We start from the raw sequence: 72,089 nt of genomic DNA on the forward strand, positions 1-72,089 counted from the left end.
CATATTAGAAAATGGTATGCATGCCGTCAACTTTCGATGTAATGAAAGTTTGTCTTTTAAAAACGAATGCAATGTTTGTAAAATATATCATATAGAGGTCAAATACCTCGCGATGAAATCAACTATTGTGAATCGTTTGTTATCGATATGGACTTCGTCCAGATGGATTAGGACGGGTCTCTACACCCCATGTCATCAATCTCTAGATCATTAACACAGTCCCTAAACTCAATCATATCAGCACTTAAAACTGAGCTACCAGAAGTTTGCTCATCTAAATTTAAAGTGACATTAAAAACTCCCATCAATACCCAAGGTTGCGCCTGAACAATTACTTTATGGCTATTCAATTCATTCCAAAGTTCCCTTCTTTCCCTACCACTATTACTGGCATACACAAAGCTGCAAAACCACCTCCTTTTATCACCCACAGTCTCAACAACACAAAGAATACATTGCTTAGACATATGTTTTCATGACTCGTCCTAATCCATAAGAACGAATACATTACACTTGGTTACATCACGAGGTACTTGACCTCTATATGATACATTTTACAAACATTGCATTCGTTTTAAAAGACAAACTTTCATTTCATTGAAAGTTGACGGCATGCATACCATTTCATAATATATCCAACTATAATTGACTTAATATTAATCTTGATGAACTCGACGACTCGAATGCAACGTCTTTTAAAATATGCCATGAACGACTTCATGTAATACCTCTAATATGAGCAAATGCACAGCGGAAGATTTCTTTCATACCTGAGAATAAACATGCTTTAAAGTGTCAACCAAAAGGTTGGTGAGTTCATAAGTTATCGTAAACAATAAAAATTCATCAATTTTGATAGACCGCAAGATTTAAATGTTGCATGGTACAAATGGGCCCGAATCCTATACCTACATGTAATGTACATGCGATATCTTTTAAATACAGTACACCTTTCTCGTGTACGAAATCATCTTTCATAAATCTTAGTAACCGTACACATATCTCGTGCACAAAAATAACATACACATAACCTGTGTATAAAATCATTCTCTCGATACATAACATTCACTTTTCTTTTCTTTCATAGCTTGGCTTGGTAACCGACCTTAACATATAATGCGCATAATAATATCCCCAAAACAGAACATCTCGTCTGTATAATAATCATATAAACTTAGAAGTACTAAACACCACGCCCACTAGCCCTTCCGTCTAGTGAACATTTTGGGTGGGGGTGTTAAACCCGGTAGCTACCTTTAGGATTCACATCAATTAGGCGTGCACTAATTCTCAAAATTAGTGATGTTCCCTAATTCTTAGGTTACCAAGCAATAATAATAAGGGGGAAAATATTCATATCAATTGTGGCAATTATCACGTCCACATAATTCAATGGTGGCAATTATCACGTCCACATAATTCATTCGAGGAATGTTTTGCTTATGTCTATCTCGTCAAACATTTATAAAAGCATTTCATGTATTCGCAGTTCAAAATGTATTTCAAAAGCATTTAATAAAGCAATTGTAAAAACAGCGCATGTATTCTCAGTCCCAAAAATGTAAAGAGTAAAAGGGAATCAAATGAATTCACGCATATAAATATTATAAAACAGTTAATAAAGCATTTGCATGTATTCTCAGCCCAAAATGTAATGAGTAAAAAGGGATTCAAATGAACTCACAATACGATATTTTGTAGTAAAAATATGCATACGACGGAACTGAACAATGCAGGGTTGGCCTTAGATTCACGAACCTATATCAATTGAATATATATTAACACATATCCCATTTAATCAACTAAGTTTACTTATATTTCATAATTTATTAAAATTAATATCTTTATATATAATTATATTTATGATAAATATATGATATATAATTTAATGTTATATTTATAATAATATATTAGTTAGTATATTAAAAACATATTAGTATGTAATATTAGTTTATTTGTAATATATTTTTATATAGATAACATTTGTTTAAAAAAAATAATAATTATAATAATACTTATATTAATCTTATTAATAATAATAATAATAATAATAATAATAATAATAATAATAATAATAATAATAATAATAATAATAATAATAATAATAATAATAATAATAATAATAATAATAATAATAAGTATAACATAACTACCTCAAGAATAGTCAAAAATATCGCCACAGCCGGGGTTCGAACCCAAGACCTCTCGCTTAACTGAAAGCTCCCTTAACCGTCGCTCCATTTGTTTCTTTTCTATTTAATACATGTTCTAATAATATGTAATACTTATTTTTCTGTTTCTTAATTTCTTCCTCTTTTTTTTTAAAAAAAATGCCGCAGACGGGGATTGAACCTGCGACCTCTCGCTACACAAGCACAGGCCCAACCATCGGTCTATCTATTTCTTTCTGAAACAATCCGCCCATTAAATCTTTTTAATCCTTAATAGTCTGTTTCCTTCACCTTCTTAAAACCAAACCCGCTTAACATTATTTGTTCTTCTACGTTATCTTCTAATCATCATTGTCTCATTCTTACCGAATACCCATCATTACTAACATCATCATAAACATAATCATCACCTAATCATAATCATAATCATCCTCTAATTATTCATAATCATAATTGAATGATCGCCATTATCTACATAACCGTCATTATTAATGTAATAACCATTACCATCATCGTGACTTATCATGATCATTTTCACTCAGTCGATATCACCATCATTATATCCTAAATTATCTAATTATTATCATCCGTATAATCATTATAATGTAGCATCATAACATAATCACTTCATCATCATCACCATAATCATTTACGTACATCATCATCATTCACACTTCACGTCATCATCATATCATACAACATCATCATCATCGTTCATCATCATCACTTATACATCATAACATATAACCGCATTAATTATACGATTATTATTAATGGCCTAATATCTAATTAAGATTTGGGCTTTGGCTCAAATGTAAGCTTGGATCATAATAGCCCAACAAAATAAACAATCACAGCCCAAGTTTTAAATAAACTATCTGCATTAACGGAAAATTTTGTTTACTTGCAAGTGGAATTGAGAAGATAGTGGCCTATCACTTTCATCATCATACAGCATCATTCTTTCATCATCACCTTTTTCATTTGCTTGACCAAACCATAACAGATAGGTAACAGCGAACAGTAGTGGGACAGAAAACATAAGGAGTATCGAGTGAACTGAGAGATAAACAGAAAAACTGAAATATTAATATCTAATTACACTAATCACGTGGATACTCACAAGGTATGCGTATTCTTCATCGTCACTGTAGCAATAATATCAAATGGGTTTCATTGATTCGAGCAGGAACCAGAGTAAAAACGTAGCAGCAATCAATAATAATAACGAATGATGGTGTCTTTGATGGTGACAGTTGAGATGGTGATAGGGGTGATGGTGACTCACTGTAGTGGGTTATGGGAGGTGATATGGTTATGGTGGGGATGGATTATGATGGTGGGTGCACGACGAGATGGGGTGACAGTTTGTAGTGATGGTGACGATTGTAAAGTGAAGGTGGTGGTATAACTCGATGGTGTTTGGATGATGGTTTCATGGTGGAGGTTTTTTATGGTTATTCACAGCTCGTAACAGAAACATATATAGTAGCAGCAGTAGTTGGGTTGTAATATTCAAATTAGAGAAACAAAAGAGGAGAGGGAGAGAGAAGAGAAAAGAAGGTTGTTTAGGGTGGTTGCCGGCAGTTGTAGTGGAGGAAGGTAGTGGCGGTGAGCTGCGGTGGTCGATGATCAAGGATAGAAGAGGAGAGTGATGTTTTATCAGTTATAAACATAAACGGAGCCAGGAGATGAGGTGTTTGTGATTGTGTATGTGTGTGTACTATAATCCTATCTATCTATATGCATATATATAAAAATAATGTTCAGTGAAGAAACTCAACAACAAAATAAACACAGTGATCATTTATTAATCTTATTTAATTTACGAATGATTGAAATGAAACATCAAACACAGTAATCAATCATAACCTCAATCATAAATAGTGATTAATAGTGAAGCAGCCTAAACATTTGGACTCTTCAACCGACACTCTTCACGGGGTGTTATATCGTGCCCCGTTGATTAATTAAGTGACGGATAAAAGTGTTCATAAAAATCCCATATTTTTAAATTAGCTATATTTATTTATTTTGATCATTATGGTATAAAATTTAGTCATTAACTATTAAAAAAATACATTAATTATTCACTCCCAACCCCAAGTAAAATATGAAAAGTTTTAAAATTCAACAAATGGCTCCTAAATATATTTTTAATAAGCCTAAAATTTATAGAACTCATTTTTGGATCACCCTTTATTTTAAAATAATATCAGTTTGAATTTAACTTGCTTAATATCAATCGGAACATCAATGAGTATTATTATTATTAAATATTTATTTTTAATATACTTAATTTGTATAAGATATGTTTTAAATAATAATTATTATTTTTACATAATTAATTTTCTACAATTACATCATAAATTATATTTTAAATCATATATATGTTTATTTAAATATATATACATACTTATTTACAAATAGTTGTTCGTGAATCGTCGGTAATAGTCAAAGGGTAATTTGAATATATGAACCTAGTTTCCAAAATTTTTGAGACTCAACATTACAGACTTTGTTTATCGTGTCAGAATTATATAAAGATTAAGTTTAAATTTGATCGAAAATTTCTGGGTCGTCACAGTACCTACCCGTTAAAGAAATTTCGTCCCGAAATTTGATCGAGGTCGTCATGGTTAACAATAAAAATGTTTTTATGACAAATATGAGTCGATAAATAGAGTTTTATTACCATTGAGTAATATGAATAAGATATTTCGATTACTCGAAGAGTACGAGTGAAGCTATCACAAAAGAGTGAAATGAATAAATGCAGATTTGTCTTAACCAGTAACATAGTCACGGTTGATTTCCTGAATTCAAGGGAAAAGATAGAACTATCAAGATAATATGTTCTTGATATGTTTAGAGATTAGATAGAATGTAAGAGTCGTGTAACATGGCACATGATAAAGGTATAGTCTGTGAATCATCACGTTCCATTAGCAACTCAACATGACTTACTGTAATATAATCACGTTGATCAAGTGTCATTATATTATACTAACTCATGCATCAATTTCCAACACTACTTCAAAATATTCATATTTTAAATTCGAAGATTTACAGAATATAGAAACTAAAACAGTTTCCTTTTTATGAGATAACACAGATAGCGCGAAGAGATAATTAATATAGGACGAGAATATTTATGAAGATATCTTCAGAAATATTGAGGATATTAATAAGGAAAGATACGATAATATCGTAGAATTTTAGAATCAAAGTGTGATGAAGAAATTCATTCACAATGATTTAGAGCGATTAAGGAGTAAGGTATTCGCTAAAGATTTCATCAGAAACAGAATCATCAGGACTCTTTATGTACAAGTTTAGTCCTTGTAATTTGTCCAGAGTTTCAGGATGAGAGATCATAATTCTAAGGGATAAATGTTATATGTATATATAACTTTTGATGTAGAAATGCTGCGAGATTCAAAATACTGATTACTGATTTCTCGATACTTGGTATGGCATTTCTCGTTAGTAGATGCCGCTGAGTTCATGATAAGACTTCAATAGATAAATATAGTGATTTGTCGAAGAGATTTAAGCCAAGGAGCAACGAGGTTGCAGGTACGTCTGCTGGTAATATGATGGAATATAAAAAGTTTCCCGGTAACAATAAAAGAGCACACATATATATCAAGGTTATAATAAGGTTGTTTCGAACGAAAAAAAAAATCGAAGTTGACTTGTTGGAGCTTGACAAAATTGGCTAATTTGGAAAGAGATTGCAAAGTTATTTTCGGTAATAATAACGCTAAAGGAATTAGCACAGCTACGCATTAAACGTTTATTCAGTTTTCGAGAGTTTTCAGGTGCATAACTATACGCATCAATCTTTTCTTTCGTATATGAAGTGCGGTTGGTTCATCCTCTCGATTGAGGTGTTTTCAAGAATCATGAAAGGTTTGAACGCAATTTGTAATCGTCAAGATACAAATGAGGTTTAAGATGAAATCAAGTGGCAAACTTGAAGAAAAGTTTAGTTTCATATGTTATAATCAATATTTTAATTTATTTTAATTGTCCAATGTTGGTAGTCCTTAGTTGATAGTCCACAGTTAGCAATATATAATATTCGAATTAATTAATACGTGTCGTGACCCGTGTACATGTCTCAGACTCGATCACAACTCAAAGTATATATATTATTGTAGAATCAACCTCAACCCTATATAGCAAACTCGATCATTATAGCATATAGAGTGTCTATGGTTATTCCAAATAATATATATAGATGCGTCAATATGATATGTCAAAACCTTGTATACGTGTCCCGATATTTAAATGCATAAATAACAGTATTTAAATGACGATAAATAAAGTGCGTAAAATAAATAACAGAAATTAAATAACGATAAATAAAATTGCAAGAATTAAAATTGCGATAAAATAAATTGCGATAATTAAATTGCAATAAATAAATTGCGATAATTAAATTGTAATACGGAATTAACAGTTATCTAGGAACAGTTAGCTAGGATTTTGTTAGCGCGGATTCTTAATAAAATTTCTCATAGTTAATTTGTTTGTTTCTAACAAATTTTATTTTGTCCAATATTTTCTTCATTATGCCACTTGTTGGATTCTGATAGGTCAAAATCCAAATATAAAATTGAATGAAAATGGTTATTTTGTGGTGAACGGATTCGTATATCTGTGGATGTAAATAGAATAGTAGATGACCGTTGAATCAGATTCGAAGAATGTACATTATAACTTATTAATGTGAAATCTAAATATTCCTCGGGTATTACCTACCCGTTAAAATATTTTCACCATTAACAGTTTATACAATAGAGTTTTTAATTACAATCTTTATGAAAATATACTTTCATATATATTTTCTTCAGATATAATCATGGATTTAATGAGTTAATGTGATATTAATCTCATTTAGTTTTTGGTTGGAACTAGAATAAATAATCTCTAAAACTTTAGAGATTACGTAATCGCCATGAAGAACGAAGATAAATGATGTAGAACGTATGTAGAACGATGATTATACTCGAGGTACAGAATGAGATGTTGAGGCATGTGATGTTGTTGGTACTGGTGCTGTTTATTGATGGTACTGTTGGTGCCAATGATGTTACTGAAGATGGTAAATTTTGCACCATATTCTCCAAATTGATTATTCGAGCGCGAAGTTCGTTGATTTCTTATATTATCCCGGGATGATTGTCGATCGGAACGAGTGAATGAATAAGGTTTAGAATTTTAGATAGAATATAATCGTGGCGAGATATTCTGGAAATGAGAGAGAAAATAGTATTACGAACAGGTTCGCGGTTAAGTGATTCAGGTTCTTCGCTAAGAGGTGAATTTGGTGGATGGAAGGGATTACCTTCTTCTTGTCTCCAATGATTGAGAAGGCTATGAACCCATCAGATGAATTGGGGATGGCTGATTGGTTGATTCATTCTGGTGACGCTTCTTTTGGAGCTTAGGTGAACATCCATATCAAAATAGCTGTCGGAATAACTATCGGAATAGCTATCGGAATCTGAGGGACTCGAACTGGTTGAGGGATTTATCTCGTACGATCAGATGAAGAATTTTCGATAAGAAATAGATTATAGGATGTAGATTAGTACCCTGCAATACATAATTTACATATGCATATATAATACTAAAATCCTATAAGTTACAGAGGAATCTACGAAAACTGTCAGGCAAAGGTAACAATAACAGATACGCTAAGATATGAATTTATCTATACACTGTCTATGCAATAGAGGCAGTAAGATGTGTCTAGACTTTAAGGATGATAAGCAAATAATTTTCGACACTAAATGATAAGCAAAACTTTTGACATGCAGACACGGTCGAAGTCCAGATTCACTAATGCATCTAAACAACTATCAGTTAGACACACTAATGAAAGACCTGGTTCGCTAAGACCACCGCTCTGATACCAACTTTCATGATCCGTCCTAATCCATAAGAACAAATACATTACACTTGGTTACATCGCGAGGTACTTGACCTCTATATGATACATTTTACAAACATTGCATTCGTTTTAAAAGACAAACTTTCATTTCATCAAAAGTTGATGGCATGCATACCATTTCATAATATATCTAACTGTAATTAACTTAATAATAATCTTGATGAACTCGACGACTCGAATGCAACATCTTTTGAAATATGCCATGAACGACTACATGTAATACCTCTAATATGAGCAAATGCACAACGGAAGATTTCTTTCATACCTGAGAATAAACATGCTTTAAAGTGTCAACTAAAAGGTTGGTGAGTTCATAGGTTTATCGTAAACAATAAAAATTCATCAATTTTGATAGACCACAAGATTTAAATGCTGCATGGTACAAATGGGCCCGAATCCTATACCCACCTGTAATGTACATGCGATATCTTTTAAATACAGTACACTTTTCTCGTGTACGAAATCATCTTTCATAAATCTTAGTAACCATACACATATCTCGTGCACAAAAATAACATACACATAACATGTGTATAAAATCATTCTCTCGATACATAACATTCACTTTTCATTTCTTTCATAGCTTGGCTTGGTAACCGACCTTAACATATAATGCGCATAATAATATCCCCAAAATAGAACATCTCGTCTGTATAATAATCATATAAACTTCGAAGTACTAAACACCACGCCCACTAGCCCTTCCGTCTAGTGAACATTCTGGGTGAGGGTGTTAAACCCGGGTAGCTACCTTTAGGATTCGCGTCAATTAGGCGTGCACAAATTCTCAAAATTAGTGATGTTCCCTAATTCTTAGGTTACCAAGCAATAATAATCAGGGGAAAAATATTCATATCAATTGTGGCAATTATCACGTCCACATAATTCAATGGTGGCAATTATCACGTTCACATAATTCATTCGAGGAATGTTTTGCTTGTGTCTATCTCGTCAAACATTTATAAAAGCATTTCATGTATTCGCAGTTCAAAATGTATTTCAAAAGCATTTAATAAAGCAATTGTAAAAACAGCGCATGTATTCTCAGTCCCAAAAATGTAAAGAGTAAAAGGGAATCAAATGAATTCACGCATATAAATATTGTAAAACAGTTAATAAAGCATTTGCATGTATTCTCAGCCCAAAATGTAATGAGTAAAAAGGGATTCAAATGAACTCACAATACGATATTTTGTAGTAAAAATATGCATACGACGGAACTGAACAATGCAGGGTTGGCCTTGGATTCACGAACCTATATCAATTGTATATATATTAACACATATCTCATTTAATCAACTAAGTTTACTTATATTTCATAATTTATTAAAATTAATATCTTTATATATAATTATATTTATGATAAATATATGATATATAATTTAATGTTATATTTATAATAATATATTAGTTAGTATATTAAAAACATATTAGTATGTAATATTAGTTTATTTGAAATATATTTTTATATAGATAACATTTGTTTTAAAAAAAATAATAATTATAATAATACTTATATTAATCTTAGTAGTAGTAGTAGTAGTAGTAGTAGTAATAATAATAATAATAATAATAATAATAATAATAATAATAATAATAATAATAATAATAATAATAATAATAATAATAATAATAATAATAATAATAATAATAATAATAATAATAATAATAATAATAATAAGAAGTATAACATAACTACCTCAAGAATAGTCAAAAATATCGCCACCGCCGGGGCTCGAACCCGAGACCTCTCGCTTAACCGAAAGCTCCCTTAACCGTCACTCCATTTATTTCTTTTCTATTTAATACATGTTCTAATAATATGTAATACTTATTTTTTTTGTTTCTTAATTTCTTCCTCTCTTTTTTAAAAAAAAATTGCCGTAGACGGGGATAGAACCTGCGACCTCTCGCTACACAAGCACAGGCCCAACCATCGGTCTATCTGTTTCTTTCTGAAACAATCCGCCCATTAAATCCTTTTAATCCTTAATAGTCTTTTTCCTTCATCTTCTTAAAACCAAACCCGCTTAACATTATTTGTTCCTCTACGTTATCTTCTCATCATCATTGTCTCATTCTTACCGAATACCCATCATTACTAACATCATCATAAACATAATCATCACCTAATCATAATTATAATCATCCTCTAATTATTCATAATCATAATCGAATAATCGCCATTATCTACATAATCGTCATTATTAATGTAATAACCATTACCATCATCGTGACTTATCATGATCATTTTCACTCAGTCGATATCACCATCATTATATCCTAAATTATCTAATTATCATCATCCGTATCATCATTATCATGTAGCATCATAACATAATCACTTCGTCATCATCACCATAATCATTTACGTACATCATCATCATTCACACTTCACATCATCATCATATTATACAACATCATCATCATCGTTCATCATCATTACTTATACATCATAACATACAACCCCATCAATTATACGATTATTATTAATGGCCTAATATCTAATTAAGATTTGGGCTTTGGCTCAAATGGAAGCTTGGATCATAATGGCCCAACAAAATAAACAATCACGGCCCAAGTTTTAAATAAACTGTCTGCATTAACGGAAAATTTTGTTTACTTGCAAGTGCAATTGAGAAGATAGTGGCCTATCACTTTCATCATCATACAGCATCATTCTTTCATCATCACCTTTTTCATTTGCTTGACCAAACCATAACAGATAGGTAACAGTGAACATTAGTGGGCGAGAAAACATAAGGAGTATCGAGTGAACTGAGAGATAAACAGCAAAACTGAAATATTAATATCTAATTACACGGATCACGTGGATACTCACAAGGTACGCGTATTCTTCATCTATACTGTAGCAATAATATCAAATGGGTTTCATTGATTCGAGCTGGAACCAGAGTAAAAACGTAGCAGCAATCAATAATAATAACGAGTGATGGTGTCTTCGATGGTGACAGTTGAGATGGTGACCGGGGTGATGGTGACTCATGGTGGTGGGTTATGGGAGGTGATATGGTTATGGTGGCGATGGATTGTGATGGTGGGTGCACGACAAGATGGGGTGACAATTTGTAGTGATGGTGATGATTGTAAAGTGAAGGTGGTGGCATAACTCGATGGTGTTTGGATGATGGTTTCATGGTGGAGGTTTTTGATGGTTATTCACAGCTCGTAACAGAAACATATATAGTAGCAGCAGTAGTTGGGTTGCAATATTCAAATTAGAGAAACAAAAGATGAGAGGGAGAGAGAAGAGAAAAGAAGGTTGTTTAGGGTGGTTGCCGGCGGTTGTAGTGGAGGAAGGTAGTGGCGGTGAGCTGCGGTGGTCGATGATCAAGGATAGAAGAGGAAAGTGATGTTTTCTCGGTTATAAACATAAACGGAGCCAGAAGATGAGGTGTTTGTGATTGTGTATGTGTGTGTACTATAATCCTATCTATCTATATGCATATATATAAAAATAATGTTCAGTGAAGAAACTCAACAACAAAATAAACACAGTGATCATTTATTAATCTTATTTAATTTACGAATGATTGAAATGAAACATCAAACACGGTAATCAATCATAACCTCAATCATAAATAGTGATTAATAGTGAAGCAGCCTAAACATTTGGACTCTTCTACCAACACTCTTCACAGGGTGTTATATCGTGCCCCGTTGATTAATTAAGTGACGGATAAAAGTGTTCAGAAAAATCCCATATTTTTAAATTAACTATATTTATTTATTTTGATCATTATGGTATAAAATTTAGTCATTAACTATTAAAAAAAACATTAATTATTCACTCCCAACCCCAAGTAAAATTTGAAAAGTTTTAAAATTCAACAAATGGCTCCTAAATATATTTTTAATAAGCCTAAAATTTATAGAACTCATTTTCGGATCACCCTTTATTTTAAAATAATATCAGTTTGAATTTAACTTGCTTAATATCAATCGGAACATCAATGAGTATTATTATTATTATTAAATATTTATTTTTAATATACTTAATTTGTATATAGATATGTTTTAAATAATAATTATTATTTTTACATAATTAATGTTCTACAATTACATCATAAATTATATTTTAAATCATATATATGTTTATTTAAATATATATACATACTTATTTACAAATAGTTGTTCGTGAATCGTCGGTAATAGTCAGAGGGTAATTTGAATATATGAACATAGTTTCCAAAAGTTTTGAGACTCAATATTACAGACTTTGTTTATCGTGTCAGAATTATATAAAGATTAAGTTTAAATTTGATCGGAAATTTCCGGGTCGTCACAGTACCTACCCGTTAAAGAAATTTCGTCCCGAAATTTGATCGAGGTCGTCATGGTTAACAATAAAAACGTTTTTATGACGAATATGAGTCGATAAATAGAGTTTTATTACCATTGAGTAATATGAATAAGATATTTCGATTACTCGAAGAGTACGAGTGAAGCTATCACAAAAGAGTGAAATGAATAAATGCAGATTCGTCTTAACCGGTAACATAGTCACGGTTGATTTCCTGAATTCAAGGGAAAAGATAGAACTATCAAGATAATATGTTCTTGATATATTTAGAGATTAGATAGAATGTAAGAGTCGTGTAACATGGCACATGATAACGGTATAGTCTGTGAATCATCACGTTCCATTAGAAACTCAACATGACTTACTGTAATATAATCACATTGATCAAGTGTCATTATATTATACTAACTCATGCATCAATTTCCAACACTACTTCAAAACATTCATATTTTAAATTCGAAGATTTACAGAATATAGAAACTAAAACAGTTTCCTTTTTATGAGATAACACAGATAGCGCGAAGAGATAATTAATATCGGACGAGAATGTTTATGAAGATATCTTCAGAAATATTGAGGATATTAATAAGGAAAGATACGATAATATCGTAGAATTTTAGATTTAAAGTGTGATGAAGAAATTCATTCACAATGATTTAGAGCGATTAAGGAGTAAGGTATTCGCTAAAGATTTCATCAGAAACAGAATCATCAGGACTCTTTATGTATAAGTTTAGTCCTTGTAATTTGTCCAGAGTTTCAGGATGAGAGATCATAATTCTAAGGGATAAATGTTATATGTATATATAACTTTTGATGTAGAAATACTGCGAGATTCAAAATACTGTTTACTGATTTCTCGATACTTGGTATGGTATTTCTCGTTACAAGATGCCACTGAGTTCATGATAAGACTTCAATAGATAAATATAGTGATTTGTCGAAGAGATTTAAGCCAAGGAGCAACGAGGTTGCAGGTACGTCTGCTGGTAATATGATGGAATATAAAAAGTTTCCCGGTAACATTAAAAGAGCACACATATATATCAAGGTTATAATAAGGTTGTTTCGAACGAAAAAAAAATCAAAGTTGACTTGTTGGAGCTTGACAAAATTGGCTAATTTGGAAAAAGATTGCAAAGTTATTTTCGGTAATAATAACGCTAAAGGAATTAGTACAGCTACGCGTTAAACGTTTATTCAGTTTTCAAGAGTTTTCAGGTGCATAACTATACGCATCAATCTTTTCTTTCATAGATGAAGTGCGGTTGGTTCATCCTCTCGATTGAGGTGTTTTCAAGAATCATGAAAGGTTTGAACGCAATTTGTAATCGTCAAGATACAAATGAGGTTTAGGATGAAATCAAGTGGCAAACTTGAAGAAATGTTTAGTTTCATATGTTATAATCAATATTTTAATTTATTTTAATTGTCCAATGTTGGTAGTCCTCAGTTGATAGTCTACAGTTAGCAATATATAATATTCGAATTAATTAATACGTGTCGTGACTCGTGTACATATCTCTGACTCGATCACAACTCAAAGTATATATATTATTGTAGAATCAACCTCAACCCTATATAGCGAACTCGGTCATTATAGCATATAGAGTGTCTATGGTTATTCCAAATAATATATATAGATGCGTCGATATGATATGTCAAAACCTTGTATACGTGTCCCGATATTTAAATGTGTAAATAACAGTATTTAAATGACGATAAATAAAGTGCGTAAAATAAATAACAGAAATTAAATGACGATAAATAAAATTGCAAGAATTAAAATTGCGATAAAATAAATTGCGATAATTAAATTGCGATAAATAAATTGCGATAATTAAATTGTAATACGGAATTAACAGTTAGCTAGGAACAGTTAGCTAGGATTTTGTTAGCGCGGATTCTTAATAAAATTTCTCATAGTTAATTTGTTTGTTTCTAACAAATTTTATTTTGTCCAATATTTTCTTCATTATGCCACTTATTGGATTCTGATAGGTCAAAATCCAAATATGAAATTGAATTAAAATGGTTATTTTGAGGTGAACGGATTCGTATATCTGTGGATGTAAATAGGATAGTAGATGACCATTGAATCAGATTCGAAGAATGTACAATGTAACTTATTAATGTGAAATCTAAATATTCCTCGGGTATTACCTACCAGTTAAAATATTTTCACTATTAACAGTTTATACAATAGAGTTTTTAATTACAATCTTTATGAAAATATACCTTCATATATATTTTCTTCAGATATAATCATGGATTTAATGAGTTAATGTGATATTAATCTCATTTAGTTTTTGGTTGGAACTAGAATAAATAATCTCTAAAACTTTAGAGATTACGTAATCGCCATGAAGAACGAAGATAAATGATGTAGAACGTATGTAGAACGATGATTATACTCGAGGTACATGTAGTGACCCGAACTTTTCCATGTTTATATATATATTAAATGAAATTGTTATTTACATGATTAAGTGTTTCCAACATATTAAGAAATCAAACTTGTTAAGACTTGATTAATTGAAATAGGTTTCATATAGACAATTGACCAGCCAAGTTGACCGGTGATTCACGAACGTTAAAATTTGTAAAAACTATATGATGACATATATATGGTTATATATATAGTTAACATGATATTATGATAAGTAAACATATCATTAAGTATATTAATAATGAACTACATATGTAAAAATAAGACTACTAACTTAATGATTTTGAAACGAGACATATATGTAACGATTATCGTTGTAACGACATTTAATGTATATATATCATATTAAGAGATATTCGTACATCATAATATCATGATAATATAATAATTTAAAATCTCATTTGATATTATAAACATTGGGTTAACAACATTTAACAAGATCGTTAACCTAAAGGTATCAAAACAACACTTACATGTAACGACTAACGATGACTTAACGACTCAGTTAAAATGTATATACATGTAGTGTTTTAATATGTATTCATACACTTTTGAAAGACTTCAAGACACTTATCAAAATACTTCTACTTAACAAAAATGCTTACAATTACATCCTCGTTCAGTTTCATCAACAATTCTACTCGTATACACCCGTATTCGTACTCGTACAATACACAGCTTTTAGATGTATGTACTATTGGTATATACACTCTAATGATCAGCTCTTAGCAGCCCATGTGAGTCACCTAACACATGTGGGAACCATCATTTGGCAACTAGCATGAAATATCTCATAAAATTACAAAAATATGAGTAATCATTCATGACTTATTTACATGAAAACAAAATTACATATCCTTTATATCTAATCCATACACCAACGACCAAAAACACCTACAAACACTTTCATTCTTCAATTTTCTTCATCTAATTGATCTCTCTCAAGTTCTATCTTCAAGTTCTAAGTGTTCTTCATAAATTCTACAAGTTCTAGTTTCATAAAATCAAGAATACTTCCAAGTTTGCTAGCTTACTTCCAATCTTGTAGAGTGATCATCCAACCTCAAGAAATCTTTCTTATTTACAGTAAGATATCTTTCTAATACAAGATAATACTCATATTCAAACTTTGATTTAATTTCTATAACTATAACAATCTTATTTCGAGTGAAAATCTTACTTGAACTGTTTTCGTGTCATGATTCTGCTTGAGGTTCGTGAATCGACCAGTGGCCAAGTCTTACTTCCCGACGAAGTAAAATTCTGTGAAAGTGAGTTATAGTCCCACTTTTAAAATCTAATATTTTTGGGATGAGAATACATGCAGGTTTTATAAATGATTTACAAAATAGACACAAGTACGTGAAACTACATTCTATGGTTGAATTATCGAAATCGAATATGCCCCTTTTTATTAAGTCTGGTAATCTAAGAATTAGGGAATAGACACCCTAATTGACGCGAATCCTAAAGATAGATCTATTGGGCCTAACAAACCCCATCCAAAGTACCGGATGCTTTAGTACTTCGAAATTTATATCATATCCGAAGGGTGTCCCGGAATGATGGGGATATTCTTATATATGCATCTTGTTAATGTCGGTTACCAGGTGTTCACCATATGAATGATTTTTATCTCTATGTATGGGATGTATATTGAAATATGAAATCTTGTGGTCTATTGTTATGATTTGATATATATAGGTTAAACCTATAACTCACCAACAGTTTTATTGACGTTTAAAGCATGTTTATTCTCAGGTAAATATTAAAAGCTTCCGCTGTTGCATACTAAAATAAGGACAAGATTTGGAGTCCATGTTTATATGATATTATGTAAAACCTGCATTCAAGAAACATATGTCGATGTAATATATTTCTATTGTAAACCATTATGTAATGGTCGTGTGTAAACAGTATATTTTAGATTATCATTATTTGATAATCTACGTAATGCTTTTGAAACCTTTATTGATAAAATAAAGGTTATGGTTGTTTTAAAAATGAATGCAGTCTTTGAAAAACGTCTCATATAGAGGTCAAAACCTCGCAACGAAATCAATTAATATAGAACGTTTATAATCAATATGAACGGGACATTTCAGTTGGTATCCGAGCGTTGGTCTTAGAGAACCAGAATTTTGCATTAGTGTGTCTTATCGAGTTTGTTAGGATGCATTAGTGAGTCTGGACTTCGACCGTGTTTACTTGAAAAATGATTGCTTAACAAATTTTGTTGGAAACTATATATTTTTAACATGTAAATATTATGTGATATATTAATCTCTTAACGTGTTTGATATTATGTGGTAGATGTCTACCTCTAGAACAAGTCCCATTGACTCACCTAATAATAATGAAGAGTCAAATGTAAATTGGAATGATTCGTGGACTGATTCACAAGTTCCCGAAGAGGAACCGGAAGAAGAGTCGGAACCGGAAGAAGAATCGGAACCGGAAGAAGAAATAGAACCAGTGGGGGAAATAATAAAACAGTTAAGTAGAAGAAAATCCTCAACCAATCGACCAAAGTTAATTATGGTCAATGGTGTTTCCGCCAAGGAAGCAAAGTATTGGGAGGATTACCAATTCTCCAATGAATCGGATCCCGACAAGGATTCCGATGATGTTATATAAATTACCCCAACACAATTTAATAAGGCCAAAGAGAACAATAAGGGAAAGGGCATAAAAATAGAGAAATTTGATTCCAAACCCGATGAACTTTATATGTATCGTCAACACCCGTATTTCTTAAGTTGTGACAATAACCCGAGAACCTCTAAACCACCAGGTTTTTCTAAACCAATGTGGAAAATGACGGCTCGTATTAGGGGAACATCATATATCCCTAGAAACTTGGCAAAATGAACCAAAACCAAAGAAGAAGAAACGAGCGAGTCAGAATAAGATAGTTGTATTCGTGTGGTGTAATATATGTAATATAGTGTGCTTATGCTTTATGATATATGTAAAAATTGCTTGTATTAATAAGTATTTTTTTTTTTTTTGAATCTAACTCTTGTCTATTTTATAGTATAAAAACATAAAATGGATAGACAACCCAATATTTTAAGAGACCTACCCGGAGACATGATTGATGAAATCTTGTCTAGAGTCGGTCAGAATTCCTCGGCACAACTATTTAAGGCGAGATCAGTTTGTAAGACATTCGAAGAACGTTCCAAGAATGCCTTGATTTATAAAAGGCTTTTGTTCGAAAGATGGGGGATATCACATTGGGAAATCCATAAGTTACGATGTGTTTACTTTGACGCATATATTGCGGGGAACCCAAATGCTATTTTACGCAACGGGTTAAGAAATTATTTTGATTCAATATATCCGAATATAGGACTTCGTGATTTAGAAAAAGCAGCTAACATGCAACATATAGAAGCATGTTATGCTTACGGGTTAGTAATGTTCGCTTCTCACCAAAGTGAGAATAAGAACATCGGGCTACAACTATTAAACAAAACGTTCCCACAAGTGACGGAGTCGGTAATTGGGGTAAGAAATGAGGTTTTTAGGTTATTACGAGACTGTTGGTCATTACGTAACCTTCATCCTTTTGACGACGTTACAACACATTGTCTTACTATCGGTCACAATGGTTATGTTCCACAAAACCAAGGATGAGAAGTGGTATTAGTAAAACCAGAATGCATGACTTGTTTCTAGACGTATGAATTACGTGTCTTTATTTTCTTTGCTGAACACCTTATTTATTAACTAGAATTATCTTCGCAACTACTTTGTATCAAAGTTTTATGTGCTATATTTCATGCTATATGTAAAAAAAAAAAAAAAAAAAAAAAAAAAAAAAAAAAAAACCGGTATTGTAAGTTTGCAAGTTATTGTATAAAGGTTTGAATATGATTTTTTTTTTTTTTTTTTTTTGTGATTAGTTTTTCATATAGAATTGTAGTAGTTGAAATGGTATGTTAGCTACTAAGTATGAACTTAACGGGTAGGTACTACCCGAATTAAAGAGTATAAAACGCTAATATGAAGAAAGAGCTTTTATAAATAAGTTCATATTACGCTACGAAATACTATTGACTACTCTTGATATTCTATATGATTAACTCGTTTCATTTGACTATTTTGAAGAAAATGGCACCGACTACTCGACACACCTTGAATATGAGCGAAGAAGAATTTCGTGCCTTTCTTGCTTCAAACATAGCCGCAGTACAGGCTGCGCTACATACCAACAATAACCTTGGATCTAGCAGTACAGGAAATCGTGTAGGATGCACCTACAAAGAATTCACTGCCTGCAAACCTTTGGAATTTGATGGAACCGAAGGACCGATTGGATTGAAACGGTGGACCGAGAAGGTCGAATCGGTGTTTGCCATAAGTAAGTGTACTGAAGAGGACAAAGTGAAGTACGCTACGCATACCTTCACAGGTTCTGCGTTAACATGGTGGAATACCTATCTAGAGCAAGTGGGACAAGATGATGCTTACGCACTACCGTGGTCAGCATTCAAGCACTTGATGAACGAGAAGTACCGTCCCAGAACCGAGGTCAATAAGCTCAAGACAAAACTTAGAGGGTTACGAACCCAAGGATTTGATATTACCACTTACGAAAGACGATTCACAGAATTATGTCTATTGTGTCCGGGAGCGTTCGAAGATGAGGAAGAGAATATCGACGCGTTTGTGAAAGGATTACCGGAAAGAATCCAAGAAGATATAAGTTCACACGAGCCCGCCTCCATACAACAGGCATGTAGAATGGCTCACAAACTAGTGAACTAGATTGAAGAAAGAATTAAAGAACAGACTGCTGAAGAGGCCAATGTGAAGCAAGTCAAAAGAAAGTGGGAGGAAAATGGTGATAAGAATCACCAATACAACAACAACAGCAATTACAACAATAATCGCAACAACTATCTCAACAATCGCAACATCAATCGCAACTACAACAAACGGCCCAACAACAACAACAACAACAACAACAACAACAACAACAACAGCAACTACAACAATCATCCCAACAACAATAATAACCGCAACAACTATAAAAATCAGAAGCAGCTATGCCAAAGGTGTGAAAAGTATCACTTGGGGTTCTGCACCAAATTTTGCAACAAATGTAAAAGAAATGGTCATAGCGCGGCGAAGTGTGAGGTCTACGGACCAGGGGTTAACAGAACGAAAGGAAAATGGTGTCGGAACGAGTAATGGTGGAGCAAGTAGTGTCGGATCAAGTTATGCCAATGTAGTTTTTTATAAATGTGGAAAATCGGGCCACATTATTAGAAATTGCCCGAACCAGGAGAACACGAATGGACAAGGCCGCGGAAGAGTTTTCAATATTAATGCGGCAGAGGCACAGGAAGACCCGGAGCTTGTTACGGGTACATTTCTTATTGACAATAAATCTGCTTACGTTTTATTTGATTCGGGTGCGGATAGAAGCTATATGAGTAGAGATTTTTGTGCTAAATTAAGTTGTCCATTGACGCCTTTGGATAGTAAATTTTTACTCGAATTATCAAGTGGTAAATTAATTTCAGCAGATAATATATGTCGGAATTGAGAAATTAAACTGGTTAGCGAAACATTTAAGATTGACTTGATACCAGTAGAGTTAGGGAGTTTTGATGTGATAATCGGTATGGACTGGTTGAAAGAAGTGAAAGCAGAGATCGTTTGTTACAAAAATGCAATTCGCATTATACGAGAAAAAGGAAAACCCTTAATGGTGTACGGAGAAAAGGGCAACACGAAGCTACATCTTATTAGTAATTTGAAGGCACAAAAACTAATAAGAAAAGGTTGCTATGCTGTTCTAGCACACGTCGAGAAAGTACAAACTGAAGAAAAGAGCATCAATGATGTTCCCGTCGCAAAAGAATTTCCCGATGTATTTCCGAAAGAATTACCGAGATTACCCCCACATCGATCCGTTGAATTTCAAATAGATCTTGTACCAGGAGCTGCACCAATAGCTCGTGCTCCTTACAGACTCGCACCCAGCGAGATGAAAGAATTGCAAAGCCAATTACATGAACTTTTAGAGCGTGGTTTCATTCGACCAAGCACATCACCGTGGGGAGCTCGTGTTTTGTTTGTCAAGAAGAAAGATGGTACATTCAGGTTGTGTATCGACTACCGAGAGCTGAACAAACTTACCATCAAGAACCGCTACCCACTACCGAGAATCGACGACTTATTTGATCAACTACAAGGCTCGTCTATTTATTCAAAGATTAACTTACGTTCCGGGTATCATCAAATGCGGGTGAAAGAAGATGATATTCCAAAGACTGCTTTCAGAACACGTTATGGTCATTACGAGTTTATGGTCATGCCGTTTGGTTTAACTAATGCACCAGCTGTGTTCATGGACCTTATGAACCGAGTGTGTGGACCATACCTTGACAAGTTTGTCATTGTTTCATTGATGACATACTTATTTACTCAAAGAATGACCAAGAACACGGTGAATATTTGAGAAAGGTGTTAGAAGTATTGAGGAAGGAAGAATTGTACGCTAAGTTTTCAAAGTGTGCATTTTGGTTGGAAGAAGTTCAATTCCTCGGTCACATAGTGAACAAAGAAGGTATTGAGGTGGATCCGGCAAAGATAGAAACTGTTGAAAAGTGGGAAACCCCGAAAACTCCTAAACACATACGCCAGTTTTTAGGACTAGCTGGTTACTACAGAAGGTTCATCCAAGACTTTTCCAGAATAGCAAAACCCTTGACTGCATTAACGCATAAAGGGAAGAAATTTGAATGGAAGGATGAACAAGAGAAAGCGTTTCAGTTATTGAAGAAAAAGCTAACTACGGCACCTATATTGTCATTGCCTGGAGGAAATGATGATTTTGTGATTTATTGTGATGCATCAAAGCAAGGTCTCAGTTGTGTATTAATGCAACGAACGAAGGTGATTGCTTATGCGTCTAGACAATTGAAGATTCATGAACAAAATTATACGACGCATGATTTGGAATTAGGCGCGGTTGTTTTTGCATTAAAGACTTGGAGGCACTACTTATATGGGGTCAAAAGTATTATATATACCGACCATAAAAGTCTTCAACACATATTTAATCAGAAACAACTGAATATGAGGCAGCGTAGGTGGATTGAATTGTTGAATGATTACGACTTTGAGATTCGTTACCACCCGGGGAAGGCAAATGTGGTAGCCGACGCCTTGAGCAGGAAGGACAGAGAACCCATTCGAGTAAAATCTATGAATATAATGATTCACAATAACCTTACTACTCAAATAAAGGAGGCGCAACAAGGAGTTTTAAAAGAGGGAAATTTAAAGGATGAAATACCCAAAGGATCGGAGAAGCATCTTAATATTCGGGAAGACGGAACCCGATATAGGGCTGAAAGGATTTGGGTACCAAAATTTGGAGATATGAGAGAAATGGTACTTAGAGAAGCTCGTAAAACCAGATACTCAATACATCCTGGAACGGGGAAGATGTACAAGGATCTCAAGAAATATTTTTGGTGGCCGGGTATGAAAGCCGATGTTGCTAAATACATAGGAGAATGTTTGACGTGTTCTAAGGTCAAAGCTGAGCATCAGAAACCATCAGGTCTACTTCAACAACCCGAAATCCCGGAATGGAAATGGGAAAACATTACCATGGATTTCATCACTAAATTACCAAGGACTGCAAGTGGTTTTGATACTATTTAGGTAATAGTTGATCGTCTTACCAAATCAGCACACTTCCTGCCAATAAGAGAAGATGACAAGATGGAGAAGTTAGCACGACTGTATTTGAAGGAAGTCGTCTCCAGACATGGAACACCAATCTCTATTATCTCTGATAGGGATGGCAGATTTATTTCAAGATTCTGGCAGACATTACAGCAAGCATTAGGAACTCGTCTAGACATGAGTACTGCCTATTATCCACAAACTGATGGGCAGAGCAAAAGGACGATACAAACGCTTGAAGACATGCTACGAGCATGTTTTATTGATTTCGGAAACAGTTGGGATCGACAACTACCGTTAGCAGAATTTTCCTACAACAACAGCTACTATTCAAGCATTGAGATGGCGCCGTTTGAAGCACTTTATGGTAGAAAGTGCAGGTCTCTGATTTGTTGGAGTGAAGTGGGGGATAGATAGATTACGGGTCCGGAGATAATACAAGAAACTACCTAGAAGATCATCCAAATTCAACAACGGTTGAAAACCGCCCAAAGTCGACAAAAGAGCTACGCTGACATTAAAAGAAAAGATATAGAATTTAAAATTGGAGAGATGGTCATGCTAAAATTTGCACCTTGGAAAGGTGTTGTTCGATTTGGTAAACGAGGGAAATTAAATCCAAGGTATATCGGACCATTCAAGATTATTGATCGTGTCAGACCAGTAGCTTACCGACTTGAGTTACCTCAACAACTCGCGGCTGTACATAACACTTTCCATGTCTCGAATTTGAAGAAATGTTTTGCTAAAGAAGATCTCACTATTCCGTTAGATGAAATCCAAATCAACGAAAAACTTCAATTCATCGAAGAACCCGTCAAAATAATGGATCGTGAGGTTAAAAGACTTAAGCAAAACAAGATACCAATTGTTAAGGTTCGATGGAATGCTCGTAGAGGACCCGAGTTCACCTGGGAACGAGAAGATCAGATGAAGAAGAAATACCCACATTTATTTCCAGAAGATACGTCAACACCTCTAACTGCTTAAAATTTCAGGACGAAATTTATTTAACTTGTAGGTACTGTAGTGACCCGAACTTTTCCATGTTTATATATATATTAAATGAAATTGTTATTTACATGATTAAGTGTTTCCAACATATTAAGCAATCAAACTTGTTAAGACTTGATTAATTGAAATAGGTTTCATATAGACAATTGACCACCCAAGTTGACCGGTGATTCACGAACGTTAAAACTTGTAAAAACTATATGATGACATATATATGGTTATATATATAGTTAACATGATATTATGATAAGTAAACATATCATTAAGTATATTAATAATGAACTACATATGTAAAAACAAAACTACTAACTTAATGATTTTGAAACGAGACATATATGTAACGATTATCGTTGTAACGACATTTAATGTATATATATCATATTAAGAGATATTCGTACATCATAATATCATGATAATATAACAATTTAAAATCTCATTTGATATTATAAACATTGGGTTAACAACATTTAACAAGATCGTTAACCTAAAGGTTTCAAAACAACACTTACTTGTAACGACTAACGATGACTTAACGACTCAGTTAAAATGTATATACATGTAGTGTTTTAATATGTATTCATACACTTTTGAAAGACTTCAAGACACTTATCAAAATACTTCTACTTAAAAAAAATGCTTACAATTACATCCTCGTTCAGTTTCATCAACAATTCTACTCGTATGCACCCGTATTCGTACTCGTACAATACACAGCTTTTAGATGTATGTACTATTGGTATATACACTCCAATGATCAGCTCTTAGTAGCCCATGTGAGTCACCTAACACATTTGGGAACCATCATTTGACAACTAGCATGAAATTTCTCATAAAATTACAAAAATATGAGTAATCATTCATGACTTATTTACATGAAAACAAAATTACATATCCTTTATATCTAATCCATACACCAACGACCAAAAACACCTACAAACACTTTCATTCTTCAATTTTATTCATCTAATTGATCTCTCTCAAGTTCTATCTTCAAGTTCTAAGTGTTCTTCATAAATTCTACAAGTTCTAGTTTCATAAAATCAAGAATACTTCCAAGTTTGCTAGCTTACTTCCAATCTTGTAGAGTGATCATCCAACCTCAAGAAATCTTTCTTATTTATAGTAAGATATCTTTATAATACAAGGTAATACTCATATTCAAACTTTGATTCAATTTCTATAACTATAACAATCTTATTTCGAGTGAAAATCTTACTTGAACTGTTTTCGTGTCATGATTCTGCTTCAAGAACTTTCAAGCCATCCAAGGATCCTTTGAAGCTAGATCCATTTTTCTCATTTCCAGTAGCTTTATCCAGAAAAATTGAGGTTCGTGAATCGACCAGTGGCCAAGTCTTACTTCCTGACGAAGTAAAATTCTGTGAAAGTGAGTTATAGTCCTACTTTTAAAATCTAATATTTTTGGGATGAGAATACATGCAGGTTTTATAAATGATTTACAAAATAGACACAAGTACGTGAAACTACATTCTATGGTTGAATTATCGAAATCGAATATGCCCCCTTTTATTAAGTCTGGTAATCTAAGAATTAGGGAACAGACACCCTAATTGACGCGAATCCTAAAGATAGATCTATTGGACCAAACAAACCCCATCCAAAGTACCGGATGCTTTAGTACTTCAAAATTTATATCATATCCGAAGGGTGTCCCGGAATGATGGGGATATTCTTATATATGCATCTTGTTAATGTTGGTTACCAGGTGTTCACCATATGAATGATTTTTATCTCTATGTATGGGATGTATATTGAAATATAAAATCTTGTGGTCTATTGTTACGATTTGATATATATATAGGTTAAACCTCTAACTCACCAACATTTTTGTTGACGTTTAAAGCATATTTATTCTCAGGTGAATATTAAGAGCTTCCGCTGTTGCATACTAAAATAAGGACAAGATTTGGAGTCCATGTTTATATGATATTATGTAAAAACTGCATTCAAGAAACATATGTCGATGTAATATATTTCTATTGTAAACCATTATGTAATGGTCGTGTGTAAACAGTATATTTTAGATTATCATTATTTGATAATCTACGTAATGCTTTTGAAACCTTTATTGATAAAATAAAGGTTATGGTTGTTTTAAAAATGAATGCAGTCTTTGAAAAACGTCTCATATAGAGGTCTAAACCTCGCAACGAAATCAATTAATATGGAACGTTTATAATCAATATGAATGGGACATTTCTGTACAGAATGAGATGTTGAGGCATGTGATGTTGATGGTACTGGTGCTGTTTATTGATGGTACTGTTGGTGCCAATGATGTTGCTGAAGCTGGTAAATTTTGCACCATATTCTCCAAATTGATTATTCGAACGCGAAGTTCGTTGATTTCTTATATTATCCCGGGATGATTGTCAATCGGAACTAGCGAATGAATAAGGTTTAGAATTTTAGATAGAATATAATCGTGGCGAGATACTCTGGAAATGAGATAGAAAATAGTATTACGAACAGGTTCGCGGTTAAGTGCTTTAGGTTCTTCGCTAAGAGGTGAATTTGGTGGATGGAAGGGATCACCTTCTTCTTGTCTCCAATGATTGAGAAGGCTATGAACCCATCAGATGAATTGGGGATGGCTGATTGGTTGATTCATTCCGGTGATGCTTCTTTTGGAGCTTAGGTGAACATCCATATCAAAATAGCTGTCGGAATAACTATCGGAATAGCTATCAGAATCTGAGGGACTCGAACTGGTTGAGGGATTTATCTCATACGATCAGATGAAGGATTTTCGATAAGAAATATATTATAGGATGTAGATTAGTACCCTGCAATACATAATTTACATATGCATATATAATACTAAAATCCTATAAGTTACAGAGGAATCTACGGAAACTGTCAGGCAAAGGTAACAATAACAGATACGCTAAGATATGAATTTATCTATACACTGTCTATGCAATAGAGGCAGTAAGACGTGTCTAGACTTTAAAGATGATAAGCAAATAATTTTAGACACTAAATGATAAGCAAAACTTTTGACATGCAGACACGATTGAAGTCCAGATTCACTAATGCATCTAAACAACCATCAGTTAGACACACTAATGCAAGACCTGGTTCGCTAAGACCATCGCTCTGATACCAACTTTCATGACTCGTCCTAATCCATAAGAACGAATACATTACACTTGGTTACATCGCAAGGTACTTGACCTCTATATGATACATTTTACAAACATTGCATTCGTTTTAAAAGACAAACTTTCATTTCATCAAAAGTTGACGGCATGCATACCATTTCATAATATATCTAACTATAATTGACTTAATAATAATCTTGATGAACTCGACGACTCAAATGCAACATCTTCTGAAATATGCCATGAAAGACTACATGTAATACCTCTAATATGAGCAAATGCACAGTGGAAGATTTCTTTCATACCAGAGAATAAACATGCTTTAAAGTGTCAACCAAAAGGTTGGTGAGTTCATAAGTTTATCGTAAACAATAAAAATTCATCAATTTTGATAGACCACAAGATTTAAATGCTGCATGGTACAAATGGGCCCGAATCCTATACCCACATGTAATGTACATGCGATATCTTTTAAATACAGTACACGTTTCTCGTGTACGAAATCATCTTTCATAAATCTTAGTAACCGTACACATATCTCGTGCACAAAAATAACATACACATAACATGTGTATAAAATCATTCTCTCGATACATAACATTCACTTTTCATTTCTTTCATAGCTTGGCTTGGTAACCGACCTTAACATATAATGCGCATAATAATATCCCCAAAACAGAACATCTCGTCTGTATAATAATCATATAAACTTCGAAGTACTAAACACCACGCCCACTAGCCCTTCCGTCTAGTGAAAATTCTGGGTGGGGGTGTTAAACCCGGTAGCTACCTTTAGGATTCGCGTCAATTAGGCATGCACTAATTCTCAAAATTAGTGATGTTCCCTAATTCTTAGGTTACCAAGCAATAATAATCAGGGGAAAAATATTCATATCAATTGTCGTAATTATCACGTCCACATAATTCAATGGTGGCAATTATCACGTCCACATAATTCATTCGAGGAATGTTTTGCTTGTGTCTATCTCGTCAAACATTTATAAAAGCATTTCGTGTATTCGCAGTTCAAAACGTATTTCAAAAGCATTTAATAAAGCAATTGTAAAAACAGCGCATGTATTCTCAGTCCCAAAAATGTAAAGAGTAAAAGGGAATCAAATGAATTCACGCATATAAATATTGTAAAACAGTTAATAAAGCATTTGCATGTATTCTCAGCCCAAAATGTAATGAGTAAAAAGGGATTCAAATGAACTCACAATACAATATTTTGTAGTAAAAATATGCATACGACGGAACTGAACAACGCAGGGTTGGCTTTGGATTCACGAACCTATATCAGTTGTATATATATTAACACATATCCCATTTAATCAACTAAGTTTACTTATATTTCATAATTTATTAAAATTAATATCTTTATATATAATTATATTTATGATAAATATATGATATATAATTTAATGTTATATTTATAATAATATATTATTTAGTATATTAAAAACATATTAGTATGTAATATTAGTTTATTTGTAATATATTTTTATATAGATAACATTTGTTTTAAAAATAATAATAATTATAATAATACTTATATTAATCTTAGTAGTAGTAGTAGTAGTAGTAGTAGTAATAATAATAATAATAATAATAATAATAATAATAATAATAATAATAATAATAATAATAATAAGTATAACATAACTACCTCAAGAATAGTCAAAAATATCGCCACCGCCGGGGCTCGAACCCGAGACCTCTCCCTTAACCGAAAGCTCCCTTAACCGTCGCTCCATTTGTTTCTTTTCTATTTAATACATGTTCTAATAATATGTAATACTTATTTTTCTGTTTCTTAATTTCTTCCTCTCTTTTTAAAAAAAAAATGTCGCAGACGGGGATTGAACCTGCGACCTCTCACTACACAAGCACAGGCCCAACCATCGGTCTATCTGTTTCTTTCTGAAACAATCCGCCCATTAAATCCTTTTAATCCTTAATAGTCTGTTTCCTTCATCTTCTTAAAACCAAACCCGCATAACATTATTTGTTCCTCTACGTTATCTTCTCATCATCATTGTCTCATTCTTACCGAATACCCATCATTACTAACATCATCATAAACATAATCATCACCTAATCATAATTATAATCATCCTCTAATTATTCATAATCATAATCGATTGATCGCCATTATCTACATAACCGTCATTATTAATGTAATAACCATTACCATCTGAAAGGACCCGTTCATATACATTATAAACGATTCACAATAGTTGATTACATCGCGAGGTATTTGACCTCTATATGATACATTTTACAAACATTGCATTCGTTTTTAAAAGACAAACTTTCTTTACAACGAAAGTTGATGGCATGCACACCATTTCATAATACATCCAACTATAATTGGCTTAATAATAATCTTGATGAACTCAATAACTCGAATGCAACGTCTTTCAAAATATGCCATGAATGACTCCAAGTAATATACTTAAAATGAGCTAATGCACAGCGGAAGATTTCTTTAATACCTGAGAATAAACATGCTTTAAAGTGTCAACCAAAAGGTTGGTGAGTTCATAGGTTTATCATAACAATCATTTCAATATATTAATAGACCACAAGATTTCCGTTTATAAATATATGTACACTCGCAAGTGTATAAAAGTATTCTATAAGTTGTAGGCACCCGGTAACAGGCCTTAACGTTCATGTTTTACCCTCTAAAGTACACCAGATCAGGTGTGTTTAAAATAACCTCGAAGTACTAAAGCATCCCATAGTGAGGATGGGGTTTGTCAGGCCCAATAGATATATCTTTAGGATTCGCGCCTACCGTACATAGACAAGTAGTTTAATGTTACCAAGCTAAGGGTATATTTCTGGTTTAAACCCACGTAGAATTAGTTTTAGTACTTGTGCCTATTTCGTAAAACATTTATAAAACAGAGCATGTATTCTCAGCCCAAAAATATATTGCAAAAGCAAATAAAAAGGGAGCAAATGCAACTCACAATACTGTATTTCGTAGTAAAAATACATATAACGTCATTTAACAAGTGCAAGGTTGGCCTCGGATTCACGAACGTATCAATATTGAGATTCAATATTGCAGGAAAGTACGTAGACGCAACGGAGATGATAAACACTAGATTGACCTCACGAGCATACCCATGAACCATACCCATCACCTCCATAGCTATAACCCATAATTTTCTTAGCTTCGACTCATTCAAAAAAACTATTTTGAAATCACTCGGACAGCACTTCGTCATAATATTTTATGTATACTAATAATATCTTGAAATAATACAGAGCAAATATATATATATATATATATATATATATATATATATATATATATATATATATATATATATATATATATATATATATATATATATATATATATATATATATATATATATATATATAAATCGATTGATAGAGTTTAGAGAAATATATTTTCAAGTTTCTATGAAATAATGAAACCTATTGAATTCTATTTATAATATATTTTTGAATTATTAAAGTGAATTATTAAAGTATGAATTATTAAAGTGAATTATTAAAGTATGAATTATTAAAGTGAATTATTAAAGTATGAATTATTAAAGTGAATTATTAAAGTATGAATTATTAAAGTGAATTATTAAAGTATGAATTATTAAAGTATGAATTATTAAAGTGAATTATTTAAGTATGAATTATTAAAGTGAATTATTAAAGTTAAAGTAAAGTAAAAGTAAAATTAAAGTAAAGGTATAGTTAAAATATAGTAAAAGTATAAAACTATGTATGTATAATACGCGTATAAATATATATAATATTAATTTAAATCGTTATATATATTTAATGAAATAAAATATAAATATCGTTATATTTATTATACTGGTTAAGTAATGAGTTGTCAAAAGTGATTCTAGATATTTATAAAAGTTATATACGTTTTAATAATAAAGTTCTTTTTAAACTGAAAACGTCTTTGTACGTTTGAAAAGAGATTAATAGAATATTATGGAAACCAATTCTCCACTAACTTTTTTCTAACTTTCGTAAATGACACTTTTTGTTTTTATTTATAAATAGCTTTACAAATTATTCTGAATATCGTTAAGAGGAATAGATTTTCTCAAATCATAGTGGACCTCTCAACAGAGACTTGTAATCATAATTCAATGTTTCTGATAATTCAATCATTTAATATATATATTTTTTTAATTTCGTGGAAAATCATATTGAAACAAATACGTCCGTGTAAAGTATTATACGTTTAATACTTTATTAATATTCTCAAGTTATAATATATATATACATAACATATCTATTTATATATAACGGTTCGTGAATCGTCGGAATTTGGTCGAGGTTATAATGAATGTATGAACACAGTTTAAAATTCTTGAGATTTAATTTAACAAACTTTGCTTATCATGTCGGAATAATATAAAGATTAAAGTTTAAATTTGGTTGGAAATTTCCGGGTCGTCACAGTACCTACCCGTTAAAGAAATTTCGTCCCCGAAATTTGATAGAGGTCGTCATGACTAACAATTAGAATGTTATTATAACGATTACAGAGTTTTATCATGTTTAAGAAGAATGGATAAAATAATTCGATTACTCGAAGCGTGTGAGTGAAGTTATCGTAAATGAATAAAATAAGATAATAGTGATTTGTCGTATCTTTTGACGTCATCACGATTGATCTCCGAAAAGAAAATCTTTGTAATCTATATTGGATTTGATTATTCGGCGATTAAGGAAATTATGATCCTCTTCGAGTTAATGCGATAATCCATTTTGATTTCTCTGTCAGATATTTCACTATAAATCCACCTCATTTGTTTTCTCACAACTCACACCTTCTCAACTCATATTTTAAAGTATTTGTCAATATGCTTCATCCAGTGCTGATTCTTGATATACTCCTCACTTTCATATCTGTCGCTCTTCTTTTTCATCTGCCTCCGGAAGAATCTATTTACTTCTACTATACTCTTGGTTTTATTGTGTTTTTAGTTCTCCCGTGTCTTTATATTGCTATATGCATTGATATATACGGTTTGTGATTTCTGGGTTGTTGTTGGGTTTTATATCTTCCCTTATATTTCAAAGTCCTTGCTTCTTCTATAATCATTGTCATCCACAGTTAATGCTCTCTTCTATTTGCTATGATTTATACTCCCATTTCTAGTTCGGAGCTTTGTCCTTTCGTTTCTTCTTCTTGCGATTAAGCACCGCTTGTAATGGTCCAGAATTCGCAGATATAAATTTCGGAATAAACATTGTTAATGTTCTAGGAAGGAAATTGTAATGACACGATCTTGACTTGTCAAATTACCAGAATACCTCGGAAAAGGCCGAATCATCAAGAAATATTTTCTTGATATTTAGAGATAAAAGAGAATACAAGAGTCGTGTAACAAAGCACATGATGATGTTATGATCTGTGAATCATCATATTTCATTTAGAAACTCAGCATGAAATACTGTAATATAATCACGTTGATCAAGTGTCATTATATTATACTAACTCATGCTTCAGCTCCCAACACTTCTTCAAGAATATTCCTATTTTAAACTCGAATGTTTCAGAATTTAGAAACTAAAATAGTTTCTTTTATGATATAATACAGATAGCGCGAAGAGGTAAATGATTTCAGATAAGAATAATTATAAAAATATCTCAGAAGTATGGATGATATTTATAATGAAAGATACGATGATATCTTAGAATTTTTAATATCAGAGGATGATGAAGGATATTATCCGCAGGGATTTAGAGTCAGGAGCAAGGTATTCGTTAATGACTTCAGCAAGTACTGAATCATTTGGATTCTTTGAAGGCAGGTTCAGCCTTTGTTATTTGTCCACAGCCTCCTTCATACTTTGCTCAATCCGTTTTCCAGTTCCAAAGCTTCTCTTTTTCTGAGCTTTGCCAATATACTATCCTTTATCATCTAACTTTTTACTGTTAAGGTCGTTTACAGTTTTTGCTGCTTCATCAGCATTTTTCAAAATTTCGAGAACTGGTTCGCAGTTTAGGGTGTTTTTCAGAAATTTCTCATTCAAAGAATGTAAGTCTTGGAGGTAGACGTTGTGTGTATATGTAATTGTTGATGTAGACATGCTGCGTGGTTTCAAAATACTGATTGCTGATTCTCAATAATTAGTATGGCAATTCTTGTTATAAGGTACAAATGAGTATATGATAGGGTTTTGATAATTATAATGATTTTTTTTTTTGAAAGTGAAAGATCAGTGAAGTTGTTGGTAAGTTTATTGCTAATGTGGTGAATATAAACGATTCCCCGGTAACGTTGGCGAAAGGGCAACGTATCTATTGAGGTTATAATAAGACTGTTTTGATTGAGAAGTCGAAGTTGACTTGCTGGAGATGTGACAAAACTGTCTATTTTGAAACGGAATTGAAAAGTTATTTTAGCTAGTAAATGCCAAAGGGTCTAACACGGATACGTGTCGAACTATGACTTGGGTTTTGAGAGTTTTTCAGGTGTATAACTGTGGGTAACATGTGGTTGGATCATCATCTCGATTGTTCCTTAGTTGAAGTGTCTTCAGGAATTTCGAAGGGTTTGAGCACATATTGTAATCGTTAATACATATGATGTTCTAACACAGTTTTGAAGTCAAAGTATAGCTTTGAAAGATATAGGAATCTAAGAGTGATGATACTGGTTATATTTCGAATTGAATTATGCGATTTCAAAATCAGAATATGTAATTGAATTTGAATGGGTATGATTGTTTTGATTTATATGAAAGAATGGATATTGTTGTGAAAGTAGGGAGTATAGTTGATGATTGCTGAATCAGTTTCAAAAAATGTAATATATTAATTGTGAATTTATATATCTCTCGGGTATTACCTACCCGTTAAAAATTTTTCACAATTAATATTTTGTACAAAAGAAGTTTATTACAGTCTTTATGAAAATATATGTGTATATTTTCTTTAGATGTAATATAGATTTAATGAGTTAATATTAAATTAAACTCATTTGTTTTATGGTTGGAACTAGAATTGAGTAATCCCTAAAACTTTATAAATTGCATAAGTATTTCTTCAATAATATTGAAATTATGAATCATTACTTTGTTATTTGTTGGTTTTCGTGAAATTCTTGTGAACTTCGCAAGGTACGAATGATGTTATTTGAAAAGTTTCGAGTACATCGATGATGAAAGTGTAAAATCAAACATATATTCGTATAATACACTTGATTTATTATGAATTGGATTTTTATTGAATTGAGACAGAGATTGTAATTAACGATGGTTAAGTTGCGAACGAAGAACGTACATCATTGCATATTTGTAATATGAATTAACTGAGTAGTTAAGATTCACACATAATAGCTTAGTACGGGAAGATTTATTATGGTTTAAAAATTTATACATATAAAATATACATATAAATCTTTCGATTGGAAATGAGTTAATACTTCATAACTCGTTGATACAATATATTTGTTGTTGATTCGTAATGATGTCCACAATGATTCTTGAACTGACAGAGTTTATGATGTTACAGGTGCTGTTGATTCTGACGATACTGACGGCACTGACTGTGTTGATGATGCTACGGTCCTGTTGATGCTGTTGGTAAAACAAATCTAGCTTGTAAATCGTACACCATTTTCGATCAAAGTTTCTACTCTACCATCTCCGTTCACTCATCCGATTTACGGTCAGAATTAAATAGTCTCTAAGATTTTGGAGATTACATAACTACCGCAGAGATATCTCTTCAATGAAGTTTATGAATTAATACTTCATCGTTTGTTGTTGTTGATATTCCTGGATATTTACAGGGGGTATGACGTTGATGTTTGAGATACAGATTGTGATGTTGCGGTGTGGGATGTGGATGTTGTTATTGGTGGTGGTGATGGTACTGTTGGTGTTGCTGATGGTGGTACTGTTTATGCTGCTGGTGCTGCTGCTGGTGTTTGTAACCTTTGCACCATATTCTCCAAAGCCACTACCCGAGCGCGAAGCTCGTTCACTTCTTCTATTACACCGGGGTGATTGTCGGTTCGGACGAGCGGATAAATAAAATCTAGAATTTGGTGTAGTATGTAATCGTGACGAGATACTCTAGAAATAAGAGAGAAAATGGTGTTTCGGATAGGTTCGCCGGTAAGTGCTTCAGGTTCTTCGCCAAGAGGGCAATGTGGTGGAGGGAAGGGATCACCTTCTTCTTGTCTCTAATGATTAAGGAGGCTACGAACCCATCCTCAATTCATCCAAAATAGATGATGACTAATTGGTTGATCCATTCCGGTCACACTGCTTTCGGAACTTGAGTGGGATTCCATTTTGGAATCCGAGGGACTTGAACTAATGACGAATTCTATTTCGTACGATTGAATAAAGAATTTTTCGATATGAAATGATTTTCCGGCTATCGGGTGGTATTCTAATTATATAGAGCAAAAGGTTTCGTAGATTACGGAGGAATTTACGGAATATGTCAGGCAAAGTTTACAGTAACAGATACGCTAAGATATGAATTAGCAGATACGCTAAGATATGAATTTTGTCTATACACTATTCATGCAATCAATGCAATAAGATGTGTCTAGACTAAGAATGATAAGCAGGTAATTTTCGACAAGAATGATGAGCAAAACTTTTGAAATGCAGACACGGTCGAAGTCCAGACTCACTAATGCATCCTAACGACTATCAGTTAGACACACTAATGCAGACCTGGTTCGCTAAGACCACCGCTCTGATACCAACTGAAAATTGGGGACGCATCCCACTCAGTGCCTTCTCAGCTAACCGCCTGTGACCACTGAGCGTACCTCAGACACTGATTTTACGGCCCGCCTCTCGGCAGTACAGCCAACCCTAATAGGGACCGCGAGGAGTAAGAGCCAATGCTTCGTCACAGGTAACACTGTGAGAACCCCCTCTACGATTAACCCGCTAATAAACGGCATTAAATCAGCTCTGATACCAACTGAAAGGACCCGTTCATATACACTATAAACGATTCACAATAGTTGATTACATCGCGAGGTATTTGACCTCTATATGATACATTTTACAAACATTGCATTCGTTTTTAAAAGACAAACTTTCTTTACAACGAAAGTTGACGGCATGCACACCATTTCATAATACATCCAACTATAATTGGCTTAATAATAATCTTAATGAACTCAATAACTCGAATGCAACGTCTTTTAAAATATGCCATGAATGACTCCAAGTAATATCCTTAAAATGAGCTAATGCACAGCGGAAGATTTCTTTAATACCTGAGAATAAACATGCTTTAAAGTGTCAACCAAAAGGTTGGTGAGTTCATAGGTTATCATAACAATCATTTCAATATATTAATAGAACACAAGATTTCCGTTTATAAATATATGTACACTCGCAAGTGTATAAAAGTATTCTATAAGTTGTAGGCACCCGGTAACAAGCCTTAACGTTCATGTTTTACCCTCTAAAGTACACCAGATCAGGTGTGTTTAAAATAACCTCGAAGTACTAAAGCATCCCATAGTCAGGATGGGGTTTGTCAGGCCCAATAGATCTATCTTTAGGATTCGCGCCTACCGTACATAGACAAGTAGTTTAATGTTACCAAGCTAAGGGTATATTTCTGGTTTAAACCCACGTAGAATTAGTTTTAGTACTTGTGCCTATTTCGTAAAACATTTATAAAACAGCGCATGTATTCTCAGCCCAAAAATATATTGCAAAAGCAAATAAAAAGGGAGCAAATGAAACTCACAATACTGTATTTCGTAGTAAAAATACATATAACGTCATTTAACAAGTGCAAGGTTGGCCTCGGATTCACGAACGTATCAATATTGAGATTCAATATTGCAGGAAAGTACGTAGACGCAACGGAGATGATAAACACTAGATTGACCTCACGAGCATACCCATGAACCATACCCATCACCTCCATAGCTATAACCCATAATTTCCTTAGCTTCGACTCATTCAAAAAAACTATTTTGAAATCACTCGGACAGCACTCCGTCGTAATATTTTATGTATACTAATAATATCTTGAAATAATACAGAGCAAATATATATATATATATACATAAATCGATTGATAGAGTTTAGAGAAATATATTTTCAAGTTTCTATGAAATAATGAAACCTATTGAATTCTATTTATAATAGATTTTTGAATTATTAAAGTGAATTATTAAAGTATGAATTATTAAAGTGAATTATTAAAGTATGAATTATTAAAGTGAATTATTAAAGTATGAATTATTAAAGTGAATTATTAAAGTATGAATTATTAAAGTGAATTATTAAAGTATGAATTATTAAAGTGAATTATTAAAGTATGAATTATTAAAGTGAATTATTAAAGTGAATTATTAAAGTATGAATTATTAAAGTGAATTATTAAAGTATGAATTATTAAAGTGAATTATTAAAGTTAAAGTAAAGTAAAAGTAAAAGTAAAGTAAAGGTATAGTTAAAGTATAGTAAAAGTATAAAACTATGTATGTATAATACGCGTATAAATATATATAATATTAATTTAAATCGTTATTTATATTTAATGAAATAAAATATAAATATCGTTATATTTATTATACTGGTTAAGTAATGAGTTGTCAAAAGTGATTCTAGATATTTATAAAAGTTATATACGTTTTAATAATAAAGTTCTTTTTAAACTGAAAACGTCTTTGTACGTTTGAAAATAGATTAATAGAATATTATGGAAACCAATTCTCCACTAACTTTTTTCTAACTTTCGTAAATGACACTTTTTGTTTTTATTTATAAATAGCTTTACAAATTATTCTGAATATCGTTAAGAGGAATAGATTTTCTCAAATTATAGTGGACCTCTCAACAGAGACTTGTAATCATAATTCAATGTTTCTGATAATTCAATCATTTAATATATTTTTTTTTTATTTCGTGGAAAATCATATTGAAACAAATACGTTCGTGTAAAGTATTATACGTTTAATACTTTATTAATATTCTCAAGTTATAATATATATATACATAACATATCTATTTATATATAACGGTTCGTGAATCGTCGGAATTTGGTCGAGGTTATAATGAATGTATGAACACAGTTTAAAATTCTTGAGATTTAATTTAACAAACTTTGCTTATCATGTCGGAATAATATAAAGATTAAAGTTTAAATTTGGTTGGAAATTTCCGGGTCGTCACACCATCATCGTGACTTATCATGATCATTTTCACTCAGTCGATATCACCATCATTATATCCTAAATTATCTAATTATCATCATCCGTATCATCATTATCATGTAGCATCATAACATAATCACTTCGTCATCATCACCATAATCATTTACGTACATCATCATCATTCACACTTCACGTCATCATCATATCATACAACATCATCATCATCGTTCATCATCATCACTTATACATCATAACATATAACCCCATCAATTATACGATTATTATTAATGTCCTAATATCTAATTAAGATTTAGGCTTTGGCTCAAATGGAAGCTTGGATCATAATGTGTGACGCCCCGTACAAAACCATCGTGTACAGATCATCAATCAACAGGATCATTACATGGTCAAACACTATATGCTGTTTGAAAACCGATTTGCATTCATAAAAAGATAACGTTTTACAAAAGATAGCGCGCATCCTACGAATAGGAGCATAAACATAATTATTTGACCCTAAGGTCGTTACAAAGCCATTGTTTGAAATTAACATAAACTACGAATGCAACAGAAAAGTTCCATGAATGATACATCTCTAGTAATGCAGCGAATAACTAATACAGCAGGTCCTTAACAGCAAGACAGCAAATCTAACAGCGGAAGCAAGAAACCTCTAGGCACCTGAGAAATACACGCTTAAAAGTCAACACGAATGTTGGTGAGCTATATTTTAAGTTGTAACAGTAACGTAAGGTAGACCACAAGATTTCAGTGTAACAAAATAGTATGAACATTATATGTATAACCGTGGGCACCCGGTAACTAGACTTAACGTTTATAACCCCCTGAAAGTACACTTGGCGAGTGCGTATGTTCATGAAGTATTAAACACCCGTTAAATGCTAGCGCGACTTTCCCGAGTGGGGATGTCAAACCCTATGGATCCATATCTAAGATTCGCGTTCACCGGTTTAAAAACTAATGACTAAACGTTACCGTGCTAAGGGGAATGTTTATGCCGTTGTATAACCCACACACATATAAAGTTTAAGTACTCGTGCCTAACATGTAAAATGTAAAAATCGCATGTATTCTAAGTCCCAAAATAGTTAAAGTAAAAAGGGATGCTATAACTCACAGTGATAAAAGCGGTAAAGTCGGTAATGAAAGTACGCAAGTAGTAAGTCGGTCCGAAAGGTCGTAAACCTAAATCAAGGGTTACTAGGTCAGTAGGTTGTCTTTATAAATTCTAATAGTGCATAAAATAATTTTAAGTGTCATCATCATCATCGTTCATCATCATAAAAGCTAAGTAAGTTCGACAAGAATAGAGATCGAATCAATAGGCTGACTTCGGTCAGCTTCTGCGACCTCTACGTAAATCGAAAAGATGCATAGTCAGTGGCTATGGCTCCGTATATGAGTTCCCTAACAGCTGACCAATTTTCAGAACCTAACTCGTCTTCGTTTGACCGTGGTGATGGTTTAAGTGCGAGTAGGTCAGAAATTTCAGCACAATGTTAATAGGGTGTAGTGACTCTCGGAGGGCCATAAATCCTAAACCGTAACTCGGATTAAGACGAGGCCTAAACCGAAAATTATCTACTCGAACCTAACTAACTGAAAATAAATTTTCCAGTAGCCCAGGTGGTCTGATCAGATACGAAAATCAGTGGGTTATGTGCTCCAGTGGGGTTCTTAGTACTTGATGCTCATCACGGTTCTCATCCTTGATGCTTGTAGCTTCAAGTGTACAACTCGTTGATGGCTTAGCATCACCTTGACTAAGAATTCACCATCAATACACAACATGTTAAGACCAAGTAAGAACACAACTCATTTATGAGTCTTAGATGGATGATGAACCAAGGTTACATCATATCCTTAGTCTTAACACAAATACAAGTCACAATTACAACTAAAGCTACAAACTTTACATCAATCAAACAAGTATGAACATGATCTAGGTCAAATGAATTGATGGAACCCTAAGCTAGAGAGCTTGGACCCTTTTCACACAATTTATAAGGTCACAAAGCTAGAAAGCTTGAACCTTTGATGTTCTTGAAGATCTTGAAGCATAAAGCTTGGATCTTTAAGATATATGAAGATAACAAACACAAGTTTGAATCTTTTTATCAAGATAACAAGATCATAAGTTAGAAAACTTAGATCCATTAATAAGATATGAAAATTCAAGCTAGAAAGCTTGCATCTTGGTTGTTCTTGAAGATCTTGAAGCATAAAGCTTGGATCTTGAAGATACATGAAGATTACAAACAAAAGTTTGAATCTTTATCATAAAATAACAAGATTAAAGTAAAAGAAAGATGAATCTACAAAGTTGGTGAAGATTCAAAGCTAGAAAGCTTGAATCTTCAATGTTCTTGAAAGATTCATGCTTGAATCAACAAGATATAATCAAGATCAAAGCTAAAAGGAACTTTGATCTCCATAAAATGATGATGATGATCACGAATTTGAAAAGAAAAAGGAAGAAGAAAGAAAACTTACAAGTATTACTAGAAAGGAAAGAAAGAAAGAACAATTGTGTGTGTGAAAACCAAATGAGCAAGTGATTTGAATGAGAGGTAAATGGCTAGTATTTATAGGCAAAGTTTTTCACTTGGATTGATGAGGTGGACTAGGCCTTGTGGCCGTGATTTTGAGGGAGGGGAGGGGGAGACAAAACTTTGCTTTATGGATAATGGTTGTCTAAAGTGTGTACTAATGCTAGAATCCCATGTGACAAATAGATAATCCTTATCCATTATGCTAGTATGACTCATTAATTATTTATTTATTTATTTATTATTATGGGTCACTAGTAATAATACTTGGGCTAATTAATTGGGTCACTAGCTAGAGTAGGGTGGGCTTGAGCCCAACAAGGTAGAAAGTCCAACAAGACTAACTATTGGGCTTTAGCAATTAAATAAATAAAATTAAGCATCCAAAGGCCCAAGTAATTATTATTATAAAATAATAATTAATATTTCGCTGCCCAAGTATTCCGGTTCTGACAGAAGTCAAACATGCGCGCAGTCCGAGGTTTATCCGTAACGGCAAGTAACACTAACGGTTATAAAGCATCCGGTGGACAAGTTAAGCATTCTACATACACCAAGGCACGTTTTAAAGTATATATGAATATAAAACACATGTTCCAAGGTTCCAGAGTAATAAAGTAACACAGTACGCACAAATATGTAGTTTCGCTAAAATACAAAGCATAAAAGCTAGTCGAAAAAGTCGGGTCATTACATTACCCACCTGTTATTGGAAATTTCGTCCCGAAATTTAAGCTGATGGTGATGGAGTCGGGAAAAGGTAAGGATACTTCTGCATCATTTGATCCTCTCGTTCCCAGGTAAACTCAGGTCCACGCTTGGCATTCCATCGAACTCAGACAATTGGAATCTTATTGCGTTTCAAGGTTTTGACCTCACGGTCCATAATTTCAATAGGCTCTTCCACGAAGTGGAGTTTGTCATCAATCGTAAGTTCTTCCAATGGTATGACAAGTTCCGGTGGAGCAAGGCACTTCTTCAAATTCGATACATGGAAGGTAGGATAAACAGCACTCAATTGAGTTGGAAGATCCAGCCGATAAGCAACGGGTCCAACACGTTCCAAAATTTCAAAAGGACCAATGTATCGCGGGTTTAACTTTCCGCGCTTTCCAAAGAAAATTACACCCTTCCAAGGTGCGACCTTCAACATTACTCGGTCACCCACGTTGAATTCGAAGTCTTTACGTTTAAGATCAGCATAACTCTTTTGGCGATCGCGGGCCGTCTTAAGTCTCGCTTGAATCTGAGAAATCTTCTCCGTCGTTTCATGGACTATCTCAGGTCCGGTGATTTGCACTTCACCCAACTCGGCCCAACAAATAGGAGAATGGCACTTGCGACCATACAACGCTTCAAAAGGCACGGCTTTAATACTCGAATGATAACTGTTGTTGTAAGAGAATTCGGCTAGCGTCAGATGCCTTTCCCAAGACTTTCCAAAGTCAATAACACAGGCACACAACATGTCCTCCAATGTCTGAATCGTTCATTCACTCTGACCGTCGGTCTGTGGGTGATAAGCGGTGCTCATGTCGAGACGAGTTCCCAAGGCTTCTTGCAAAGAACGCCAGAATCTGGAAGCAAAACGGGGATCGCGATCGGAGATAATTGATAAGGGCACACCATGATGGGATAGAACTTATTTGATGTACAGTTGAGCAAGTCTCTCCATTGTATCTGTTTCTTTCATCGCTAGAAAATGAGCAGATTTAGTTAGACGGTCAACGATAACCCAGATTGTATCGTATCCGCCCACCGTTTTTGGTAGCTTCATGATGAAATACATCGTAATTGCTTCCCATTTTCATTATGGGATTTTCAGTTGTTGAAGTAGTCCAGATGGCCTCTGATGTTCAGCCTTAACCTTCGAACAAGTCAAACACCTCCCAACATAAGTTGCAACATCCTTCTTAAGATTTGGCCACCAATACTGTTCCTTAAGATCGTGGTACATTTTTCCGGCTCCTGGATGAATCGAATATCTCGACTTGTGGGCTTCATCAAGTAAAAGGCTTCGTAAATCTCCATAACGAGATACCCAAATTCTTCCGGCATAACATCGGAGTCCAGACTCCTTAACCTTGAATTTAGAGACGAGAATGTTCAAGTATTCACGAGGTATGTTCAAGTATTCACGAGGTATGTTCTCCTCCTTGAGATCCTCTTCTTGGGCTACCCGGATCTGACTGTGGAGGTTCGAATGAATGGTGATGTTCAGTGACCGAACATGAAGAGGTACCATTCTCTCCTTTCGACTCAGAGCGTCGGCTACAACATTGACCTTACCAGGATGGTAACGAAGTTCACAATTATAGTCGTTCAGTGTCTCAATCCATCGTCATTGTCTCATGTTCAGCTGCTTCTGATCAAAGATGTGCTGGAGGCTTTTGTGATCGGTGAATATGGTACTCTTTGTTTCATAGAGATAGTGTCTCCACAACTTCAAAGCGAAGACAATGGCTCCAAGTTCGAGATCATGGGTAGTGTAGTTTTGCTCATGAATCTTCAGCTGACGAGATGCATAAGCAATGACCTCCGTTTTTTGCATCAATACACAACCAAAACCATTCTTCGAAGCATCGCAGTACACAACGAATTCATCACTACCTTCGGGAAGAGATAAGATAGGTGCGGTGGTTAACTTCTGCTTCAGGATTTGAAATGCTGCTTCTTGTTCGGTTTCCCAAACAAACTTCTTTCCTTTGTGAGTCAGTGCAGTCAAAGGACGCGCAATCAACGGAAAACCTTTAATAAACCTTCTGTAGTAACCGGAAAGACCTAGAAATTGGCGGATGTGAGTCGGAGTAGTGGGTGTCTCCCACTTGCTGATAGCTTCAATCTTTGCGTGGTTAACTTTGATACCTTGATCACTCACAATATGACCCAGAAATTGGACTTCCTTCAGCCAAAATTCACACTTGGAGAATTTGGCATAAAGCTGCTCTCGTCTCAAGAGTTCAAGCACTAACCGAACATGTTGCTCATGTTCTTCTTCGCTCTTAGAGTAGATGAGGATATCATATATGAAGACGATAACGAATTTATCCAGATAAGGCTTGCAGACACGATTCATGAGGTCCATGAACACGGCTGGTGCGTTGGTTAATCCGAACGGCATCACGAGAAACTCGTAATGACCATAGCGGGTTCTAAACGCAGTCTTCATCACATCACTCTCTTTCACCCTCAACTGGTGGTAACCGGATCGCAAATCAATCTTAGAGTACACGCTCGATCCTTGTAGCTGATCAAAAAGATCGTCAATTCGGGGAAGAGGATATCGATTCTTGATCGTCAATTTGTTGAGTTCGCGGTAGTCGATACACATGCGGAATGATCCATCCTTCTTCTTCACGAATAAAACAGGTGCGCCCCAAGGCGACTAGCTCGGTTGGATAAACCCTCGATCGAGCAATTCCTGAAGTTGACTCTGCAACTCTTGCAGTTCGGAAGGTGCTAGTCGATAAGGTGCGCGAGCTACGGGTGCAGCTCCCGGCACTAGATCGATTTGGAATTCCACGGCTCTCGGTGGCGGTAATCCAGGCAGTTCTTCTGGAAAGACGTCGGGGAATTCATTCACGATTCGCACGTCATTCACACTCTTCTCCTCTGATTCTAAAGCCTTTGCGTGCGCTAAAACAGTAAGTCATCCTTTCTTCATGATCTTCTGCGCTTTCATACAACTGATGAGGTTTAGCTTCGAGTTACATCTTTCTCCGTAAATAGTCAGTGGCTCACCGTCTCCTTGTGGTATACGAAGAGCTTTGTCTCCACAGATAATGTCGGCCTTTACTTTGGTCAACCAATCCATACCGACAATCACGTCAAAACTCCCCAATTTGATAGGTATTAAGTCAATTGCGAAATCCACACCAGCTATGTTAATAATAGCTCCTCATCTAATTTGGTCAACTTTCTCAAGTTTCCCATTGGCTACTTCTACTAGCATATTCTCTTCTAAAGGCACTAATGACCAATCTATCTTAGAGCAAAAGTTTCTACTGACATAGCTTCTATCGGCACCAGTATCAAATAGGACAGAGGCTATTAGATTGTTGATAGTGAATATACCTGTAACCAAGTCGGGGTTCTCACGTGCATCCCTTGCATTAACGTTGAAAGCTCTTCCACGCGGTGGTCCACCGTCCTTTCGCTTGTTGGGGCACTCATTCCTGAAATGACCCTGTTGTCCACACTCGTAACATTTCCTTGGCCCATTTTGGTTTGTCCTTGCAGCTGGGACGGGAATCTTGCAATTCTTACCAACGTGCCTGATTTTGTTGCATTTTTCACAGACCGCATTACAGTACCCGGTATGGTGCTTGTAGCACCCCTTGCACTTTGGTAGACGACCCTTGTAGTTGGGGTTCGAACTAGTGTTCGGGTTGGGGTTCCTTCTGTCGTTAGGCCTCTTAGCGGGGGTTTTATCATAGGTTCTCCCCTTGTTGTTGTAGTCCCACTTACGCTTCTCACCACTGGCTCCTGATTCGGATTTACCCTTCCCCGGTTCTTTGCTGATAATTTGGTTCATAAGGGTATGCGCCAGGCGCATAGCTGCCGGGACGTTGGGTGGATTAGAAGAGGTGACATTTCCTTGAATGGACTTGGGAAGTCCCCACAAGTATCGCTCCATTCTCTTAAATTCCGGGGGTGACCATCGTGGGACACATCAGCGCTAATTCCAGATACCTACGGTTGTAACCATCAAGATCGTTGCCCACAACCTTTAACTCCCAGAACACAGCCTCCATTTTCTGTATCTCTGTCCTAGGGCAGTACTCTTCGATCATGGCCCCCTTGAATTCTTCCCACAGGATGGCATAAGCCTCATCAATACCCTTTGAAATGTCCCGTTCTTATTGATTAAAAACATTCCATATTAATTGATTTCGTTGCGAGGTTTTGACCTCTATATGAGACGTTTTTCAAAGACTGCATTCATTTTAAAACAACCCATAACCTTTATTTCATCAATAAAGGTTTAAAAAGCTTTATGTAGATTATCAAATAATGATAATCTAAAATATCCTATTTACACACGACCATTACATAATGGTTTACAATACAAATATGTTACAACAAAATAAGTTTCTTGAATGCAGTTTTTACACAATATCATACAAGCATGGACTCCAAATCTCGTCCTTATTTAAATATGCGACAGCGGAAGCTCTTAATAATCACCTGAGAATAAACATGCTTAAAACGTCAACAAAAATGTTGGTGAGTTATAGGTTTAACCTATATATATCAAATCATAATAATAGACCACAAGATTTCATATTTCAATACACATCCCATACATAGAGATAAAAATCATTCATATGGTGAACACCTGGTAACTGACATTAACAAGATGCATATATAAGAATATCCCCATCATTCCGGGACACCCTTCGGATATGATATAAATTTCGAAGTACTAAAGCATCCGGTACTTTGGATGGGGTTTGTTAGGCCCAATAGATCTATCTTTAGGATTCGCATCAATTAGGGTGTCTGTTCCCTAATTCTTAGATTACCAGACTTAATAAAAAGGGGCATATTCGATTTCGATAATTCAACCATAGAATGTAGTTTCACGTACTTGTGTCTATTTTGTAAATCATTTATAAAACCTGCATGTATTCTCATCCCAAAAATATTAGATTTTAAAAGTGGGACTATAACTCACTTTCACAGATTTTTACTTTGTCGGGAAGTAAGACTTAGCCACTGGTTGATTCACGAACCTATAATAATATATACATATATATCAAAGTATGTTCAAAATATATTTACAACACTTTTAATATATTTTGATGTTTTAAGTTTATTAAGTCAGCTGTCCTCGTTAGTAACCTACAACTAGTTGTCCACAGTTAGATGTATAGAAATAAATCGATAAATATTATCTTGAATCAATCCACGACCCAGTGTATACGTATCTCAGTATTGATCACAACTCAAACTATATATATTTTGGAATCAACCTCAACCCTGTATAGCTAACTCCAACATTCACATATAGAGTTTCTATGGTTGTTCCGAAATATATATAGATGTGTCGACATGATAGGTCGAAACATTGTATACGTGTCTATGGTATCTCAAGATTACATAATATACGATACAAGTTGATTAAGTTATGGCTGGAATAGATTTGTTACCAATTTTCACGTAGCTAAAATGAGAAAAATTATCCAATCTTGTTTTACCCATAACTTCTTCATTTTAAATCCGTTTTGAGTGAATCAAATTGCTATGGTTTTATATTGAACTCTATTTTATGAATCTAAACAGAAAAAGTATAGGTTTATAGTCAGAAAAATAAGTTACAAGTCGTTTTTGTAAAGGTAGTCATTTCAGTCGAAAGAACGACGTCTAGATGACCATTTTAGAAAACATACTTCCACTTTGAGTTTAACCATAATTTTTGGATATAGTTTCATGTTCATAATAAAAATCATTTAAATCAAAGTTTATCATAGTTTTTAATTAACTAACACAAAACAGCCCGCGGTGTTACTACGACGGCGTAAATCCGGTTTTACGGTGTTTTTCGTGTTTCCAGGTTTTAAATCATTAAGTTAGGATATCATATAGATATAGAACATGTGTTTAGTTGATTTTAAAAGTCAAGTTAGAAGGATTAACTTTTGTTTGCGAACAAGTTTAGAATTAACTAAACTATGTTCTAGTGATTACAAGTTTAAACCTTCGAATAAGATAGCTTTATATGTATGAATCGAATGATGTTATGAACATCATTACTACCTTAAGTTCCTTGGATAAACCTACTGGAAAAGAGAAAAATGGATCTAGCTTCAACGGATCCTTGGATGGCTCGAAGTTCTTGAAGCAGAATCATGACACGAAAACAAGTTCAAGTAAGATCATCACTTGAAATAAGATTGTTATAGTTATAGAAATTGAACCAAAGTTTGAATATTATTATTACCTTGTATTAGAATGATAACCTACTGTAAGAAACAAAGATTTCTTGAGGTTGGATGATCACCTTACAAGATTGGAAGTGAGCTAGCAAACTTGAAAGTATTCTTGATTTTATGTAACTAGAACTTGTAGAATATATGAAGAACACTTAGAACTTGAAGATAGAACTTGAGAGAGATCAATTAGATGAAGAAAATTGAAGAATGAAAGTGTTTTTAGGTGTTTTTGGTCGTTGGTGTATGGATTAGATATAAAGGATATGTAATTTTGTTTTCATGTAAATAAGTCATGAATGATTACTCATATTTTTGTAATTTTATGAGATATTTCATGCTAGTTTCCAAATGATGGTTCCCACATGTGTTAGGTGACTCACATGGGCTGCTAAAAGCTGATCATTGGAGTGTATATACCAATATTACATACATCTAAAAGCTGTGTATTGTACGAGTACGAATACGGGTGCATACGAGTAGAATTGTTGATGAAACTGAACGAGGATGTAATTGTAAGCATTTTTGTTAAGTAGAAGTATTTTGATAAGTGTATTGAAGTCTTTAAAAAGTGTATAAATACATATTAAAACACTACATGTATATACATTTTAACTGGGTCGTTAAGTCATCGTTAGTCGTTACATGTAAGTGTTGTTTTGAAACCTTTAGGTTAACGATCTTGTTAAATGTTGTTAACCTAATATTTATAATATCAAATGAGATTTTAAATTATTATATTATCATGATATTATCATGTATGAATATCTCTTAATATGATATATATACATTAAATGTCTTTACAACGATAATCGTTACATATATGTCTCGTTTAAAAAACATTAAGTTAGTAGTCTTGTTTTTACATATGTAGTTCATTGTTAATATACTTAATGATATATTTACTTATCATAGAATCATGTTAACTATATATATATCCATATATATGTCATCATATAGTTTTTACAAGTTTTAACGTTCGTGAATCACTGGTCAACTTGGGTGGTCAATTGTCTATATGAAACATATTTCAATTAATCAAGTCTTAACAAGTTTGATTGCTTAACATGTTGGAAACATTTAATCATGTAAATATCAATCTCAATTAATATATATAAACATGGAAAAGTTCGGGTCACTACAGTACCTACCCGTTAAATAAATTTCGTCCCGAAATTTTAAGCTGTTGAAGGTGTTGACGAATCTTCTGGAAATAGATGCGGGTATTTCTTCTTCATCTGATCTTCACACTCCCAGGTGAACTCGGGTCCTCTACGAGCATTCCATCGAACCTTAACAATTGGTATCTTGTTTTGCTTAAGTCTTTTAACCTCACGATCCATTATTTCGATGGGTTCTTCGATGAATTGAAGTTTTTCGTTGATTTGGATTTCATCTAACGGAATAGTGAGATATTCTTTAGCAAAACATTTTTTCAAATTCGAGACGTGGAAAGTGTTATGTACAGCCGCGAGTTGTTGAGGTAACTCAAGTCGGTAAGCTACTGGTCCGACACGATCAATAATCTTGAATGGTCCAATATACCTTGGATTTAATTTCCCTCGTTTCCCAAATCGAACAACGCCTTTCCAAGGTGCAACTTTAAGTATGACCATCTCTCCAATTTCAAATTCTATATCTTTTCTTTTAATGTCAGCGTAGCTCTTTTTTCGACTTTGGGCGGTTTTCAACCGTTGTTGAATTTGGATGATCTTCTCGGTAGTTTCTTGTATAATCTCCGGACCCGTAATCTGTCTATCCCCCACTTCACTCCAACAAATCGGAGACCTGCACTTTCTACCATAAAGTGCTTCAAACGGCGCCATCTCAATGCTTGAATGGTAGCTGTTGTTGTAGAAAAATTCTGCTAACGGTAGATGTCGATCCCAACTGTTTCCGAAATCAATAACACATGCACGTAGCATGTCTTCAAGCATTTGTATCGTCCTTTCACTCTGCCCATCAGTTTGTGGATGATAGGCAGTACTCATGTCTAGACGAGTTCCTAATGCTTGCTGTAATGTCTGCCAGAATCTTGAAATAAATCTGCCATCCCTATCAGAGATAATAGAGATTGGTATTCCATGTCTGGAGACGACTTCCTTCAAATACAGTCGTGCTAACTTCTCCATCTTGTCATCTTCTCTTATTGGCAGGAAGTGTGTTGATTTGGTGAGACGATCAACTATTACCCAAATAGTATCAAAACCACTTGCAGTCCTTGGCAATTTAGTGATGAAATCCATGGTAATGTTTTCCCATTTCCATTCCAGGATTTCTGGTTGTTGAAGTAGACCTGATGGTTTCTGATGCTCAGCTTTGACCTTAGAACACGTCAAACATTCTCCTACGTATTTAGCAACATCGACTTTCATACCCGGCCACCAAAAATATTTCTTGAGATCCTTGTACATCTTCCCCGTTACAGGATGTATTGAGTATCTGGTTTTATGAGCTTCTCTAAGTACCATTTCTCTCATATCTCCAAATTTTGGTACCCAAATCCTTTCAGCCCTATACCGGGTTCCGTCTTCCCGAATATTAAGATGCTTCTCCGATCCTTTGGGTAATTCATCCTTTAAATTTCCCTCTTTTAAAACTCCTTGTTGCGCCTCCTTTATTTGAGTAGTAAGGTTATTATGAATCATTATATTCATAGATTTTACTCGAATGGGTTCTCTGTCCTTCCTGCTCAAGGCATCGGCTACCACATTTGCCTTCCCCGGGTGGTAACGAATCTCAAAGTTGTAATCATTCAACAATTCAATCCACCTACGCTGCCTCATATTCAGTTGTTTCTGATTAAATATGTGTTGAAGACTTTTGTGGTCGGTATATATAATACTTTTGACCCCATATAAGTAGTGCCTCCAAGTCTTTAATGCAAAAACAACCGCGCCTAATTCCAAATCATGCGTCGTATAATTTTGTTCGTGAATCTTCAATTGTCTAGATGCATAAGTAATCACCTTCGTTCGTTGCATTAATACATAACCGAGACCTTGCTTTGATGCGTCACAATAAATCACAAAATCATCATTCCCTTCAGGCAATGACAATATAGGTGCCGTAGTTAGCTTTTTCTTCAATAACTGAAATGCTTTCTCTTGTTCATCATTCCATTCAAATTTCTTCCCTTTATGCGTTAATGCAGTCAAGGGTTTTGCTATTCTGGAAAAGTCTTGGATGAACCTTCTGTAGTAACCAGCTAGTCCTAAAAACTGGCGTATGTGTTTTGGAGTTTTCGGGGTTTCCCACTTTTCAACAGTTTCTATCTTTGCCGGATCCACCTTAATACCTTCTTTGTTCACTATGTGACCGAGGAATTGAACTTCTTCCAACCAAAATGCACACTTTGAAAACTTAGCGTACAATTCTTCCTTCCTCAATACTTCTAACACCTTTCTCAAATGTTCACCGTGTTCTTGGTCATTCTTTGAGTAAATAAGTATGTCATCAATGAAAACAATGACAAACTTGTCAAGGTATGGTCCACACACTCGGTTCATAAGGTCCATGAACACAGCTGGTGCATTAGTTAAACCAAACGGCATGACCATAAACTCGTAATGACCGTAACGTGTTCTGAAAGCAGTCTTTGGAATATCATCTTCTTTCACCCGCATTTGATGATACCCAGAACGTAAGTCAATCTTTGAATAAACAGACGAGCCTTGTAGTTGATCAAATAAGTCATCGATTCTCGGTAGTGGGTAGTGGTTCTTGATGGTAAGTTTGTTCAACTCTCGGTAGTCGATACACAACCTGAATGTACCATCTTTCTTCTTGACAAACAAAACAGAAGCTCTCCACGGTGATGTGCTTGGTCGAATGAAACCACGCTCTAAAAGTTCTTGTAATTGGCTTTGCAGTTCTTTCATCTCGCTGGATGCGAGTCTGTAAGGAGCACGAGCTATTGGTGCAGCTCCTGGTGCAAGATCTATTTGAAATTCAACGGATCGATGTGGGGGTAATCCCGGTAATTCTTTCGGAAATACATCGTGAAATTCTTTTGCAATGGGAACATCATTGATGCTCTTTTCTTCAGTTTGTACTTTCTCGACGTGTGCTAGAACAGCATAGCAACCTTTTCTTATTAGTTTTTGTGCCTTCAAATTACTAATAAGATGTAGCTTCGTGTTGCCTTTTTCTCCGTACACCATTAAGGGTTTTCCTTTTTCTCGTATAATGCGAATTGCATTTTTGTAACAAACGATCTTTGCTTTCACTTCTTTCAACCAGTCCATACCGATTATCACATCAAAACTCCCTAACTCTACTGGTATCAAATCAATCTTAAATGTTTCGCTAACCAGTTTAATTTCTCGATTCCGACATATATTATCTGCTGAAATTAATTTACCATTTGCTAATTCGAGTAAAAATTTACTATCCAAAGGCGTCAATGGACAACTTAATTTAGCACAAAAATCTCTACTCATATAGCTTCTATCCGCACCCGAATCAAATAAAACGTAAGCAGATTTATTGTCAATAAGAAACGTACCCGTAATAAGCTCCGGGTCTTCCTGTACCTCTGCCGCATTAATATTGAAAACTCTTCCGCGGCCTTGTCCATTCGTGTTCTCCTGGTTCGGGCAATTTCTAATAATGTGGCCCGGTTTTCCACATTTATAACAAACTACATTGGCATAACTTGCTCCGACACTACTTGCTCCGCCATTACTCGTTCCGACACCATTTGTTCCTTTCGTTCTATTAACCACTGGTCCGTAGACCTCACACTTCATCGCGCTATGACCATTTCTTTTACACTTGTTGCAAAATTTGGTGCAGAACCCCGAGTGATACTTTTCACACCTTTGGCATAGCTGCTTCTGATTGTTGTTGTTGTTGTTGCGGTTATTATTGTTGTTGGGATGATTGTTGTAGTTGCTGTTGTTGTTGTTGTTGTTGTTATTGTTGTTGTTGTTGGGCCGTTTGTTGTAGTTGCGATTGATGTTGCGATTGTTGGGATAATTGTTGCGATTATTGTTGTAATTGCTGTTGTTGTTGTATTGGTGATTCTTATCACCGTTTTCCTCCCACTTTCTTTTGACTTGCTTCACATTGGCCTCTTCAGCAGTCGGTTCTTTAATTCTTTCTTCAATCTGGTTCACTAGTTTGTGAGCCATTCTACATGCCTGTTGTATGGAGGCGGGCTCGTGTGAACTTATATCTTCTTGGATTCTTTCCGGTAATCCTTTCACAAACGCGTCAATCTTCTCTTCCTCATCTTCGAATGCTCTCGGACACAATAGGCACAATTCTGTGAATCGTCTTTCGTACGTGGTAATATCAAATCCTTGGGTTCGTAACCCTCTAAGTTCTGTCTTGAGCTTATTGACCTCGGTTCTGGGACGGTACTTCTCGTTCATCAAGTGCTTGAATGTTGACCACGGTAGTGCATACGCATCGTCTTGTCCCACTTGCTCTAGATAGGTATTCCACCATGTTAACGCAGAACCTGTGAAGGTATGCGTAGCGTACTTCACTTTGTCCTCTTCAGTACACTTACTTATGGCAAACACCGATTCGACCTTCTCGGTCCACCGTTTCAATCCGATCGGTCCTTCGGTTCCATCAAATTCTAAAGGTTTGCAGGCAGTGAATTCTTTGTAGGTGCATCCTACACGATTTCCTGTACTGCTAGATCCAAGGTTATTGTTGGTATGTAGCGCAGCCTGTACTGCGGCTATGTTTGAAGCTAGAAAAGTACGGAATTCCTCTTCATTCATATTCACAGTGTGTCGAGTAGTCGGTGCCATTTCCTTCAAAATAGTCAAATGGAACAAGTTAATCATACAGAATATTAAGAGTAGTTAATAGTATTTCGTAGCATAATATGAACTCATTTATAAAAGCTTTTTCTTCATATTAGCGTTTTATAAGTTTAAATTCGGGTAGTACCTACCCGTTAAGTTCATACTTAGTAGCTAATATACAATTCAACTACTACAATTCTATATGAAAAACTGATTATAATAATATTTCGCGTTCAAACTTTTACACAATATTTTACAAACTTACAATACCGCTTATTTTACATATAGCATGAAATATAGCACACAATAAATTTGATACAAAATGGTTGTGAAGATAATTCTAGCTAGTACACAAGTCGTTCAGCAAAGGCAATAAAGACACGTAATTCATACGTCCAGAAACAAGTCATGCATTCTGGTTTTACTAGGATTACTTCCCATCCTTGGTCTTGTGGAACATAACCGTTATGGCCGTTGATAAGACAGCGTGTTGTAACGTCGTCAAAGGGACGAGGGTTACGTAATGACCAACAGTCTCGTAATAATCTAAAAACCTCATTTCTTACCCCAATTACCGACACCGTCACTTGTGGGAACGTTTTGTTTAATAGTTGTAGCCCGATGTTCTTTTTCTCACTTTAGTGAGAAGCGAACATTACTAACCCGTAAGCATAGCATGCTTCTTTATGTTGCATGTTAGCCGCTTTTTCTAAATCATGAAGTCCTATATTCAGATACATTGAGTCAAAATAATTTCTTAACCCGTTGCGTAAAATAGCATTTGGGTTCCCCGCAATATATGCGTCAAAGTAAACACATCGTAACTTATGGGTTTCCCAATGTGATATCCCCCATCTTTCAAATGAAAGTCTCTTATAAATCAAGACATTCTTGGAACATTCTTCGAATGTCTTACAAACTGATTTCGCCGTAAATAGTTGTGCCGAAGAATTCTGACCAACTCTAGACAAGATTTCATCAATCATGTCTCCGGGTAGGTCTCTTAAAAAATTGGGTTGTCTATCCATTTTGTGTTTTTATACTGTAAAATAGACAAGAGTTAGATTCATAAAAAAATACTTATTAATACAAGCAATTTTTACATATATCATAAAGCATAAGCACACTATATTACATATATTACACCACACGAATACAACTATCTTATTCCGACTCGCTCGTTTCTTCTTCTTCGGTTTTGGTTCGTTTTGCCAAGTTTCTAGGGATATATGATGTTCCCCTAATACGAGGTGTCGTTTTCCACAACGGTTTAGAAAAACCTGGTGGTTTAGAGGTTCCCGGGTCATTGTTACAACTTAAGGGCTTCGGGGGTTGACGATACATATAAAGTTCATCGGGGTTGGAATTAGATTTCTCTATTTTTATGCCCTTTCCCTTATTATTTTCTTTTGCCTTTTTAAATTTAGTTGGGGTAATTTCTATAACATCATCGGAATTCTCGTCGGAATCCGATTCATCGGAGAATTGGTAATCCTCCCAATATTTTGCTTCCTTGGCGGAAACAGCATTGACCATAATTAACCTTGGTCGGTTGGTTGAGGATTTTCTTTTACTTAACCGTTTTATTATTTCCCCCACCGGTTCTATTTCTTCATCCGGTTCCGATTCTTCTTCCGGTTCCGATTCTTCTTCCGGTTCCGACTATTCTTCCCGTTCCTCTTCGGGAACTTGTGAATCAGTCCACGAATCATTCCAATTTACATTTAACTCTTCATTATTATTAGGTGAGTCAATGGGACTTGTTCTAGAGGTAGACATCTATCACATAATATCAAACGCGTTAAGAGATTAATATATCACATAATATTCACATGTTAAAAATATATAGTTTCCAACAAAATTTGTTAAGCAATCATTTTTCAAGTAAACACGGTCGAAGTCCAGACTCACTAATGCATCCTAACAAACTCGATAAGACACACTAATGCAAAATTCTGGTTCTCTAAGACCAACGCTCTGATACCAACTGAAATGTCCCGTTTTTATTGATTAAAAACGTTCCATATTAATTGATTTCGTTGCGAGGTTTTGACCTCTATATGAGACATTTTTCAAAGACTGCATTCATTTTAAAACAACCCATAACCTTTATTTCATCAATAAAGGTTTAAAAAGCTTTATGTAGATTATCAAATAATGATAATCTAAAATATCCTGTTTACACACGACCATTACATAATGGTTTACAATACAAATATGTTACAACAAAATAAGTTTCTTGAATGCAGTTTTTACACAATATCATACAAGCATGGACTCCAAATCTCGTCCTTATTTAAGTATGCGACAGCGGAAGCTCTTAATAATCACCTGAGAATAAACATGCTTAAAACGTCAACAAAAATGTTGGTGAGTTATAGGTTTAACCTATATATATCAAATCATAATAATAGACCACAAGATTTCATATTTCAATACACATCCCATACATAGAGATAAAAATCATTCATATGGTGAACACCTGGTAACCGACATTAACAAGATGCATATATAAGAATATCCCCATCATTCCGGGACACCCTTCGGATATGATATAAATTTCGAAGTACTAAAGCATCTGGTACTTTGGATGGGGTTTGTTAGGCCCAATAGATCTATCTTTAGGATTCGCGTCAATTAGGTTGTCTGTTCCCTAATTCTTAGATTACCAGACTTAATAAAAAGGGGCATATTCGATTTCGATAATTCAACCATAGAATGTAGTTTCACGTACTTGTGTCTATTTTGTAAATCATTTATAAAACCTGCATGTATTCTCATCCCAAAAATATTAGATTTTAAAAGTGGGACTATAACTCACTTTCACAGATTTTTACTTCGTCGGGAAGTAAGACTTGGCCACTGGTTGATTCACGAACCTATAATAATATATACATATATATCAAAGTATGTTCAAAATATATTTACAACACTTTTAATATATTTTGATGTTTTAAGTTTATTAAGTCAGCTGTCCTCGTTAGTAACCTACAACTAGTTGTCCACAGTTAGATGTATAGAAATAAATCGATAAATATTATCTTGAATCAATCCACAACCCAGTGTATACGTATCTCAGTATTGATCACAACTCAAACTATATATATTTTGGAATCAACCTCAACCCTGTATAGCTAACTCCAACATTCACATATAGAGTGTCTATGGTTGTTCTGAAATATATATAGATGTGTCGACATGATAGGTCGAAACATTGTATACGTGTCTATGGTATCTCAAGATTACATAATATACAATAAAAGTTGATTAAGTTATGGTTGGAATAGATTTGTTACCAATTTTCACGTAGCTAAAATGAGAAAAATTATCCAATCTTGTTTTACCCATAACTTCTTCATTTTAAATCCGTTTTGAGTGAATCAAATTGCTATGGTTTTATATTGAACTCTATTTTATGAATCTAAACAGAAAAAGTATAGGTTTATAGTCAGAAAAATAAGTTACAAGACGTTTTTGTAAAGGTAGTCATTTCAGTCGAAAGAACGACGTCTAGATGACCATTTTAGAAAACATACTTTCACTTTGAGTTTAACCATAATTTTTGGATATAGTTTCATGTTCATAATAAAAATCATTTAAATCAAAGTTTATCATAGTTTTTAATTAACTAACACAAAACAGCCCGCGGTGTTACTACGACGGCGTAAATCCGGTTTTACGGTGTTTTTCGTGTTTCCAGGTTTTAAATCATTAAGTTAGCATATCATATAGATATAGAACATGTGTTTAGTTGATTTTAAAAGTCAAGTTAGAAGGATTAACTTTTGTTTGCGAACAAGTTTAGAATTAACTAAACTATGTTCTAGTGATTACAAGTTTAAACCTTCGAATAAGATAGCTTTATATGTATGAATCGAATGATGTTATGAACATCATTACTACCTTAAGTTCCTTGGATAAACCTACTGGAAAAGAGAAAAATGGATCTAGCTTCAACGGATCCTTGGATGGCTCGAAGTTCTTGAAGCAGAATCATGACACGAAAACAAGTTCAAGTAAGATCATCACTTGAAATAAGATTGTTATAGTTATAGAAATTGAACCAAAGTTTGAATATGATTATTACCTTGTATTAGAATGATAACCTACTGTAAGAAACAAAGATTTCTTGAGGTTGGATGATCACCTTACAAGATTGGAAGTGAGCTAGCAAACTTGAAAGTATTCTTGATTTTATGTAACTAGAACTTGTAGAATATATGAAGAACACTTAGAACTTGAAGATAGAACTTGAGAGAGATCAATTAGATGAAGAAAATTGAAGAATGAAAGTGTTTGTAGGTGTTTTTGGTCGTTGGTGTATGAATTAGATATAAAGGATATGTAATATTGTTTTCATGTAAATAAGTCATGAATGATTACTCATATTTTTGTAATTTTATGAGATATTTCATGCTAGTTGCCAAATGATGGTTCCCACATGTGTTAGGTGACTCACATGGGCTGCTAAGAGCTGATCATTGGAGTGTATATACCAATAGTACATACATCTAAAAGCTGTGTATTGTACGAGTACGAATACGGGTGCATACGAGTAGAATTGTTGATGAAACTGAACGAGGATGTAATTGTAAGCATTTTTGTTAAGTAGAAGTATTTTGATAATTGTATTGAAGTCTTTCAAAAGTGTATAAATACATATTAAAACACTACATGTATATACATTTTAACTGAGTCGTTAAGTCATCGTTAGTCGTTACATGTAAGTGTTGTTTTGAAACCTTTAGGTTAACGATCTTGTTAAATGTTGTTAACCCAATGTTTATAATATCAAATGAGATTTTAAATTATTATATTATCATGATATTATCATGTATGAATATCTCTTAATATGATATTGATGTTGCGAAACGTAACCTTTATTTTGAACGGATTTGAGTTTTTTTTGTTACACGAACTGATTTATTGTATATGTGGTATTATATTGAATTCATGTTGATTTCACACATATATAGGCAACTAGTCCTATTCGTGTAGTTTAGTTTGTCGGTAAATCCGATTCGTTCCACAGGGAGATGGAGTGTTTAATGGGTTTTAATAGTCTTTGATGTCAAACTTAATTAAAGGGGGTTTTGGATTAGGAATTTATAAAATAACAGTAAAAGAAAATAACTTAAACTAATTTACTAAATAAAATTACAAGATTACAATAATTAACTTAAAAAGTAACTAAATGAAATTATACTAATTATGATGTATTAATTATATTACTAAATGGTAATTAGTAAAATAGTAACTTTTAATAAAACTATATGTTTAAAATTTTGTTTTGAGCAATTATAATATAAACTTATTTAAATTAACTAAATGACATGTTTAAAAAGATTAATACAAATTAAAAGGAATTAAAATGATTAACTAATTGTAAACTAATTTCTAATTATAAAGTATTATAATTAACACTAATTATTAGGATTTAACATGTATTAAAGTATTTTATAAGAACTAATATAAATTATATAGTAATAACCTAAATATAATAGTAAAAAGGCTAACACCCTAATTTTAAACTAATTAAATAATTAAAACCCTAATTTTAACCCTACTGGTACTGTAGCCGGGTTTAAGGCTTACGCGTTTCGCGTATACATACGCGATTCGCGTATGTGTAATACGATGTGACAAAACTAACTGATACATATTCGAGTATTTTTATGTATTTTTTTATATTTTATACTAATAATTCGTAAATAATGATAATAATAAGTTTACAAGAAATAATAATGGGATAAATGGGAGTGTTTACTTAAATGTGTCACCCCTAGGTCCATGGATTGTTTTGAGTTTTAAGCCCTATTAAAATGTTTTAGTAATAAACTTTATATTTTTCTTTCGAATAAATATAAGGTTACGACTAACTAAATAAAATCTAATTTTCATCGGATTCTTTTTTTTTTAGATAGCTACTATTCCCTAAGTATTTAAATTGAGACCTAGCCTAGTTTTGACTTTCGCCAATACCCAAATCATAACGGTTTCCCTTTTTATAATTTCACTATCATATAATTATTGATATTACCCAAACCACCGAAGTTTATTTCTAAATTGGTGTTAATAACTTATCCATAAATTCGTCTAGATCATTTTAATGTTGAAGCTTAATTTATGTAAATAAAAACAACTTTCGTTATTTAAATTTAATAAATTAAGTGGCAAGGGTTAAATACCTAATTATATAATAATGGTTCTTTTAACTAGGCTCAATATTAAAAATACTAAAGTTACATTTTAACTTTTACAAATGATAACAATCCATTTCACTAGGGGCTCTACATCTAAGCAAACACTAAGGTAATTTAGCTATTCATTACACTAAGGTAAATATAAAAATATAGATATGCAAACATAATAACTGAAATGACCCGTCCTAATCCATCCGGACGAAGTCCATATCGATTATAAACGATTCACAACAGTTGATTACATCGCGAGGTACTTGACCTCTATATGATACATTTTACAAACATTGCATTCGTTTTGAAAAGTCAATCTTTCATTACATCTAAAGTTGACAGACATGCATACCATTTCATAATATATCCAACTATAATTGACTTAATAATGATCTTGATAAACTCAACGACTCGAATGCAACATTTTTTGAAATATGTCATGAATGACTCCAAGTAATATATCTTTAAAACGGTCAAATGCACAGCGGAAGATTTCTTTCGTACCTGAGAATAAACATGCTTTCAAGTGTCAACCAAAAGGTTGGTGAGTTCATTAGTTTAACATAAATAATCATTTCATAATTTTAATAGACCACAAGATTTCATATTTCCATTTCTCATAAACATACGTCCCATGCATAGAGACAAAAATATCATTCATATGGATTGAACACCTGGTAACCGACATTCACAATTAAGAATATCCCCATCATTCCGGGATCCTCCTTCGGACATGATATAAATTTCGAAGTACTAAAGCATCCGGTACTTTGGATGGGGCTTGTTGGGCCCGATAGATCTATCTTTAGAGTTCGCGTCAATTAGGGTGTCTGTTCCCTAATTCTTAGATTACCAGACTTAATAAAAAGGGGCATATTCGATTTCGATCATTCAACCATATAATGTAGTTTCGATTACTTGTGTCTATTTCGTAAAACATTTATAAAAGCGCATGCATTCTCAGTCCCAAAAATATATATTGCAAAAGCATTTAAAAGGGGAGTAATGAAACTCACAGTACTGTATTTTGTAGTGAAAATACATATGACGACATTGAACAATGCAGGGTTGGCCTCGGATTCACGAACCTATATCATTTATGTATATTAATACATATAATGGTAATCAAATAATTTCATTTATTAATCTTATAATATTTATATGCTGAGTGTTGTAATTATATGAAATTTATGATAAACCCTAATTAATATATATATATATATATATATATATATATATATATATATATATATATATATATATATATATATATATATATATATATATATATATATATATATATATGTATATTTTATATCTTAAATTATAAGTTATCTATTTTTATTTTATATATACTTTTAAAGTAGTTAATATTTATAATAATAATAATAATATTAATATTGATATTAATAATAATCTAAATGATAATTCAAATAATAATATTGATTTTGATAAAAATGATAATGATAATAATAATAATATTGACTATAATCTTACTACTAATGGTAATAGTTTTAATAATAATAATACTATTATTAATGATAGTAATATTACTTTTCATCATGATAGTGATAATAATAAATAACTTAGCAATAGCTATAATAATAATTATAAGTGTAACTAAAATAATAATAATGATAATTCCTATTTTATTAGTTATGATAATTATAATAACCATAATAGTAATAATAATAATAATAATAATAATAATAATAATAATAATAATAATAATAATAATAATAATTGTAACTATAACCATACTAATCATGAATAAATGATAATCTTTATACTGGTACTTATATTAGTGATAATAATAATAATTATAATATTAATAATTGTAACAATATTAATAATATATAATAATGGTAATAATAATAATAATGATAATGATATTAGTTTTATTACTTTTACATGTGATAATAATAATATTACTTATAACATTAATGATAATAATAATAATAATAATAATAATAATAATAATAATAATAATAATAATAATAATAATAATAATAATAATACTTAACAATCATAACAACAATAATTATATTTATAATAATAATAACATTAATAATAATCATAATAATTACTAATAATAATAATAGAAATAAAAATCAAGAATATATACCCTTTAAAAGCCTTTTTCAAAAAAAAAAGCTCCAGGCGGGACTCGAACCCGAGACCTCTCGCCAACCCGCTATCACTCTTTACCATTCTGCTGCTTGATTATTTCTGTTTTAATACCCTTTCGTATAAATATAAACCCATATTATTAATGTTCATCTTCTTCCTTCTAACTGTAACTCGATTAAAGATCAAATTCACTTAACAGCTAATCCCTTCATTAATTTAGAGTTTATAATAGACACGTAAACGTTTAAAGGTCGATTACATTGATTAAAACAGACCAGAAATAGAAGAAGACTGTAACAGCTATTTTTCTTCAAGAACGTATGAACCTTAAATCGAATTTCAATTTCTAGGACGTTTTAGTTTATACCTTCAACATGAAAGAGGTTTCAAAACTTATTTAGAAACTGACTGTATCTTTAAACTAATCAAAAACATTTACTGGTGGTCGAATTTCGTGATGAACATAAATTGTTGACTTTTTAGAAATTATGTTTGACTCAGGAATTCATGATCGATAGAAGGAATTGAGACATGAAACTTTGCAGACACTTTGAGTAGAATATTCCTAACACTTCTACATTTACCCATTTCTCAATTAAAATCGAATTAGTGTTTTTCAGAAATTTAAACGCGAACAGAGGTATGAACTAAATACCTTTTTCTTTTCTGTTTAATTCAAAAATAAATAAATATGTATAACTGATATTTGATAAGGAAGGATTGAATAAGTCTTCCTAAACACCTAGTAATCATTTGTTTTATGGCTTGAAAGTTGTCGACAGGCCTTGCTCATTCAGTACGAAACTTAAATAAAAAAATAAAAAGCAGATTAAGACATACACTGATTTTTGTTATGTTGTGGTGATTTGATTCGATTCAGAATTCGTTTAAGAGATAGAAACAAATTATATAAAGTTTTGAAAATGACAGAAAACAGAATACTTCGATCCTGTATTTATATACGTATATATTGTATTTATATATATTTATATGTATTTGTATATATATATTCTGTATAATATCTGTATATCTGTTTACATGAATATTTATATACCTAATTAATTCAGTATTTTACATATTAAGGAATTATATTATTATACAAACATTAATAATAGCTTTGATAACAAAATTAGTAACATTATTAATAATGATATTATAAATATCATAATATCATAATAATATTAGTAAGGAAAATGAATGTAACCATTTTAAATAAAATGATAATTTTTGTAATCAAGTTAATACTAATACTTTTAATAATCTTGATAATAATTAGATTTACAACTTTTACTAATAACATTGATATTAATAATGTTAATATTAGTATTTACCTTTAATCATCATAATGAAAGTAATAATAACAATATTAATAACTATATTTTTAACTTATAATTAATTTACAATTTATTTATTGTATCATATTTACTAATTATATAATATATATTATAACTTATGTTAAATATTTATAATTTAATATATATAGTATCACTTATGTTCATATTTCATATATATAAATATGTGTATATATATAGCAACTTATTTACCATGTATTTTTGTTTTACATAAATAATTCCAGGTTTAGTTTATATTTTATTATTTCAAATTATCATATATCCTTACATTTATATATATATATTCATTTACAAACAATTGTTCGTGAATCGTCGGCAATGGTCGAAGGTCATTTGAATATATGAACACAGTTCAAAGTTCTTGAGACTTCACATTACAGACTTTGCTTATCGTATCGGAAACATATAAAGATTAAGTTTAAATTTGATCGGAAATTCCCGGGTCATCACAGTACCTACCCGTTAAAGAAATTTCGTCCCGAAATTTGAGTGGGGTCATCATGGTTAACCATAAAAATGTTTTCATGACGAATATGAGTTGATAATTAGAGTTTTATCATCATTGAGTAATATGGATAAAACAATTTGATTATTCGAAGAGCACGAGTGAAGTTATCATAAAATAGTGAAATGAGAAAGACAAGTTTCATCATAACTTTTGACTAGTCATGGTTGAATTTAGAAGATATGGTGTGTCATAGCTTTTGACGTAGAAGGTTGAATCCCGGAATTCAAGGGATTTAAAGAAAACCTTAGAAATCTAAAAGATTTGATTTCTTCGGCGAATAAGGAACTTAAGATCTCTTGAATTAAATGCGGTGATCTGCTTCGATTACTCTGTCTGATATTTCCATTATAAATTAAACTCTTCCGTTCCATTATTCTCACCATTCCTATACTTTCTTTCTTGTTTCATATATCCAAAGGATTCTGAAAATGCTTGATCCAGTTCTGATCCTTGTCCTCATCCTTATTATCGCAACAATTATTCTTCTTCTCCAACTTCCACCAGAGGAATCTGCTTATTTTTACTTTGCCCTTTGGGTTATAGTACTTATAATTCTCCCGTGTCTTTATGTTGAGATAAACATTGATATACACGGTTTGTAATTTAGGTGTTGTTATCGGGCTTCATATCTTTCCTTATATTTCAATGTCCCTATATCTGTTTTCTATAATCATTGTCATCCACAGTTAATACTCCTTCCTCTTTGCTGCGATTTATACTCCAATTTCTATTCCTTTTGGAGCTTTGTCCCTTCGTTTCTTCTTTTTACGATTGGACACCTCTTGTAATGGTCCAGAATTCGTAAGTATGGAGTTTCGAATGAATATAATGTTCTAAACAAGAAAGAACGTAATATCACGATTTGATTTGTCAAATTACCAGAGTCACTGAGAATAGAACTATCAAGAACATATTTTCTTGATATGTTCAGAAGTTAATCAGAATGAAAGAGTTATGTAACATGTCACATGATGACGTTATAATCTGTGAATCATCATGTTTCATTTAGAAACTCAGCATGACTTACTGTAATATAATCACGTTGATCAAGTGTCATTATATTATACTAATTCATGCATCAGTTCTCAACATTACTTCAATAACATTCATATTTTAAGCTCGAAAGTTTACAGAATATAGAAACTAACAGTTTCTATATAATGTAACACTGATATCAGGAATAGATTAATGATTTCAGATAAGAATAGTTATGAAAGTATCTTCAGAAATATGGAGGATATTTATAATGAAAGATACGATGATATCTTGGAATTTCTAAGTTCGATGGTTGATGGAGAAAGATTTTCCTCAAGATTTTAACATGAGTACGGAGCAAGATATTCATTGAAGGTTTCATCGGATCCAGAATTATCTGGATTCTTTGAATATATGGTATGGTCCTTGTATTTATCCTCGGTCTCCTTCGTGGTTAGCTCAATCCGTTTTCCAGTTTCAACTTTTCTGAGCTTTTCCAACATACTATTCTTTATCATCAAACTTCCGATGATTATGATCGTTTACGGTTGCCTACAGTTTCTGCTGCTTCATTCAGCTTTTTCAACATTCAGAGTATCGATTCGTAAACTGGGTTCCTTTTCAAAATTTCAGAATTGAAGATCGTAATCCTAGGAGATAATTGTTATATGTATACATATAACTATTGATGTAGAATTGCTACAAGATTCGAAATATTGATTGCTGATTCCTCTACATTTACTGCTACTATATCTGAATCATTGGTTATCGATCCGAGGTGATTTTTAAGAGAATTTTGTTTTTAGATGATTAAACGCTGACGGTAATATGGTGGAATATAAAAGGTTCCCCGGTAACAATAAAAGAACATACGTATAATTCAAGGTGATAATAAGGTTGTTTCGAACGAAAAGTCGTAGTTAATTTGCTGAAGCTGTGACAAAATTTGTTACTTTGAAAAGAGATCGCAAAGTTTTTTTTGCTAATAAATGCCAAAGGATATGACGCGGCTACGTGTTAAACTTTTACTCAGTTGTTGAGAGTTTCTCAGGTGCATAACTATATGCATAAATCTTTCTTTCCGTAGATGAAGTGCGGTTGATTCATCCTATCGATTGAGGTGTTTTCAAGAATCATGAAAGGTTTGAACGCAGATTGTAATCGTCAAGATACAAATGAGGTTTAAGATGAAATCAAGTGGAAAACTTGAAGAATTGTTTAGTTTCATATGTTATAATCAATATTTTAATTCATTTTAATTTGTCCAATAATATTAGTCCATAGTCGATAGTCTACAGTTAACAGTCCAATAATTCATATATAGTTTAATATATAATATTCGAATTAATTAATACGTGTCGTGACCCGTATACGTCTCAGACTCGATCACAACTCAAAGTATATATATATATATATATATATATATATATATATATATATATATATATATATATATATGGGTCGATATGATATGTCAAAACCTTGTATACGTGTCCCGATATTTAAAATGCGTAAAATAAATAACAGAAATTAAATGACGATAAATAAAGTTGCGAGAATGTAAATTGCGATAATTAAATTGCGATAAATAAAGTGTAATCAGTTAGCTGGGAACAATTAGTTAGGAACAGTTAGCGTGGATTCTTAATAAAATTTCTTATAGTTAATTTGTTTGTTTCTAACAAATTTTATTTTGTCAAATGTTTCCTTCATTATGCCACTTGATTTTTCTTGATAAATAAAAATCCAAATATGAAATTGTATGAATACGATTATTCTGTGGTGAACGGATTTGTATATCGGTGGACGTAAGTAGGATAGTAAACGACTGTTGAATTAGATTCGAAGAATGTACAGTGTAACTTATTAATGTGAAATCAAAATATTCCTCGGGTATTACCTACCCGTTAAAATATTTTCATCATTAAAAGTTTGTACAAAAGAATTTTTAATTACAATCTTTATGAAAATATATATACATATATATTTTCTTCAGATATAATCATTGATTTAATGAATTAATATGATATTAAACTCATTTGGTTTACCATTAGAACTAGAATACATAATCTCTAAAACATTTAGAGATTACTTAATCGTCATGAAGAACGAAGATAATCGATGTAGAACGATACATAGAACGATGATTATACTCGAGGTACATAATGAGATGTTGAGGCATGGATTGTTGATGGTACTGGTGCTGTTATTGATTGTACTATTGGTGTCAGTGATGTTGCTGAAGCTGGTACATTTTGCACCATATTCTCCGAATTGATTATTCGAACGCGAAGTTCGTTGACTTATTACTTCAGAATGATTGTCGATCGGAACGAGCGGTTGAATAAGGTTCAGAATTGTGGATAGAATATAATCTTGACGAGTTACCCTAGAAATGAGACTGAAAATGGTGTCTCGAACAGGTTCGCTGGTAAATGCTTCAGGTTCATTGTCAAAAGGTGAATTCGGTTGGTGGAAGGGATTGCCTTCTGCGCGTTTCCATTAATTAAGTCGACTACGAACCCATCAGATGAATTGATAATGGCTGATTGGTTGATTCATGCCGATGACGTTGTTTTCGGAGCTTAGGCGAACATCTATGTCGGAATAGCTGTCGGAATAACTATCGGAATAGCTATCGGAATCTGAGGGCCTCGAACTGGTTGCAGGATTCATCTCGTACGATCAGATGGTGGATTTTCGATAAGAAATAGATTATAGGATGTAGATTAGTGCCCTGCAATACATAATTTACATATGCATATATAATACTAAAATCCCATAAGTTACAGAGGAATCTACGAAAGCAGTCAGGTAAAGGCAACAATAATAGATACGCTAAGATATGAATTTATCTATACACTGTCTATGCAACAGAGGCAGTAAGACATGTCTAGACTAAGAATAATGAGCAGGTAATTTCCTAAGGATGAAAAGCAGATGATTTCCGACAAAAAACGATAAGCAAAACTTTTGACATGCAGACACGGTCGAAGTCCAGACTCACTAATGCATCCTAACGACTATCAGTTAGACTCACTAATGCATGACCTGGTTCGCTAAGACCACCGCTCTGATACCAACTGAAATGACCCATCCTAATCCATCCGGACGAAGTCCATATCGATTATAAACGATTCACAACAGTTGATTACATCGCGAGGTACTTGACCTCTATATGATACATTTTACAAACATTGCATTCGTTTTGAAAAGTCAATCTTTCATTACATCTAAAGTTGACAGACATGCATACCATTTCATAATATATCCAACTATAATTGACTTAATAATGATCTTGATAAACTCAACGACTCGAATGCAACGTTTTTTGAAATATGTCATGAATGACTCCAAGTAATATATCTTTAAAACGGTCAAATGCACAGCGGAAGATTTCTTTCGTACCTGAGAATAAACATGCTTTCAAGTGTCAACCAAAAGGTTGGTGAGTTCATTAGTTTAACATAAATAATCATTTCATAATTTTAATAGACCACAAGATTTCATATTTCCATTTCTCATAAACATACGTCCCATGCATAGAGACAAAAATATCATTCATATGGATTGAACACCTGGTAACCGACATTCACAATTAAGAATATCCCCATCATTCCGGGATCCTCCTTCGGACATGATATAAATTTCGAAGTACTAAAGCATCCGGTACTTTGGATGGGGCTTGTTGGGCCCGATAGATCTATCTTTAGAGTTCGCGTCAATTAGGGTGTCTGTTCCCTAATTCTTAGATTACCAGACTTAATAAAAAGGGGCATATTCGATTTCGATCATTCAACCATATAATGTAGTTTCGATTACTTGTGTCTATTTCGTAAAACATTTATAAAAGCGCATGCATTCTCAGTCCCAAAAATATATATTGCAAAAGCATTTAAAAGGGGAGTAATGAAACTCACAGTACTGTATTTTGTAGTGAAAATACATATGACGACATTGAACAATGCAGGGTTGGCCTCGGATTCACGAACCTATATCATTTGTGTATATTAATACATATAATGGTAATCAAATAATTTCATTTATTAATCTTATAATATTTATATGCTGAGTGTTGTAATTATATGAAATTTATGATAAACCCTAATTAATATATATATATTATGTATATTTTATATCTTAAATTATAAGTTATCTATTTTTATTTTATATATACTTTTAAAGTAGTTAATATTTATAATAATAATAATAATATTAATATTGATATTAATAATAATCTAAATGATAATTTAAATAATAATATTGATTTTGATAAAAATGATAATGATAATAATAATAATATTGACTATAATCTTACTACTAATGGTAATAGTTTTAATAATAATAATACTATTATTAATGATAGTAATATTACTTTTCATCATGATAGTGATAATAATAAATAACTTAGCAATAGTTATAATAATAATTATAAGTGTAACTAAAATAATAATAATGATAATTCCTATTTTATTAGTTATGATAATTATAATAACCATAATAGTAATAATAATAATAATAATAATAATAATAATAATAATAATAATAATAATAATAATAATAATAATAATAATAATAATAATAATAATAATAATAATAATAATAATTGTAACTATAACCATACTAATCATGAATAAATGATAATCTTTATACTGGTACTTATATTAGTGATAATAATAATAATTATAATATTAATAATTGTAACAATATTAATAATATATAATAATGGTAATAATAATAATAATGATAATGATATTAGTTTTATTACTTTTACATGTGATAATAATAATATTACTTATAACATTAATGATAATAATAATAATAATAATAATAATAATACTTAACAATCATAACAACAATAATTATATTTATAATAATAATAATATTAATAATAATCATAATAATTACTAATAATAATAATAGAAATAAAAATCAAGAATATATACCCTTTAAAAGCCTTTTTCAAAAAAAAAGCTCCAGGCGGGACTCGAACCCGAGACCTCTCGCCAACCCGCTATCACTCTTTACCATTCTGCTGCTTGATTATTTCTGTTTTAATACCCTTTCGTATAAATATAAACCCGTATTATTAATGTTCATCTTCTTCCTTCTAACTGTAACTCGATTAAAGATCAAATTCACTTAACAGCTAATCCCTTCATTAATTTAGAGTTTATAATAGACACGTAAACGTTTAAAGGTCGATTACATTGATTAAAACAGACCAGAAATAGAAGAAGACTGTAACAGCTATTTTTCTTCAAGAACGTATGAACCTTAAATCGAATTTCAATTTCTAGGACGTTTTAGTTTATACCTTCAACATGAAAGAGGTTTCAAAACTTATTTAGAAACTGACTGTATCCTTAAACTAATCAAAAACATTTACTGGTGGTCGAATTTAGTGATGAACATAAATTGTTGACTTTTTAGAAATTATGTTTGACTCAGGAATTCATGATCGATAGAAGGAATTGAGACATGAAACTTTGCAGACACTTTGAGTAGAATATTCCTAACACTTCTACATTTACCCATTTCTCAATTAAAATCGAATTAGTGTTTTTCAGAAATTTAAACGCTAACAGAGGTATGAACTAAATACCTTTTTCTTTTCTGTTTAATTCAAAAATAAATAAATATGTATAACTGATATTTGATAAGGAAGGATTGAATAAGTCTTCCTAAACACCTAGTAATCATTTGTTTTATGGCTTGAAAGTTGTCGACAGGCCTTGCTCATTCAGTATGAAACTTAAATAAAAAAATAAAAAGCAGATTAAGACATACACTGATTTTTGTTATGTTGTGGTGATTTGATTCGATTCAGAATTCGTTTAAGAGATAGAAACAAATTATATAAAGTTTTGAAAATGACAGAAAACAGAATACTTCGATCATGTATTTATATACGTATATATTGTATTTATATATATTTATATGTATTTGTATATATATATTCTGTATAATATCTGTATATCTGTTTACATGAATATTTATATAACTAATTAATTCAGTATTTTACATATTAAGGAATTATAATATTATACAAACATTAATAATAGCTTTGATAACAAAATTAGTAACATTATTAATAATGATATTATAAATATCATAATATCATAATAATATTAGTAAGGAAAATGAATGTAACCATTTTAAATAAAATGATAATTTTTGTAATCAAGTTAATACTAATACTTTTAATAATCTTGATAATAATTAGATTTACAACTTTTACTAATAACAATGATATTAATAATGTTAATATTAGTATTTACCTTTAATCATCATAATGAAAGTAATAATAACAATATTAATAACTATATTTTTAACTTATAATTACATTTACAATTTATTTATTGTATCATATTTACTAATTATATAATATATATTATAACTTATGTTAAATATTTATAATTTAATATATATAGTATCACTTATGTTCATATTTCATATATATAAATATGTGTATATATAGCAACTTATTTACCATGTATTTTTGTTTTACATAAATAATTCCAGGTTTAGTTTATATTTTATTATTTCAAATTATCATATATCCTTACATTTATATATATATATTCATTTACAAACAATTGTTCGTGAATCGTCGGCAATGGTCGAAGGTCATTTGAATATATGAACACAGTTCAAAGTTCTTGAGACTTCACATTACAGACTTTGCTTATCGTATCGGAAACATATAAAGATTAAGTTTAAATTTGATCGAAAATTCCCGGGTCATCACAATAACAACGATAATTTTAACAGAGTAAACTTACTAAAAATTCTTCACTTTCATTAACTTCAAATGGTAGAAAATTACAATAATAACACCCTTTTCACGCGTACAATAACACCCTTAATCACGAACAGTACACCTTTACTATTTGAAACTAATCCTAATATTTGAACTTTGAAACTGAAATGAAAATAATACAGATAATAATAATGACAATAGTATGTGTATAGTAATAATATGTTGTCCTCCTGTGTCTCTGCACACTACTCCGTATTTAACATGTATCATTTAGTAGTAGGTGAACTGTTAAATCCTTGCTGTATTACATTGAGCTAAAAAGAATTGTTTTTAAAACCAAAAAGCAGCCGCCCCATTCTTGCTTTCTGGAAACTTGTCTGGCCTAACATTACGCATTTCGTGTATGCCTACACGATTCGCATAAGAACAAACTACTACGCATTTCGTGTAAGCCTACACGATTCGCGTATGAGTTAACAGCAGTTTCTTTATTTTTATTTTCTCGTTTGTTCTTTTGTTGATCCCGTGTTGACGTGTATTGACTTGGACCTTTCCATTTGAATTCTTTTCTTCAATTATCTTGTACTTTCATTCGGATAAACGTTTCTTGATATAAATTTGGTTAAAACCATCGTTTTATCGTCGTTTCTTCAAATAGCAAGCTCTTGTCCACTTTTGTCGTTTTTCTTGAATATTATACATTGAATGTCTTTGTAAATGATAAAAGCTGATGAAATATAACTGATATTGCGTCGAATAATATGTATGTTTGGAGCAATATCAAAATACCCCACACTGGAACGTTGCTTGTCCTCAAGCAATTACATCTTTTAACAGAATTAGAACATTATATATATCTTTCTTATCGAACATTAGATCACACAACACACACTACACGAAATGAAACACACGCTATATGGAATAAGTTTAGAAATACTACACAATTTTTATTGAATCACACGCACACCACACGA

This window comes from Rutidosis leptorrhynchoides, chromosome 10, assembly GCF_046630445.1.
Source record: "Rutidosis leptorrhynchoides isolate AG116_Rl617_1_P2 chromosome 10, CSIRO_AGI_Rlap_v1, whole genome shotgun sequence".
NCBI classification, from domain to species: Eukaryota; Viridiplantae; Streptophyta; class Magnoliopsida; order Asterales; family Asteraceae; genus Rutidosis; species Rutidosis leptorrhynchoides.